Source organism: Bombina bombina, chromosome 6 (genome assembly GCF_027579735.1).
Source record: "Bombina bombina isolate aBomBom1 chromosome 6, aBomBom1.pri, whole genome shotgun sequence".
Taxonomy (NCBI): Eukaryota; Metazoa; Chordata; class Amphibia; order Anura; family Bombinatoridae; genus Bombina; species Bombina bombina.
The window spans coordinates 399,497,634-399,569,722 of record NC_069504.1 but is presented as its reverse complement, the minus strand read 5'-3'; positions in this window follow the sequence as shown (position 1 = coordinate 399,569,722).

Here is a 72,089-nt window from a genome sequence, read left to right as displayed (position 1 = left end):
GTGTCTTGCTATTGTAAAGCTGACAAAGTTGTCTAATTTTTTTTTTTTTTATGAAAACGTTACAGTGAACTCTTTAATAAAGGGTGTATTTTATCTTCGTTTCTTTATTTGTATTGTAAGGCATTGTTGTGATGAGTGGAATGAGTCCTGACAAGCAGTCAATAGATGTGACTGCATTGATTTCAGTGGAGCTAAGGTCATCATACACTGCTCTAATGCAATATTTAAGAGGCAAAGTTGGGGCATTTTTTCCCCCCAGCAAGATATGAGTTTCTGTAATGAGTTTTATTGAATCTAAGATAAGGACTACAGTAATACTATGAAAAAATTAACCCCTTAAGAACCAGCAGTGTACCCTGTACATAGCTGATCTTTCTATGGGGCTTGCATTTTTAATAGCGCGGTAACGCCATCACCGGTGAGACAGAGCTATTCCCAGTGGCCAGCTGGAGGGTACGTCATGGTTGTTAAGGGATTAATAAACTATGATTGAGTATAAAGTGGGGTTTATGCACAGAATGTCGCCAGTTAGGCTAAGTTGGCTAAAACTATTTTGCATATACTAGGTAGGCTGAAGTTGTTTTAAAAAAAATAGCTGACTCACTATTATAAATATAGAAAAGCTATACAATTCACTAACATGTAATCAGCTTCAAGTCAACATGCCAGGTATAGCAAACTGTAGAATTCTCAGTTGCATGGTCTATACTTGAGGACTTGCTATAGTTAGGACTGAAAGGCACAGAAAACTATCTCTATGTTTTTGGGGGGTTTTTTTGCATTTGAAAGAGCACATTAAATGTGTTTGCATGAAGAAAGGTTAAAGGGACAGCCAACACCAAAATTGTTATTGTTTAAAAAGATAGATAATGCCTTTACTACCCATTCCCCAGCTTTGCGCAACCAACATTGTTATATTAATATACTTGATAACATTTAAACCTCTAAATGTCTGCCTGTTTCTAAGCCACTATAGACAGCCTCTTAATCACATGCTTGTTTATTTGCTTTTCACAACAGGGGAGTGCTAGTTCATTTGGGCCATATCAAAAACATTGTGCTCCCGCCCGTGGGTTGTGCACAACAAAATACAAGTTAATAGAAATAAATAAATAGACATATGATTAGGGGGCTGTCAAAAGAGGCTTAGATATAAGGTAATCACAGAGGTAAAAAGAAACACCTAGATTACGAGTTTTGCTTTACAGCTTTTAACGCCGAAAAAATGGCCATTCCAGCGTAATGGCCAGTAACACATATTACAAATTGTGTTGGTATTGCTATACCGCAAGCATTTTAGCCTGTAACGCAACGTCCATTCCGCACTCAAAAAACATTACGTTTTTGCCTCAGGATTTTCATAGCGCCGGTATTACAGGTTGTGCGTTCCAGCTAAAATGCTTGCATTACACTATACCGACACGATCCATACTACCATCTGAGAGCAGTAGTTATGGATTTTGTGCAACATAAATGTTTCACAAAACTCATAACTAAAGTGTTACAAAGTATACTAACACCTATAAACTAACTATGAACCCCTAAACCGCCACCCACCCACATTGCGACTATTAAATAAACCTAATAACCCCTAATCTGCCACCCCCGACATCGCCAACACTATAATAAAGCTATTAACCCCTAATCCACTGCTCCCCGACATTGCCGCCACTATAATAAGTATATTAACCCCTAAACCGCTGGCCCTCCACATCGCAAAACACTAAATTAAACTTTTAACCCCTAAACCTAACACCCACTAACTTTAAATTACAATATAACTATTTTAAAATATATAAAAACTTACCTGTGAAATAAAAATAAACCTAACATTTAATTATACATTAACCTAACATTACTATTCTAATAAAATACTACCAATTAAAAACCTAGGGGTCGATCCGATAAAAATCGTCGCCCGCCAATATTTGTGCGGGTTTGGTATCCTATATACGGCGTAACCTAGAAGTTACGCGCGTATATTTCTGCCGTCGCCCAAAGTTTTTTGGGCCATAGGCAGGTATACCAAACCAGCGCAGTTTGGTATCCAATATACAGCGTAAGGACTTACGTGGCGAAAATGGAGAAATCTTACTCCATTTTCACCTCGCCACAAAAAGCAGCTGTAAGAAGCCTTACACTGACTATTGGAGCCCCGTAACTCCCTAAACTGGCTGCTAAAATAAACCTAACGCATGCGCAATGTCTATCTCCCTGTCAACCGCGATCTGCTAAAATAAACCTAGCACCTAACACATGCGCAATGTCTATCTCCCTTTCAACTGCGATCCCCCGCCGCAATCCATAATAAAGTATTTAACCCCTAAACCGTCGCCATCTACATAAACTAACCCCCTACTGTGAGCCCCTAAAACCGCCACCATCTAACTGATCTATCCCCTAATGTGAACCCCTTACACCGCCGCCATCTATATTAAAATTATTAACCCCTAATTTAATCTACCTACCCCGCCGCCAGCTATATTATCTATATTAACCCTAAGTATATTATAGTTAATATAGTTATTACATTTTATATATATATATATTTATTTGTTTTTATTATGTTGTCTTTTTATTTTCAAATAAAAATGATATAACAGAAAGAAAAGATCATAACAAATACATCTCTGTCAATTAAGAATATTACAAAATTAACAATGTCACGTTATAAAAGTATAACTCTAAAAGGCATAACCCAAATGTCCTTCGCCATTTTCTTCTTTTTCATCTTGTGCTGAGAGTCCAGGATTTTATGAAAGATAAAGATTTCAAAAATAGTACTGGGAGAGCAAACCCTGTTTGTGTCCAAAGTGGGCATATGGGTAAATTAACTAAGGAATCTAATGGTGACATCAATTTTGCAGCAATACAGAGATTATACATCAAAAACTGTGCTAGAGGATACTAAAAGGATAGTACAGAAAAGTAAGGAAAGAAAGTAAATACGTTAGCTCAAGATGAGATAAGTGCTGCACTCACTCCGAATCAGTTTGGTTTGTGCTAGTGTTCACTCGTATTGTTAATAAGGTCTCTTTTTGGTATCTAATTATCGTGTCTGTGATGTATCAGGCAGTAGGTCACTAAACGGGTCTTTGCATGGTTACTCATTTAATACCAGTCTAAATGTTACTAAAGGTGAAGGACTCCCATAAAAATTGCATATCTTGATAAAAGGGGATTTGCCCTATTCTAAGATAGTGTAGCCTTTCCAGTGTTAAGTTCCTGTGCACTAGTGTTTTCCAATCTTGTTGGCTAGGTATCTGTGTAGATTTCCACTTTTTTGGGATCAATTGATTGGCTGCATTAAGCATTATTTGGTATAGGCGACGTCTTATTTTGCATTTGATGTTAGGTGGGTGACAGAGTAAGACTAGTTCTGGACTGAGGGCCAGTTGTGTATTCAGTACTGTATTGATGCTACTAAAGATCTCAGACCAATATGATTTTATATGTTCACACTCCCACCAGATGTGGGATAAATGTCCCTCTTGAGGGCATCCCCTCCAGCAGGATCCGGATGATTGCTTAAAAATATATTTGATTTGCGCCGGGGTAAGGTACCACCTCATCATTATTTTAATATTGGTCTCTTTTGCATGTATGGAGTGAGTAGAGCGATAGAGGTTCTCAAACCTATGGAGCCAAATTTTTGAATTAGTGTTTATGCCAAGTTCTCTGTCCCATTTGTATGTATATGATGGCAGGAGAGGGAAGGTATTGGAGAGGATGAGTTTATGTAGTTTAGAGATCTTTCCGGTGATATTTTCCTTTGAAATGCAAATTTGTTCGAAGGGGGTCAATTGGCGCGTTAGGTTTTCCCTATATTTGTGTGTTAATATGTAATGTCGCAGTTGATGAACCTTTAGCCAGGATGCCAAGAAGGGGTGTCCTAGAGAGTCCAGCTGGGGCTTAGTCTTAACAATGTGTGTGTTATCTGTCAGAGTGTATAGTGGAAGGTTTTTAATAGGGTGCAAGAGGTGTGGAAAGGTTTGCTTCATGCCTGGGGGAAACTCAGAATTATCTAGGAGAGTTGTAAGTGGGGAGTGCCAGGATGAAATCTTGTTTGGGGATTTACATATCTTCCTCCAGTCAGACCAAGTTTCGTTGGTGATTGAGGAAGTCGAGATGGAGTATTTATTGGTATTATTACATTACATTATATATATTAACTATATTAACCCTAATTATATTAGGGTTAATATAGTTAATATAGTTACTATAGTATTTATATAAACTATATTAACTCTATCTAACCCTAACACCCCTAACTAAATTCTGATTAAATAAATCTAATTCATATTATAAACTAAAATATTCCTATTTAAATCTAAATACTTACCTATAAAATAAACCCTAAGATAGCTACAATGTAATTAATAATTACATTATAGCTATGTTAGGCCTAGATTTGGAGTTTGGCGGTAGCCGTGAAAACCAGCGTTAGAGGCTCCTAACGCTGGTTTTAGGCTACCGCCGGTATTTGGAGTCATTCAAAAAAGAGTATAACGCTCACTTTTCAGCCGCGACTTTTCCATACCGCAGATCCCCTTACGTCATTTGCGTATCCTATCTTTTCAATGGGATCTTTCTAACTCCGGTATTTAGAGTCGTGTCTGAAGTGAGCGTTAGAAATCTAACGACAAAACTCCAGCCGCAGAAAAAAGTCAGTAGTTAAGAGCTTTCTGGGCTAATGCCGGTTCATAAAGCTCTTAACTACTGTGCTCTAAAGTACACTAACACCCATAAACTACCTATGTACCCCTAAACCGAGGTCCCCCCACATCGCCGCCACTCGATTACATTTTTTTAACCCCTAATCTGCCGACCGCAACCTACGTTATACTTATGTACCCCTAATCTGCTGCCCCTAACACCGCCGACCCCTATATTATGTTTATTAACCCCTAACCTGCCCCCCACAACGTCGCAGCCAGCTACCTACAATAATTAACCCCTAATCTGCCGACCGCAAAGAACCTAACACTACACTATCAATAAATAAATTAAATACAATTCCTACAAATAAATACAATGAAATAAACTAACTAAAGTACAAAAAATAAAAAAGAACTAAGTTACAAAAAATAAAAAAATATTTACAAACATTAGAAATATATTACAACAATTTTAAACTAATTACACCTACTCTAGCGCCCTAATAAAATAACAAAGCCCCCCAAAATAAAAAAATGCCCTACCCTATTCTAAATTACTAAAGTTCAAAGCTCTTTTACCTTACCAGCCCAGAACAGGGCCCTTTGCGGGGCATGCCCCAAGAAGTTCAGCTCTTTTGCCTGTAAAAAAAAACATACAATACCCCCCCCCAACATTACAACCCACCACCCACATACCCCTAATCTAACCCAAACCCCCCTTAAATAAACCTAACACTAAGCCCCTGAAGATCTCCCTACCTTGAGTCGTCTTCACCCAGCCGAGCCAAATTCTTCATCCAAGCGGAGCAAGAAGAGGTCCTCCATCTGGTAGAAGTCTTCATCCAAGCGGGGCAGAAGAGGTCTTCCATCCGATTGAAGTCTTCATCCAAGAGGCATCTTCTATCGTCATCCATCTGGAGCGGAGCGGCAGCATCCTGAAGACCTCCGACGCGGAACATCCATCCTGGCCGACGACTGAACGACGAATGACGGTTCCTTTAAATGACGTCATCCAAGATGGCGTCCCTCGAATTCCGATTGGCTGATAGGATTCTATCAGCCAATCGGAATTAAGGTAGGAATATTCTGATTGGCTGATGGAATCAGCCAATCAGAATCAAGTTCAATCCGATTGGCTGATCCAATCAGCCAATCAGATTGAGCTTGCATTCTATTGGCTGATCGGAACAGCCAATAGAATGCGAGCTCAATCTGATTGACTGATTGGATCAGCCAATCGGATTGAACTTGATTCTGATTGGCTGATTCCATCAGCCAATCAGAATATTCCTAACTTAATTCCGATTGGCTGATAGAATCCTATCAGCCAATCGGAATTCGAGGGACGCCATCTTGGATGACGTCATTTAAGGGAACCGTCATTCGTCGTTCAGTCATCGGCCAGGATGGATGTTCTGCGTCGGAGGTCTTCAGGATGCTGCCGCTCCGCTCCAGATGGATGACGATAGAAGATGCCTCTTGGATGAAGACTTCAATCGGATGGAAGACCTCTTCTGCCCCGCTTGGATGAAGAATTTGGCTCGGCTGGGTGAAGACGACTCAAGGTAGGGAGATCTTCAGGGGCTTAGTGTTAGGTTTATTTAAGGGGGGTTTGGGTTAGATTAGGGGTATGTGGGTGGTGGGTTGTAATGTTGGGGGGGGTATTGTATGTTTTTTTTTTACAGGCAAAAGAGCTGAACTTTTTGGGGCATGCCCCGCAAAGGGCCCTGTTCAGGGCTGGTAAGGTGAAAGAGCTTTGAACTTTAGTAATTTAGAATAGGGTAGGGCATTTTTTTATTTTGGGGGGCTTTGTTATTTTATTAGGGGGCTTAGAGTAGGTGTAATTAGTTTAAAATTGTTGTAATATATTTCTAATGTTTGTAAATATTTTTTTATTTTTTGTAACTTAGTTCTTTTTTATTTTTTGTACTTTAGTTAGTTTATTTCATTGTATTTATTTGTAGGAATTGTATTTAATTTATTTATTGATAGTGTAGTGGTAGGTTTAATTGTAGATAATTATAGGTATTTTATTTAATTAATTTATTGATAGTGTAGTGTTAGGTTTACAGGGAGTGCAGAATTATTAGGCAAGTTGTATTTTTGAGGATTAATTTTATTATTGAACAACAACCATGTTCTCAATGAACCCAAAAAACTCATTAATATCAAAGCTGAATAGTTTTGGAAGTAGTTTTTAGTTTGTTTTTAGTTATAGCTATTTTAGGGGGATATCTGTGTATGCAGGTGACTATTACTGTGCATAATTATTAGGCAACTTAACAAAAAACAAATATATACCCATTTCAATTATTTATTTTTACCAGTGAAACCAATATAACATCTCAACATTCACAAATATACATTTCTGACATTCAAAACCAAAACAAAAACAAATCAGTGACCAATATAGCCACCTTTCTTTGCAAGGACACTCAAAGGCCTGCCATCCATGGATTCTGTCAGTGTTTTGATCTGTTCACCATGAACATTGCGTGCAGCAGCAACCACAGCCTCCCAGACACTGTTCAGAGAGGTGTACTGTTTTCCCTCCTTGTAAATCTCACATTTGATGATGGACCACAGGTTCTCAATGGGGTTCAGATCAGGTGAACAAGGAGGCCATGTCATTAGATTTTCTTCTTTTATACCCTTTCTTGCCAGCCACGCTGTGGAGTACTTGGACGCGTGTGATGGAGCATTGTCCTGCATGAAAATCATGTTTTTCTTGAAGGATGCAGACTTCTTCCTGTACCACTGCTTGAAGAAGGTGTCTTCCAGAAACTGGCAGTAGGACTGGGAGTTGAGCTTGACTCCATCCTCAACCCGAAAAGGCCCCACAAGCTCATCTTTGATGATACCAGCCCAAACCAGTACTCCACCTCCACCTTGCTGGCGTCTGAGTCGGACTGGAGCTCTCTGCCCTTTACCAATCCAGCCACGGTTCCATCCATCTGGCCCATCAAGACTCACTCTCATTTCATCAGTCCATAAAACCTTAGAAAAATCAGTCTTGAGATATTTCTTGGCCCAGTCTTGACGTTTCAGCTTGTGTGTCTTGTTCAGTGGTGGTCGTCTTTCAGCCTTTCTTACCTTGGCCATGTCTCTGAGTATTGCACACCTTGTGCTTTTGGGCACTCCAGTGATGTTGCAGCTCTGAAATATGGCCAAACTGGTGGCAAGTGGCATCTTGGCAGCTGCACGCTTGTAATGTTCCGTTCTGTACCTTTAAGGCATGGCTCGAAAGTCTATATAAGGCCCCTCCTCATCCTGTTGCATTGCTAAGTATTTTGATTCATTAGGTTAAATATACTGTGAACAGAAGCTGCTGCTTAGCCTTTATGAGAGAAACATTCTGCAAGTTATCTATTCCTTAAAGTTCCAGTCCCCTCCACTTCCAAGTACTGTGACAATATCTGTTAACTCGGAACCGGGCTACATGTTACACTGCAATCCTACCTCCTGAGCAATCCTCAGTTAACCGCAGCTACTCCAACTGCCGCTGGGAAGCAGCCTACTCAGAAAACAGAGTCACACTCTGCAGCACCTCTCCTCTTCCACACGCTGTCGGAACTCACACGCTGCATCGGCAGCACGCCTCTCAGCAGCGCACTCTGCAGCACCTTACCTCTCCCACACGCTGTGTGCAACACGCTTCTTTGGCAGCACGCCATTCCCCACGCTGAGATCGCAGCTTAGCAAACACCACTCGATTCCTCTTCACAGAACCATACGGAACCGCAAGTATTAAATTGCCAGATTGAACTTATACTGTATGAACTTAACTATTGTACTAATGCTGGGAACCGGAAGGCTACTGGGATGTCTATGAATGTCTTTGAGTCTGCTCTGATTCAGCTAATGAACATTGATCGTTCCCTATAACTTACTGTAACATAGTAATCAGGCAAAACCTTTTCCATTGGATACTGTAGCCAGATTCAAACATTGACACACTTCTTACACTCTAAAGGGTTGGTTACATTCAACTTTCTGTGTGCACTATCTGAAACTCCCACACCTAAGGAGTCTTTCAACTTTGCAACTCATTCCTCTTTTTTTTTACTATTCTTGTTCACTCACTCCTTCCTTGTTTTCTGACTAAATCTTAGTCCCCTCACGTCTTTGAGCAAGAACTGGACTTTATGCTTATAAAGTCTATAGGTTTGGTGTGAGACGGAGCGGTACTCATAGGCTGCATGCTACACAAGATTGTCTATTTTGCTAAACCTTACAACGCTTGACTTTTCTCAGTTCATGGGCAGTTATTTTGCGCCTTGGTTTTTCCACACGCTTCTTGCGACCCTGTTGACTATTTTGAATGAAACGCTTGATTGTTCGATGATCACACTTCAGAAGCTTTGCAATTTTAAGAGTGCTGCATCCCTCTGCAAGATATCTCACTATTTTTGACTTTTCTGAGCCTGTCAAGTCCTTCTTTTGACCCAATTTGCCAAAGGAAAGGAAGTTGCCTAATAATTATGCACACCTGATATAGGGTGTTGATGTCATTAGACCACACCCCTTCTCATTACAGAGATGCACATCCCCTAATATGCTTAATTGGTAGTAGGCTTTCGAGCCTATACAGCTTGGAGTAAGACAACATGCATAAAGAGGATGATGTGGTCAAAATACTCATTTGCCTAATAATTCTGCACTCCCTGTAATTGTAACTTAGGTTAGGATTTATTTTACAGGTAAATTTGTAATTATTTTAACTATTTTAGCTATTAAATAGTTCTTAACTATTTAATAGCTATTGTACCTGGTTAAAATAAATACAAAGTTACCTGTAAAATAAATATTAATCCTAAAATAGCTATAATATAATTATAATTTATATTGTAGCTATATTAGGATTTATTTTACAGGTAAGTATTTAGCTTTAAATAGGAATAATTTATTTAATAAGAGTTAATTAATTTCGTTAGATTAAAATTATATTTAATTTAGGGGGGTGTTAGTGTTAGGGTTAGACTTAGCTTTAGGGGTTAATACATTTATTAGAATAGCGGTGAGCTCCAGTCGGCAGATTAGGGGTTAATAATTGAAGTTAGGTGTCGGCGATGTTAGGGAGGGCAGATTAGGGGTTAATACTATTTATTATAGGGTTAGTGAGGCGGATTAGGGGTTAATAACTTTATAATAATAGCGGTGCGGTCCGCTCGGCAGATTAGGGGTTAATAAGTGTAGGCAGGTGGAGGCGACGTTGTGGGGGGCAGATTAGGGGTTAATAAATATAATATAGGGGTCGGCGGTGTTAGGGGCAGCAGATTAGGGGTACATAGGGATAATGTAAGTAGCGACGGTTTACGGAGCGGCAGATTAGGGGTTAATAATAATATGCAGGGGTCAGCGATAGCGGGGCCGGCAGATTAGGGGTTAATAAGTGTAAGGCTAGGGGTGTTTAGACTCGGGGTACATGTTAGAGTGTTAGGTGCAGACGTAGGAAGTGTTTCCCCATAGCAAACAATGGGGCTGCGTTAGGAGCTGAACGCGGCTTTTTTGCAGGTGTTAGGTTTTTTTTTCAGCTCAAACAGCCCCATTGTTTCCTATGGGGGAATCGTGCACGAGCACGTTTTTGAGGCTGGCCGCGTCTGTAAGCAACTCTGGTATCGGGAGTTGCAGTGGCGTTAAATATGCTCTACGCTCCTTTTTTGGAGCCTAACGCAGCCATTCTGTGGACTCTCAATACCAGAGTTATTTTAAAGGTGCGGCCAGAAAAAAGCCAGCGTTAGGTACGCGGGTCTTTACCGGCAAAACTCTAAATCTAGCCGTTAGGGTTTATATTTATTTTACAGGTAAATTGTTAATTATTTTAACTAGGTATAATAGCTATTAAATAGTTATTACCTATTTAATAACTACCTAGTTAAAATAATTACCCAATTACCTGTAAAATAAATCCTAATCTAAGTTACAAATACACCTACACTATCAATAAATTAAATAAACTACAAATATCTATTTAAAAATACAATTAAATAAACTAAACTAAATTACAAAAAACAAACAAACACTAAATTACAAAAAATAAAAAAAAGATTACAAGATTTTTAAGCTAATTACACCTATTCTAAGCCCCCTAATAAAATAATAAACCCCCAAAATAAAAAAAATTCCCTACCCTATTCAAAATTAAAAAAAGTTCAAAGCTCTTTTACCTTACCAGCCCTTAAAAGGGCCTTTTGTGGGGGCATGCCCCAAAGAAAAGTGCACTTTTGCCTGCAAAAAAACAAAACAAAATACCACCCCCCAACATTACAACCCACCACCCACATACCCCTAATCTAACCCAAACCCCCCTTAAATAAACCTAACACTACCCCCCCTGAAGATCTCCCTACCTTGTATTCACCCCGCCGGGCAGAACTCCTCATCCGATCCGGACAATGTCTTCCAGCAAGCGGCAGTGAAGTCTTCTTCCATCCGGGCGATGTCTTGAAGCAAGCGGCAGAGAGTCTTCTTCCATCGGCGATGTCTTCAAGCAAATCGGCATCTTCTTTCTTCGCTCCTCCGCCGCGGAGCATCCTTCCGGCACGACGACTTCCCGACGAATGAGGTTCCTTTAAATGACGTCATCCAAGATGGCGTCCGCCGAATTCCGATTGGCTGATAGGATTCTATCAGCCAATCGGAATTAAGGTAGAAAAATCTGATTGGCTGATTGAATCAGCCAATCAGATTCAAGTTCAATCCGATTGGCTGAACCAATCAGCCAATCGGAATTCGGCGGATGCCATCTTGGATGACGTCATTTAAAGGAACCTCATTCGTCGGGAAGTCGTCGTGCCGGAAGGATGCTCCACGGCGGAGGAGCGAAGAAAGAAGATTGAAGATGCCGATTTGCTTGAAGACATCGCCGATGGAAGAAGACTCTCTGCCGCTTGCTTCAAGACATCGCCCGGATGGAAGAAGACTTCACTGCCGCTTGCTGGAACACATCGCCTGGATCGGATGAGGAGTTCGGCCCGGCTGGGTGAATACAAGGTAGGGAGATCTTCAGGGGGGTAGTGTTAGGTTTATTTAAGGGGGGTTTGGGTTAGATTAGGGGTATGTGGGTGGTGGGTTGTAATATATACATAAAAAATGGGGTAGACTGCGAGATTGGTAGGGAATATTGCACACCTAAAAATTGTTATCCCAAAAGTTTAAAGTAATCTGTAGAGTGAGGTGGCGCAATGTGAGTTGCTATTCCCAATGAGATGATTGCTTAAAATATAAAAATTAATATTGTTTAGAATATTTTGTTTTTTAAAATGGGAAATATTACCCCTCAATTGAATATTCTTTCAAAATAAGCACAAATAAACTTTGTATATATAAATAAATAAACAATTTATTAAGTTCTATATGGAACAATATATATATAGAAATACATAAAAAAGATGCACCGGTGCTATCTGTACGGTAAAATTCTAAAATACATGCATATGTGTCTGATTCATAAAACCATTCTGATACGATCAAGTTGGTAAAAAACAATGACATAAATGCTCAAATGCTTGATATACAGTGTCAAAAGCTAATCTAATTGAGTAGTGCACTCATTAACCAATGGAAAAGTTGGCTGATTGTCTCTTAAGTCTATTGTCAAATAATCGTGCAGTGAAATATTTGCATGGTGGTTTATTGGATACAGTGTATCCCGTGTTACCTTACAGTGTATCTGACAGATGACACTTTGTGTTACGAGTAGACTTGTCCTAGAGTTCAAACTGAGATCCTCCTAACGGTCAGTGACCGGTTGCGGTTTGGTGAATGGCCGCTCTGTCTGCGGGGATCCCTTTGACAGTGATTCCTCAGCGGGTTGCCTTTAATGCGGTCTGTGTTTGGCCGTTTAGTTAAAAGTGCTGGTTTTAAAACCTTCGATGTTGGTACTTAAGATGCCACGTAGGTCGGTACTTATTGTCTTCTTCTTGGGTTTGTTCTTCTTTCGGTCAGTGACCGATCGCTTTTAAGGTATACCTTCTCTTCATGCAGGGTTCCTTTGCGGTTTATCGCGGGTGAAGGTATCTCCGCTATAAACAATTTCTTTCTCTGGAAAAGTATATCCTTATTGTTGGGCAAGAGTATGCTGCAAAGTGTGCATACGCTGGTGGGACTTGCCGGTTTAGCTGGAGGTGGAAGAATGGGTTTCCACACTGGAAACTGGAAGCATAAATAAGCACAAACAAACTCGCAAGTTGTTCTAAGACTTTTTAAACATAATAAAATTATTTGTTTACCTGCAATTCATCAACCTGCAATTTATGTGAGAGTAACCTAACTACAAACATAAGTTATAAAACATATTTTAAATTGAGCATTATATGTCACAGTATCAGCAAAATTGTATTGAACATTTGAATACTGACACGCACTATGTAATTCCCACCAGCATTCCAGGAGTTAACATAGTTAACGATTAGGCTTTAAATAGCCAGGAATCCTTCATACCGGTATCTTGAGAAAGGCTGCAAAGCCGAAACGCGTTGATACCAGAGCTACAACCACACTGATTGTGGTAAACCAAGACACAGACAACAAGAGGAGTGCTTCCAGTTTCCAGAGAAAGAAATTGTTTATAGCGGAGATACCTTCACCCGCGATAAACCGCAAAGGAACCCTGCATGAAGAGAAGGTATACCTTAAAAGCGATCGGTCACTGACCGAAAGAAGAACAAACCCAAGAAGAAGACAATAAGTATCGACCTACGTGACATCTTAAGTAGCAACATCGAAGGTTTTAAAACCAGCACTTTTAACTAAACGGCCAAACACAGACCGCATTAAAGGCAACCCGCTGAGGAATCACTGTCAAAGGGATCCCCGCAGACAGAGCGGCCATTCACCAAACCGCAACCGGTCACTGACCGTTAGGAGGATCTCAGTTTGAACTCTAGGACAAGTCTACTCGTAACACAAAGTGTCATCTGTCAGATACACTGTAAGGTAACACGGGATACACTGTATCCAATAAACCACCGTGCAAATATTTCACTGCACGATTATTTGACAATAGACTTAAGAGACAATCAGCCAACTTTTCCATTGGTTAATGAGTGCACTACTCAATTAGATTAGCTTTTGACACTGTATATCAAGCATTTGAGCATTTATGTCATTGTTTTTTACCAACTTGATCGTATCAGAATGGTTTTATGAATCAGACACATATGCATTTATTTTAGAAATTTACCGTACAGATAGCACCGGTGCATCTTTTTTATGTATTTCTATATATATTGTTCCATATAGAACTTAATAAATTGTTTATTTATTTATATATACAAAGTTTATTTGTGCTTATTTTGAAAGAATATTCAATTGAGGGGTAATATTTCCCATTTTAAAAAACAAAATATTCTAAACAATATTAATTTTTATATTTTAAGCAATCATCTCATTGGGAATAGCAACTCACATTGCGCCACCTCACTCTACAGATTACTTTAAACTGGTGGGTTGTAATGTTGGGGGGTGGTATTGTGTTTTTTTTTGCAGGCAAAAAAGCAGTTTTCTTTGGGACATGCCCCCACAAAAGGCCCTTTTAAGGGCTGGTAAGGTAAAAGAGCTTTGAACTTTTTTTAATTTAGAATAGGGTAGGGAATTTTTTTATTTTGGGCGGCTTTATTATTTTATTAGGGGGCTTAGAATAGGTGTAATTAGCTTAAAAATCTTGTAATTTTTTTTATTTTTTGTAATTGAGTGTTTTTTTTTTTTTTTGTAATTTAGTTTAGTTTATTTAATTGTATTTTTAGATAGATATTTGTAGTTTATTTAATTTATTGATAGTGTAGGTGTATTTGTAACTTAGGTTAGGATTTATTTTACAGGTAATTGGGTAATTATTTTAACTAGGTAGCTATTAAATAGTTCATAACTATTTAATAGCTATTATACCTAGTTAAAATAATTAACAATTTACCTGTAAAATAAATATAAACCCTAACATAGCTATAATGTAATTATTAATTATATTGTAGCTATCTTAGGATTTATTTTATAGGAAAGTATTTAGATTTAAATAGGAATATTTTAATTAATAATATTAATATTAGATTTATTTTAATAAGAGTTTAGTTAGGGATGTTAGAGTTAGATAGGGTTATTATACTTTATATATATATATATAATATAACAACGATATTAACTATATTAACCCTAATATAATTAGGGTTAATATAGTTAATATATATAATATAATAACTATATTAACTATATTAACCCTAATATAATTAGGGTTAATATAGTTAATATAGCTGGCGGCGGTGTAGGGGGATTAGATTAGGGGTTAATACATTTATTAAAGGTGGCCGCGGTGTAGGGGGATGTAGATTGTAGGCAAAAGAGCAGTTTACTGTGTGACAAAGCCCCGCCAAAAGCCCTTTTAAGGGCTGGCAAAAGAGCTGAATTCTTTGGGGCATGCCCCGCAAAAAGCCCTTTTAAGGGCTGGCAAAAGAGCTGTTACTTTGGGGCAATGCCACGCAAAAAGCCCTTTTCAGGGCTATTTGTAGGGTTAGACTTAGGTTTAGTGGTAGGGATAGTTTAGTATTTCAGGGGTTAAATAATTTAATATAGCTGGCGGCGGTATAGGGGATTAGATTAGGGGTTAATAATTTTACAATAGATAGCGACGGGGTAGGGGCTCACTTTAGGGGGTAGGTAAGGTAGATGGCGGCGGTAGTTAGGGGCTCACTTTAGGGGGGTTAGAGATTTAATATAGCTGGCGGCGGCTTAGGGGTTAATAATTTTATTAGGTTGCGGCAGGCTCCGGGAGTGGCGGTTTAGGGGTTAATAATTTTATTAGGTTGCGGCGGGGTTTGGGAGCGGCGCCAAAAATTTGTACTTGCGCAGATTTCTGGACATCGCTGGTTTATCAGACTTACGACACGTTAGCATCTGACGGCGCAGTATATGGGATAGCTCGAGTTGCTAGCTGAAACTGCAGGCGACGCGGGTTCCCTCGCTTGCGCCGCAAACTACGATCTATATCGGATCGACCCCCAGAATTAAAAATTTTAAAAAACCTAACACTACGAAAAAAATTAAAAAATCTAAAATTACAAAAAATAATACACTTACGAAAAATAAAAAACACTAAGCTTACAAAAAATAATAAATGAAATTATCAAAAATAATAACAATTACACCTAATCTAATACCCCTATTACAATAAAAATCCCCCCAAAATAAAAATACCCCCTAGCCTACAAAAAACTACCAATAGCCCTTAAAAGGGCCTTTTAATGGGCATTGCCCTAAGTTAAACAGCTATTTTACCTGTAAAAATATACACAAATTCCCCCCAACAGTAAAACCCACCACCCAACCAACCCCCCAAAATAAAAAAAATAACCTACCCATTGCCCCTAAAGAGGCATTTGTATGGGCATTGCCCCTTAAAAAGGGCATTCAGCTCTTTTTCATTGCCCTTAAAAGGGCATTCAGCTCTTTTTCATTGCCCTTAAAAGAGCATTCAGCTCTTTTACAAAAGCCCAAAGCCCTAATCTAAATAAAAAAAACCCACCCAAAAAAAACTAAAAAAAAAAACTAACACTAACCCCAGAATATCTACTCACGGTTCCTGAAGTCCGGACATCCATCTCCATCCAGGCGGCGAGAAGTCTTCATCCAGGCAGCGATATCTTCATCCATCCCAGGGGCGTCTTCTATTTTCATCCCGGCGGTGCGGAGCGGAGCCATCCTGGAACCCGAAGACATCCTGTGCGGAGTGTCCTTTTCATACGGACTCTTCATCCAGGCGGCGATATCTTCATCCATCCCAGGGGCGTCTTCTATTTTCATCCCGGCGGCGCGGAGCGGAGCCATCCTGGAAGCCGAAGACATCCTGTGCGGAGTGTCCTCTTCATACGGTCACCGCCGTACACTGAAGTTAAATGCAAGGTAGCCGATTGAAAATGGCGTACCTTGCATTCCTATTGGCTGATTTGATTCTTCAAATTCAAATCAGCCAATAGGATGAGAGCTTCTGAAATCCTATTGGCTGTTCAAAACAGCCAATAGGATGAGAGCTACTGAAATTTGAACAGCTCTCATCCTATTTTTGCAGTGGCTACACTGCTCTTTATTATTCCTGAGGATTTATATACATCAAAGTTAGTTAATTGTTTATAACAACAACGTTAGAAAGTCATAAGGAAAGGTCGACGTTTCGGCTTACATAGAAGCCTTCATCAAGACAGATGAACAACTCACAACGGCGACTAGCAGCCGCACACAACACCACCGGCAAAACACCCTTTCCTAGCTCTTATCTACAATCCATTGAACATTGCACCCAGGTGCTTCATTATTAGTTGAAGCTGGAGTGCTGGAACACGTGCTAATTGGATTATATATATATATATATATATATATATACAGGTATATAAACAGCAGGCAGGCCAGCACTCACGGTTAACATTTCATCCACCCAGGGTGCTTCCAAAGTATTGATAGTAGTGAAGAAAAGGGATGCACTCGCCAGGATTTTTAAAGTTACCATTTAATGTAACGTTTCGGTGTGTTACCCCCTTGGTCAGACAATACAAAATAATAATCCACAACCTGTTACAAACCATGTCTTTTAAACTAACCTAAGTGATACAGTTTCAGGTCAACACCTGTGATGCCACTCCCACAATTAGCATATAACAATTGAGGGCCCCCACTGTGCATGACTATCTAATCATATAGACACCAAACAATAAATATATAGTGAACACCAAATCACACATATGCATGAAAGCACCATAGAGCAGAGTCATGCAGGACATTGCACAGAACTGGTATGCAAACCAAAGAAAACAATGAAAAAACAATGAAAAAACCAAAGGGATAGAATAATAGTACTTGATAAGCTGTAAATACCTTAAGTTGATTGCTGCCGGCAGGTGGTTGTCATAGCAACCATATCAACAATACTACGGCCCCCAATCAGGGGAGAGGTATATGCAAGCCAATCAAATGTTCTAGGACATGGAGGAGTGCCAAACCCCCCAAAAAATAGATATAGTGGCCAGCACTGGAAGTGAACATAAACATAAAAATCATAAGCATAAAAATAAATATAAATGTAAAGCATAAAAATATGTATACAGCAACAATATGATCCCAAATCATAATATAGTAGCAGAAAGCTAGTCAACTGGGATACAGATTAGAAGAGCAGCATTGCTGTCTGTTTGGAAGGACTTCCGTTGGGGGAGGAGCGGTGCAGTGTTTCTGCACGGCGGTGTAGTGAGAGGACGCCGACTCATCATCTGCCCACTCGTAGACACTTACCCCGGAGACTCTGTAGAGGGGTTCAGAAGTGTCTGGCGCTTAGCGTGGCATAGCCCGCAGTAGTTTGGAGCCTTCCTAAGCCGCCCTGGCTTGCGAGCATATTGCAGTGTGTTTTAATGTGTTTTCCTTTCCTTGGGGACTCCCCGCTAGCCGCTCCTGGAGCGTAAAAAGCTGGCTTATTGCCGTTGAGGTCCAAGAAACAAGGCTCTCCTCATCAAGTATTCGGCCCGGCTGGGTGTTTATTTAGCCGCTACTTCGTTTGACTCCTTACCTATATACCTCAGCCCTGCCTGTGTCCGGTAACCTAAGGGAGGAGGAGAAGAGAAGGGGGAATATATTTATTTGTGTTCCCTTTTTTTTTTTTTTCCTATTTTCCTGTTTTTCAATTTTGTTCAAATAGTAACTTAAAGAGATAAAGAAATAGCTTTATATGATATAACAAGTTTACAATTTATGCTGTTGTCTATATGCTATTGTTGCTAACTTCTGTTATAGTTACCAGGCCGTATCAGAGAATTATTTGAAATAATATAAGGCATATCTGAATACCTCATATAAAAGCCTATCATGTATATGGGATTCTTTTCAGCTGGGGTTCTTTGTGTTTTTGCTGCTATTTAGTTTTGGTAGGCCTCTTTTAAAGAAATTACCTTTTATCAAGGAAGTCAATCCATAGTCTTTTAGACGACTTAATATTAATTACAATTAACTTCAATTCTGCTGATATTTTTTATTTCAGTCATCAGGTTGTGTCTAAATATTAGAGAGTGTGTTGATATATTATTGGGCAGATTTAAGTTTCTTTCATACAGGCCTAAGTCACTGGCGATCGACCTTCGGGTAGTTCACCAAAAATTCTTTCCCCCCCCCCCCACGTTATATATTTTCACATTGTTGATTGTAGACGTGAGGGAAAGTCACAGAGTAGCACTTGTGTGTGTTTTTTCACGCTAATGTTTATCTGCATATACTGTAGGTATATTTGTAAAAGTGTATAGGTGTAGGTATATGTAGATGCATGTATTTACACGTTTTCTAAAACATTTTTTTTTTTTTCATTTTGCTTCTTTTTTTGTTGTTTTTTTTTTTTGTTTACACTTATTTTGTTAAGTCGCACTTTTTAGCAACTTACTTAGTTTAAGTCTCCACGGAAGGTGGTCTGATTGTTCTGTTCACGGAAAGTTAAGGTTCACTTTATTTTATGGAAAAATTTGTTATTACAGGTAGAGGTGGACCCTGCCTCGAGGTTTATCATATTACATATTCTGATAAATAATACCAAATTTATTCTCTGTAATATCTATGGGCCTAACAAATTTAGTAACGAGTTCTGGGAGAACATCAGGGTTAAACTCTTTCCTTTGATTAAAGAGAACCTGATAATTGGTGGAGATTTTAATATGACGCTATGCCCAGAACTAGATAGATTTTCATATAAAAATATCCCAGAGAATAATGGAAGCTCAAAATATTTCTCTAGATTCTGTCATAAATTACAGGTTATTGATATTTGGTGTAGGTTAAATCCTGATACACAATGTTTTACATGTGAATCCAAAGCACATAGGACATTTTCCCGGATAGACTTATTCTTAATTTCTGAATCACTATTGATCTGTAAAACTGAGGTTGGAATTGGGGAGATTTTGATCTTGGACCACGCAATTATATCTCTGTCTTTTTACTTCCAGGATAGGTCTAAATCAAAGTCTCCCTTTTTTTAATATCCTCGATATTTACATAACAACCCCAGGTTTATATTATGGATAAAACAAAAATGGAAGGATTACTGTACGCATAATATCTCTTATCTTCACAAAATAGATTTTTTTGGGAAGCGTCTAAAACTGTTCTACGTGGAGACATTAAAGCCTTCCTTGATGTTCTGAATAAGAAGAGATGGGCACGTGATATACAATTAACTAATCAAGTTAAAAACGCTTTTAAAAAAATATCATAATAACCGTTCAATTCTCAATTGGAATAGTTATATTGATCTAAAAAAGGAAAGAGATGCTTTCTTACTACAAAAACACCAAGAAGAAGAGACCAAGTTGAACTTACACTTTAGGAGTTTTCATGGCTGCTCTGCCAAAAATTTGGCGAGATTGGTCAAAGCCAGGAAAAAGAAGAATTTCATACCTGTTATACAGTCTGATGTTAAGCGTTATTCGGATGCAGAAGAGATTTGTGGAGTCTTTTTCAATTATTATCAGCAGTTATATATGGAAGGTGAATCTAACTGTCTTAATCAAGATAAGTTTTGGTCCCAGATCATTCTACCTAGGATACAGGAAGAAGATCTAGAATTGCTTAATGCTCCTATTTCAGTAGAAGAAATTGGCAAAGCAATAGATCTGTCTAAACTTAATAAAGCAGCTGGCCCTGATGGATTCCCGTCCGAATTTTATAAAACGCTGGGGGAAGAAGTAATACCAGTATTAAAAAAACTATATTATAGCTATTATATATCAGATAATTCAATATCGACAATGTTCTCTGCTGCCAATAATTTTCTAATCTTAAAAAAAAATGGTAAGGACCCTGAAGGACCCTGCCTCTTACAGGCCTATTTCAGTACTCAATGCTGACTATAAAATTTTAGCCTCTACCATAGCGCGAAGATTAGTACTCAGTTTAGATAAACTTATTCATCCAGATCAGACTAGGTTTATGACGGCGCGGAGCCCTTACAAAAAAGTACGGAAATTAATTACCCTGGTTGATTATATTTGGAATTGTGATCAATTTAAAGATCGGACCTTAAAGATATTGCTGTTCTTACGCTGAATACTGTCAAAGCTTTTGACAGCATCTCTTAGACACATCTTTTTACATCTCTCGCAAAATTTGGCTTTGGGAATAACTTTGTCCGATTTATTCAAAACATCTATCGGAATCCGGTGTCATTTCTTCTAGTTAATCGAGTCCTGTCCCCTAAATCGATTCTTCAGAGGGGAACAAGACAGGGTTGCCCCCTTTCTCCTCTTTTGTTCAATATTGCCTTAGAGCCATTTGCTGTTATGCTGAGAGAGGTTTTGCCTGGGATCCCGGTCGGTGTACAAAGACTTAAAATGCTACTCTATGCAGATGACATTTTGATCTTTCTGAATAATACGGTTGACACAATCCCTAAGGTAATATATGTACTTAATGAATTTAGCTCTTTTGCAGGCTATAAAGTAGATATATTACCTTAGGCATTGTGTCAACCGTATTATTCAGAAAGATTAAAATGTCATCTGCATAGAGTAGCGTTTTAAGTCTTTGTACACTGAACTAATATTATGTTTCGTGTAGTTAACGCCATTAAATATCTTGGCCTAGAAATCCATAAAAACCCTAAACATTGGTATCAGGCGAACTTTGGCCTTCTTTTCCAAAAGATCAAAGAAGATCTCGAGATATGGGCGGCTTTCCCTTTATCTATTTCAGCCTCCATTAATCTGATTAAAACTATAATTTTTCCTCGAATCCTATACCCGTTGCAAAACCTGCCACTCATTATTCTAAATAAAGATTTGAACAGGCTGGCTTCATGGTTTTCTAAATTTATCTGGAAATCTAAAAAATCGTGTATATCTATTAATAGATTGTCACAAAAATTTTCCGATGCTGGTTTAGCTCTCCCTGATATTAGACTGTTTAATTGGGCCACGCTGCTTAAACTGGCTTTTGATTGGTTTGGTTTGATTGATTGGTGTGTGTTGTATGAGAGTGTGTGTGGTATGAGATTGTGTGTGTTGTAGGAAAGTGTGTGTGTCATGTGTGTATGTTGGATGAGTGTGCAGTCCAGAGCAGACTTATTTTACTAGTGTAGTGGACCGTGGTTGTTAATAGTATACTAGGAGGAGGCAGGAGCTCATTTTGTTAGCACAGCACTGTGTTGAAACTTGTTGTTAAAGGGACATGAAACCCAAAAAAATTCTTTCATGATTTAGATAGAGAATACAATTTTAAAACAACTTCTATTATTTAATTTGCATCCTTCTCTTGTTATCCTTTGCTGAAAGGTTTAGCTACGTAAGCTTAGGATCAGCAGAGAATCTAGTTTCTAGCTGTTAATTGGTGACTGAATATATACTGTATATCGATTTTGATTGGCTCACTCATGAGTTCAGTTAGAAACCATTAGTGCATTGCTGCTTCTTCAACAAATGATACCAAGAGAATTAAACAAATTAGATAATAGAAGTAAATTAGAAAGTTGTTTAAAATTGTATTTTCTATCTGAATCATGAGAGAAAAAATTTGGGTTTCATGTCCCTTTAAGTTAATAGAGTAGGAGGCAAGAGCTCATTTTGTTAGCACAGCAGAGAGACGAGTGCAGTCCAGAGCTCTGCACAGTCAGACTCATTTTCATTTTACTAGCTAGCTGTTGTTAATACTACTAGTTTTGTAAAAAGTTTGTTCGTTTTTTTTTTTTTTTTACAAAAAGCAGTTAACTGCTACAGATAGGCAGGAAACCTGCAAGCTGCATATTATTACATTTTAATTTTTATTTTATCCCTGACCCTGACTACTATACAGGGAGTGCAGAATTATTAGGCAAGTTGTATTTTTGAGGATTAATTTTATTATTGAACAACAACCATGTTCTCAATGAACCCAAAAAACTAATATCAAAGCTGAATATTTTTGGAAGTAGTTTTTAGTTTGTTTTAAGTTATAGCTATTTTAGGGGGATATATGTGTGTGCAGGTGACTATTACTGTGCATAATTATTAGGCAACTTAACAAAAAACAAATATATACCCATTTCAATTATTTATTTTTACCAGTGAAACAAATATAACATCTCAACATTCACAAATATACATTTCTGACATTCAAAAACAAAACAAAAACAAATCAGTGACCAATATAGCCACCTTTCTTTGCAAGGACACTCAAAAGCCTGCCATCCATGGATTCTGTCAGTGTTTTGATCTGTTCACCATCAACATTGCGTGCAGCAGCAACCACAGCCTCCCAGACACTGTTCAGAGAGGTGTACTGTTTTCCCTCCTTGTAAATCTCACATTTGATGATGGACCACAGGTTCTCAATGGGGTTCAGATCAGGTGAACAAGGAGGCCATGACATTAGATTTTCTTCTTTTATACCCTTTCTTGCCAGCCACGCTGTGGAGTACTTGGACGCGTGTGATGGAGCATTGTCCTGCATGAAAATCATGTTTTTCTTGAAGGATGCAGACTTCTTCCTGTACCACTGCTTGAAGAAGGTGTCTTCCAGAAACTGGCAGTAGGACTGGGAGTTGAGCTTGACTCCATCCTCAACCCGAAAAGGCCCCACAAGCTCATCTTTGATGATACCAGCCTAAACCAGTACTCCACCTCCACCTTGCTGGCGTCTGAGTCGGACTGGAGCTCTCTGCCCTTTACCAATCCAGCCACGGGCCCATCCATCTGGCCCATCAAGACTCACTCTCATTTCATCAGTCCATAAAACCTTAGAAAAATCAGTCTTGAGATATTTCTTGGTCCAGTCGTGACGTTTCAGCTTGTGTGTCTTGTTCAGTGGTGGTCGTCTTTCAGCCTTTCTTACCTTGGCCATGTCTCTGAGTATTGCACACCTTGTGCTTTTGGGCACTCCAGTGATGTTGCAGCTCTGAAATATGGCCAAACTGGTGGCAAGTGGCATCTTGGCAGCTGCACGCTTGACTTTTCTCAGTTCATGGGCAGTTATTTTGCGCCTTGGTTTTTCCACACGCTTCTTGCGACCCTGTTGACTATTTTGAATGAAACGCTTGATTGTTTGATGATCACGCTTCAGAAGCTTTGCAATTTTAAGAGTGCTGCATCCCTCTGTAAGATATCTCACTATTTTTGACTTTTCTGAGCCTTTCAAGTCCTTCTTTTGACCCATTTTGCCAAAGGAAAGGAAGTTGCCTAATAATTATGCACACCTGATATAGGGTGTTGATGTCATTAGACCACACCCCTTCTCATTACAGAGATGCACATCACCTAATATGCTTAATTGGTAGTAGGCTTTCGAGCCTATACAGCTTGGAGTAAGACAACATGCATAAAGAGGATGATGTGGTCAAAATACTCATTTGCCTAATAATTCTGCACACAGTGTATTTAACTGCTGCAGATAGGCAGGAAACCTGCATATTATTACATTTTACTTTTAAGTCGTAAATGTAAATTTAATTTTCACAATTCTCATTTAAGTAACCCCCAACCCGCCACTGTCATAGTACATAGGATCTACAAAAATGAGAGACCAGAAAACAGATATTTAAACAATATGAGCAATAAGAGTGCAAGTGAGTCTCAAGGACAGGGTCTAGATTAAATGGACAGTCTACTTGAAAATTCTTATTGTTTTAATAGATGGACAATACCTTTACCATTCCCCAGTTTCGCATAACCAACACTTTTATATTAGTTAACTTTTTACCTCTATGATTACCTGTATCTAAGCCCCTGCAGACTGCCCCTTATCTCAATGCTTTTTACAATTTTGCATTTTAGCCAATTAGTGCTGGATCTTGTATAACCATTATCATTCTCCATGGGAGTGAGCACAATGTTATCTATATGGCACACATAAATTAGCAGTGTCTCGTTGTTGTGCACAATTTAAAAAGATAATAAAATGCACTGAAATAAGAGGCAGCCTGCAGTGGCTTAGAACAGGCAAACTTAGAGGTTATAAAGTATATTAATATAACAATGTTGGTTATGCAAAGCCAGGGAATGGTTAGTAAAAGTGTTAAGATATCTTTTTTTGAACATAAAAAAATCAAGCAGACTTTAAATTATAGGAAAAAAATAATATGAGTGAGCAGCAAGATCAATACAGAAGACAAAGCCCTCGCACAGGCACAGAAGTGATCTTCACAACTATTTAAATAGCTTGTAGCCTGTTGATTTTGTATACCGAGATATATCCATGCCTATATAAAATGATCTATGTAACAGTTACAAATATGATGTATAACAGATTTCGATCACAATGTGGACTTCTCCTCTATCAGAATACCATAACACATATGAAAGCACAAGGATGTTCGTAACCACTTATGCAGATTCCCCTTGTTGTTATGTCATTTTTTTATACACTTGTTAAGACATATCGATGTTACTAACTCATTAAAATGTTGTTTTTTCTCAAAAAATTACAATAAAAATGATTTAAAATAAAAAGCCTATAGCCAATCATGCAAGTGCTGATGGTGAGATGAGTGTGCACAAGAGCATAGGCTAGGGTTGCCACCTCAGCCATGTTTTCCTGGACACTTATGAGTTACACATGCTGCAGGGTGTGCAGGGAGGAACATGTATTGTGTTTCTGGACAGCGCTATTCATATTCCTCCCTGCACACCCTACAGCATGTGTAACTTAGAAGTGTTCTGTATTTTAAAGGATGGGTGGCAACCCTAGCATAGGCTCACCCAGGACCGTCTTTAACATGTCTTTAATGGTTCATACCAGACTGCTGATGTGACATGGGGAACACACACATTCAGTCCTAATACTGTCACAGTCAAAAGTACTCTGCTTATATATATATATTTTTTTAAAACTGTGCCAGACCGTGCCGGTGTCATGTGACAAGCCAAGCTAGTGCCATGTGCTGTTTTAGATGTGCACTGTGCAGCACTGAATGCAAAGCCCTAACTCGGCATTCAGCCATTTCTACTGCATCAGAAAAGGTCCTACTGGGGTTACCATTGTTACCAGGTAACTGCGCTGGTTGTGGGGATTGTTTCTGGGTAGGGCTGACTGTAGCTGGAGCGACAGGCACGTGAGGATTTAGCATCTGTCCAGCTGCATACACTGCTCTCTTCAGTCTTGAGGCTGTGTGACTCATCTCACACTATATCCATGCAGCCTTGGACAGACAGCATCCAGTCTACTGGTCCCCTTAGCCCTGCTCTTTCTGCTGTGGCCCTAAGATCAACTAACTGAAGTTTTTTAGGGGAACAGTGCTTTGTAGAAAGATGTGAGTGGGAAGAATAAGTGAGTGCACACACACACCCCTCCCCATGCAGCATTGTCTAGTGCAGAGTGAGAGGGAACTTGTTCCTAGCAAAGAAGCGACATGTGCTGCTGTGGCTGATGTATAGTGTCATGCTGATACTTCACACATTAATGTAAGGTTTATTTTTATAGTTTTTATTTTCTCTCTTTCTCAGATTTTACAGCTTCCCATAGTAGTTCTGCTGTTCCAGTCAGTAAACTTAGGCCTAGATTTAGAGTTCGGCGGTAGCCGTCAAAACCAGCGTTAGAGGCTCCTAACGCTGGTTTTGGGCGCCCGCTGGTATTTGGAGTCAGTGATTAAAGGGTCTAACGCTCACTTTTCAGCCGCGACTTTTCCATACCGCAGACCCCCCTACGCCATTTGCGTAGCCTATCTTTTCAATGGGATCTTTCTAACGCCGGTATTTAGAGTCGTTTCTGCAGTGAGCGTTAGAGCTCTAACGACAAAACTCCAGCCGCCTGAAAATAGCAGGAGTTAAGAGCTTTCTGGCTAACGCCGGTTTATAAAGCTCTTAACTACTGTACCCTAAAGTACACTAACACCCATAAACTACCTATGTACCCCTAAACCGAGGTCCCCCCACACCGCCGCCACTCGATTAAAATTTTTAACCCCTAATCTGCCGACCGCCACCTACGTTATATTTATGTACCCCTAATCTGCTGCCCCTAACCCCGCCGACCCCTGTATTATATTTATTCACCCCTAACCTGCCCCCCACAACGTCGCCGCCAGCTACTTACAATAATTAACCCCTAATCTTCCGACCGCAAATCGCCGCCACCTACGTTATCCCTATGTACCCCTAATCTGCTGCCCCTAACACCGCCGACCCCTATATTATATTTATTAACCCCTAATCTGCCCCCCACAACGTCGCCGACACCTGCCTACACTTATTAACCCCTAATCTGCCGAGCGGACCTGAGCGCTACTATAATAAAGTTATTAACCCCTAATCCGCCTCACTAACCCTATCATAAATAGTATTAACCCCTAATCTGCCCTCCCTAACATCGCCGACACCTACCTTCAATTATTAACCCCTAAACTTCCGATCGGAGCTCACCGCTATTCTAATAAATGGATTAACCCCTAAAGCTAAGTCTAACCCTAACACTAACACCCCCCTAAGTTAAATATAATTTTTATCTAACGAAATAAATTAACTCTTATTAAATAACTTATTCCTATTTAAAGCTAAATACTTACCTGTAAAATAAATCCTAATATAGCTACAATATAAATTATAATTATATTATAGCTATTTTAGGATTAATATTTATTTTACAGGCAACTTTGTAATTATTTTAACCAGGTACAATAGCTATTAAATAGTTAAGAACTATTTAATAGTTACCTAGTTAAAATAATAACAAATTTACCTGTAAAATAAATCCTAACCTAAGTTATAATTAAACCTAACACTACCCTATCAATAAAATAATTAAATAAACTACCTACAATTACCTACAATTAACCTAACACTACACTATCAATAAATTAATTAAACACAATTGCTACAAATAAATACAATTAAATAAACTAGCTAAAGTACAAAAAATAAAAAAGAACTAAGTTACAGAAAATAAAAAAATATTTACAAACATAAGAAAAATATTACAACAATTTTAAACTAATTACACCTACTCTAAGCCCCCTAATAAAATAACAAAGCCCCCCAAAATAAAAAATTCCCTACCCTATTCTAAATTAAAAAGGTTACAAGCTCTTTTACCTTACCAGCCCTGAACAGGGCCCTTTGCGGGGCATGCCCCAAGAATTTCAGCTCTTTTGCCTGTAAAAGAATAAATACAATACCCCCCCCCCCAACATTACAACCCACCACCCACATACCCCTAATCTAACCCAAACCCCCCTTAAATAAACCTAACACTAAGCCCCTGAAGATCTTCCTACCTTGTCTTCACCATCCAGGTATCACCGATCCGTCCTGGCTCCAAGATCTTCATCCAACCCAAGCGGGGGTTGGCGATCCATAATCCGGTGCTCCAAAGTCTTCCTCCTATCCGGCAAGAAGAGGACATCCGGACCGGCAAACATCTTCTCCAAGCGGCATCTTCGATCTTCTTCCATCCGGTGCGGAGCGGGTCCATCTTGAAGCAGGCGACGCGGATCCATCCTCTTCTTCCGATGTCTCCCGACTAATGACGGTTCCTTTAAGGGACGTCATCCAAGATGGCGTCCCTCGAATTCCGATTGGCTGATAGGATTCTATCAGCCAATCGGAATTAAGGTAGGAATTTTCTGATTGGCTGATGGAATCAGCCAATCAGAATCAAGTTCAATCCGATTGGCTGATCCAATCAGCCAATCAGATTGAGCTCGCATTCTATTGGCTGTTCCGATCAGCCAATAGAATGCGAGCTCAATCTGATTGGCTGATGGGATCGGCCAATCGGATTGAACTTGATTCTGATTGGCTGATTCCATCAGCCAATCAGAAAATTCCTACCTTAATTCCGATTGGCTGATAGAATCCTATCAGCCAATCGGAATTCGAGGGACGCCATCTTGGATGACGTCCCTTAAAGGAACCGTCATTAGTCGGGAGACATCGGAAGAAGAGGATGGATCCGCGTCGCCTGCTTCAAGATGGACCCGCTCCGCACCGGATGGAAGAAGATCGAAGATGCCGCTTGGAGAAGATGTTTGCCGGTCCGGATGTCCTCTTCTTGCCGGATAGGAGGAAGACTTTGGAGCACCGGATTATGGATCGCCAACCCCCGCTTGGGTTGGATGAAGATCTTGGAGCCAGGACGGATCGGTGATACCTGGATGGTGAAGACAAGGTAGGAAGATCTTCAGGGGCTTAGTGTTAGGTTTATTTAAGGGGGGTTTGGGTTAGATTAGGGGTATGTGGGTGGTGGGTTGTAATGTTGGGGGGGGGGGGGTATTGTATTTATTCTTTTACAGGCAAAAGAGCTGAAATTCTTGGGGCATGCCCCGCAAAGGGCCCTGTTCAGGGCTGGTAAGGTAAAAGAGCTTGTAACCTTTTTAATTTAGAATAGGGTAGGTAATTTTTTATTTTGGGGGGCTTTGTTATTTTATTAGGGGGCTTAGAGTAGGTGTAATTAGTTTAAAATTGTTGTAATATTTTTCTTATGTTTGTAAATATTTTTTTATTTTCTGTAACTTAGTTCTTTTTTATTTTTTGTACTTTAGCTAGTTTAGTTAATTGTATTTATTTGTAGCAATTGTGTTTAATTAATTTATTGATAGTGTAGTGTTAGGTTAATTGTAGGTAATTGTAGGTAGTTTATTTAATTATTTTATTGATAGGGTAGTGTTAGGTTTAATTATAACTTAGGTTAGGATTTATTTTACAGGTAAATTTGTTATTATTTTAACTAGGTAACTATTAAATAGTTCTTAACTATTTAATAGCTATTGTACCTGGTTAAAATAATTACAAAGTTGCCTGTAAAATAAATATTAATCCTAAAATAGCTATAATATAATTATAATTTATATTGTAGCTATATTAGGATTTATTTTACAGGTAAGTATTTAGCTTTAAATAGGAATAAGTTATTTAATAAGAGTTAATTTATTTCGTTAGATAAAAATTATATTTAACTTAGGGGGGTGTTAGTGTTAGGGTTAGACTTAGCTTTAGGGGTTAATCCATTTATTAGAATAGCGGTGAGCTCCGATCGGAAGTTTAGGGGTTAATAATTGAAGGTAGGTGTCGGCGATGTTAGGGAGGGCAGATTAGGGGTTAATACTATTTATGATAGGGTTAGTGAGGCGGATTAGGGGTTAATAACTTTATTATAGTAGCGCTCAGGTCCGCTCGGCAGATTAGGGGTTAATAAGTGTAGGTAGGTGTCGGCGACGTTGTGGGGGGCAGATTAGGGGTTAATAAATATAACATAGGGGTCGGCGATGTTAGGGCAGCAGATTAGGGGTACATAGGGATAACGTAGGTGGCGGCGTTTTACGGAGCGGCAGATTAGGGGTTAAAAGTGTAATGCAGGGGTCAGCGATAGCGTGGGCGGCAGATTAGGGGTTAATAAGTGTAAGGCTAGGGGTGTTTAGACTCGGGGTACATGTTAGAGTGTTAGGTGCAGACGTAGGAAGTGTTTCCCCATAGGAAACAATGGGGCTGCGTTAGGAGCTGAACGCTGCTTTTTTGCAGGTGTTAGGTTTTTTTTCAGCTCAAACAGCCCCATTGTTTCCTATGGGAGAATCGTGCACGAGCACGTTTTTGATGCCGGCCGCGTCCGTAAGCAGCTCTGGTATCGAGAGTTGCATTTGCGGTAAAAATGCTCTACGCTCCTTTTTTGGAGCCTAACGCAGCATTTGTTTGAACTCTCGATACCAGAGTTAAATTTATGGTGCGGCCAGAAAAAAACCCGCGGAGCGTTAACAGCCCTTTTACCGCCGAACTCTAAATCTAGGCCTTATATTTGTCTGCACCTCCATGCTTCCTCCTCAGTCTTTACCTTGCTTTGCTCCTGTTGGCTGCCCTAAATCTCTTTAACCAGCAAACCTCACACCAGAATCACATTCAAAAGAATATTAAATGAATCCACAGTGGAGGAATTTATATATTTATTTACTTATTAGTACTGCTTAGGTCCAGTTTCACATATTGCAATTTATTTAATTTAAACTTAATAAAGCAGCTGGCCCGGATGGTTTCCCGTCTGAATTTTATAAAACGCTGGGGGAAGAAGTAATACCAGTATTAAAAAAACGATATTATAGCTATTATATATCAGATAATTCAATATCGACAATGTTCTCTGCTGCCAATATTTCTCTAATCTTAAAAAAAATGGTAAGGACCCTGAAGACCCTGCCTCTTACAGGCCCATTTCAGTACTCAATGCTGACTATAAAATTTTAGCCTCTACCATAGCGCGAAGATTAGTGCTCAGTTTAGATAAACTTATTCATCCAGATCAGACTGGGTTTATGACGGCGCGGAGCCCTTCCAAAAATGTACGGAAATTAATTACCCTGGTTGATTATATTTGGAATTGTGATCAATTTAAAGATCGGACCTTAAAGATATTGCTGTTCTTACGCTGGATACTGTCAAAGCTTTTGACAGCATCTCTTAGACACATCTTTTTACATCTCTCGCAAAATTTGGCTTTGGGAATAACTTTGTCCGATTTATTTTAAACATCTATTGGAATCTGGTGTCATTTCTTCTAGTTAATCGAGTCCTGTCCCCTAAATTAATTCTTCAGAGGGGAACAAGACAGGGTTGCCCCCTTTCTCCTCTTTTGTTCAATATCGCCTTAGAGCCATTGGCTGTTATGCTGAGAGAGGTTTTGCCTGGGATCCCGGTCGGTGTACAAACACTTAAAACGCTACTCTATGCAGATGACATTTTGATCTTTCTGAATAATACGGTTGACACAATCCCTAAGGTAATATATGTACTTAATGAATTTAGCTCTTTTGCAGGCTATAAAGTTAATATGGAGAAGAGTGAACTTATGTGGCTTGGGAAACCAAATATAGAACAACCTAATATTTTGTTTCGTGTAGTTAACGCCATTAAATATCTTGGCCTAGAAATCCATAAAAACCCTAAATATTGGTATCAGGCAAACATTGGCCTTCTTTTCCAAAAGATCAAAGAAGATCTCGAGATATGGGCGGCTTTCCCTTTATCTATTTCAGCCTCCATTAATCTAATTAAAACTATAATTTTTCCTCGAATCCTATACCCGTTGCAAAACCTGCCACTCATTATTCTAAATAAAGATTTGAACAGGCTGGCTTCATGGTTTTCTAAATTTATCTGGAAATCTAAAAAATCGCATATATCTATTAATAGATTGTCACAAAAATTTTCCGATGCTGGTTTAGCTCTCCCTGATATTAGACTGTTTAATTGGGCCACGCTGCTTAAACTGGCTTTTGATTGGTTTGGTTTGATTGATTAGTGTGTGTTGTATAAGAGTGTGTGTGTTGTATGAGAGTGTGTGTGATATATGTGTTGTATGAGAGTGTGTGTGGTATGAGATTGTGTGTGTTGTAGGAAAGTGTATGTGTGATGTGTGTATGTTGTATGAGTGTGCAGTCCAGAGCAGACTTATTTTACTAGTGTAGTGGACCGTGGTTGTTAATAGTATACTAGGAGGAGGCAGGAACTCATTTTGTTAGCACAGCACTGTGTTGAAACTTGTTGTTAAAGGGACATGAAACCCAAAAAATGTATTTCATGATTTAGATAGAGAATACAATTTTTTTTTTTTTTTTTTAAATAATTTTTATTGAGGCAAATAATGTTATGACATACAGACATAATAAAGAAACAAAATAGCATCACAAGATAAGCGAGACTGTAACATAAATAGTACTGATTTCCAGCATAAAAAACAGAAGATGCAAAAACAATCGGTTGTAAAGCCATAGTTAGAGTCCCAAATCAAATGAAAGCCTCGTAATTTTTTGTTTTATAATGCTTTTCCAACAACTAATGAGCTGTTACCTATAAATTTAAACATAGTCAGATAGGATTTCAAGTTTAAACTGTCTGTATATAAATAAGACTTGGTTAGCAACATACATAGAATCAAAAAAATGTTTCATGAATGCTCATTCTAGGGCTTATTCTCTTTTCACAAAACGTCATAAATCCCAAATATTCAATATATTGTTACACCTAAATAATTCTGTTTGCGGTATTTAACAAGGAAAACCGCGCAAACCACTGGGACTGATTACAAATCCCAGAGTTTAGAGGTGGGCGGGGGGGGGATACAACCATAGGACTTTGTAAGTGGACTATATGGGTCTATGAATGAATGGCTTGTATGGGCAATTAAAATGGGCATATGTGATAATAAAACTCAATAGATACATCACCCTTAGGCTCATAATAAACACATTATAGAGTATAAAATATTGCTATTAATCAGGTATTATAGTGGGAGTGAAAAGTGAAAGTGAAAATAGTGGGTATGGCTGTTCCACAAACTCGTACTCATAAATTATGCTGTCTAGACATGGGCCCTATGTCCAAACTGCAGGCAAAACCCTCATATGTATAGATGTGTAATTCTACTTAGCCTCCCCGAGGTACTGAGATAATACTATTAATGCCAGTTAAGTTAGGTTCAGGAGTTATTTTTGAAAGCATAATAAATCTTAGCAATCAAAGCATTAAGAATGACTTCCTTAGTTCACCCTGGTATAGGATAATAACAAAGTGCCTCACATCTCTATTCTATATAAATCTGCCTTAGCTCACTCAAATAAGTTAGAGGTCTCAAAGTGATACCATAAAACTAATATCTTAGTTACTCTCGGGTAAGTAATTAAGTGTTTATACGTATGAGTGGAGATCAAGCGCCTGTGTTTCTATGTCTTTATATATAAAAAGAACAAAGATACTACTCCCTATGTAACACTCAGTTGAGTAACATAACATTTCAGTAAAATATTTAAGCATGTGTAACTGACGTTAATCGCAGCAAGCTAATATGTAGGCAAAAAAGGTTTGATAGATGCCATATCTGGAACTCATAGTGCTCAAAATATAGTAACTCAGTACAATTCAATGCTACGTGACAGGCTCTAAGCCCACATTCTTATAACAATTGCACAGCAAATATCATATCGTAGAGCCTTTTTATAGGGTTATATAGTTATATGGCACATATAAATATATCTTAGGTTTAACCAACAAAACAAAATTATGTCTCACAGAGGGCAGTATGAATGAATATAGTTCAATCCATGCAGAACCAAGGGAGAAAACACATTCATAAAATCAGCATCCAGGAAAAAATAAACAGCAAACTGCACATATATAATATCTGGTAAATTACTAATACACTTATCCTGCTTCGTAATAATTCAAATTTATAGTGGGGCCAGGTTTAAGGCCGTCATGCTTGCAGTGTTTGCAGAGTTGAGATACCCTTAAAAACACATGGTATATCATAGTCAGAACACAATTCGCCAGGTAACCAATGTCCCTATGAAACTTTGATGCGTAGCTCAGCCGACATATCCATTATATGTCCGGTATCTGTATAAACACAGACAGCCCTCAACCAATGCCAGATTTGAGGCGAGGTAGTGTGGTAGGTGTCGTCGTAAGCCAGACTGCTTCAGTAGCGTATTGTTCGGTAATGTCCTTACTCCAGGTCCCAAGACTAGAAAGGTTGCCTCGAACAAGGCCAAGTCCTCCTCCCCGCTCCAGCAGCTGCAGATTAAGGTCTCGGCTTAGAAGCACAGATAAATCTTCTCTGTTTGATGAAACTACAGCATCGCAGGACTCCCACATCAGAAGGGAGGGGGAGGATGAGCAAAACTTTTCATTTCTAGGGTACGATTTAGTGGACTGCAACATGCAGTATGCCGCCTCAGTGTTTGAAGAAACAGCTGCGGTGTCCGGGATCTGTGTGTGCCATAAAGATAAGAGCTTATCCTCCTGTGTAGAGATCGCTCCGAGACAGCTCACCTCTGGCACATATGATGTAAGGCAGTTGCGGGGACTGTCATCTGGAGGGCTCTGCGACTTCTCCTGATGGCTCAGTTCAAACATGGCTGGCAAATCATGCCCAGTTGCAACTGTAAGCGCTTTCGACAGATTAGAAAAGTGAGAATTTATCATGGCTCTAAGTTCCTCACCCCACGAGGTCAGCGCCATCTTGAGTAACTCAGTCCGCTGAGTAGCCATGGGTTTGCTTTGGCACGCAGTGAATCAGGTTATTAAAAGCTGTTTTGCTCCCGAACACGTTCTTGAGAATCACATAAGCTTAATATCTGTCTCTGGGTAACATTTAGCTACAGAATAAGCAAATAAGCCCCATATAATAAGACTAGAAACAGGAGCTCTGCAAAAAGGCGACCATTCTCTTAGGCAGCTAGCTCCGCCCCAGAGAATACAATTTTAAAACAACTTCTATTATTTAATTTACATCCTTCTCTTGTTATCCTTTGCTGAAAGGTTTAGCTAGGTAAGCTTAGGATCAGCAGAGAATCTAGTTTCTAGCTGTTGATTGGTGACTGAATATATACTGCATATCGATTTTGATTGGCTCACCCATGAGTTCAGTTAGAAACCATTAGTGCATTGCTGCTTCTTCAACAAATGATACCAAAAGAATTAAACAAATTAGATAATAAAAGTAAATTAGAAAGTTGTTTAAAATTGTATTTTCTTTCTGAATCATGAGAGAAAAAATTTGGGTTTCATGTCCCTTTAAGTTAATAGAGTAGGAGGCAAGAGCTCATTTTGTTAGCACAGCAGAGAGACGAGTGCAGTCCAGAGCTCTGCACAGTCAGATTCATTTTCATTTTACTAGCTAGCTGTTGTTAATACTACTAGTTTTGTAAAAAGTTTGTTCGTTTTTTTTTTTTTTTTTTTTTACAAAAAGCAGTTAACTGCTACAGATAGGCAGGAAACCTGCAAGCTGCATATTATTACATTTTACTTTTTATTTTATCCCTGACCCTGGCTCCTATATTTAACTGCTGCAGATAGGCAGGAAACCTGCATATTATTACATTTTACTTTTAAGTCGTAAATGTAAATTTAATTTTCACAATTTATGTATTGTGAACTCTCATTTAAGTAACCCCCAACCCGCCACTGTCATAGTACATAGGATCTACAAAAATGAGAGACCAGAAAACAGATATTTAAACAATATGAGCAATAAGAGTGCAAGTGAGTCTCAAGGAGAGGGTCTAGATTAAATGGACAGTCTACTTGAAAATTCTTATTATTTTAATAGATAGACAATACCTTTATTTACCATTCCCCAGTTTCGCATAACCAACACTGTTATATTAGTTAACTTTTTACCTCTATGATTACCTGTATCTAAGCCCCTGCAGACTGCCCCTTATCTCAGTGCTTTTTACAATTTTGCATTTTAGCCAATTTGTGCTGGATCTTGTATAACCATTATCATTCTCCATGGGAGTGAGCACAATGTTATCTATATGGCACACATCAATTAGCAGTGTCTGGTTGTTGTGCACAATTTAAAAAGATAATAAAATGCACTGAAATAAGAGGCAGCCTGCAGTGGCTTAGAACAGGCAAACTTAGAGGTTATAAAGTATATTAATATAACAATGTTGGTTATGCAAAGCCAGGGAATGGTTAGTAAAGGTGTTAAGATATCTTTTTTTGAACATAAAAAAATCAAGCAGACTGTTCCTTTAAATTATAGTAAAAAAATAATATGAGTGAGCAGCAAGATCAATACAGAAGACAAAGCCCTCGCACAGGCACAGAAGTGATCTTCACAACTATTTAAATAGCTTGTAGCCTGTTGATTTTGTATACCGAGATATATCCATGCCTATATAAAATGATCTATGTAACAGTTACAAATATGATGTATAACATATTTCGATCGCAATGTGGACTTCTCCTCTATCAGAATACCATAACACATATGAAAGCACAAGGATGTTCGTAACCACTTATGCAGATTCCCCTTGTTGTTATGTCATTTTTTTATACACTTGTTAAGACATATCGATGTTACTAACTCATTAAAATGTTGTTGTTTTTTCTCAAAAAATTACAATAAAAATGATTTAAAATAAAAAGCTTGTAGCCAATCATGCAAGTGCTGAAGGTGAGATGAGTGTGCACAAGAGCATAGGCTAGGGTTGCCACCTCAGCCATGTTTTCCTGGACACTTATGAGTTACACATGCTGCAGGGTGTGCAGGGAGGAACATGTATTGTGTTTCTGGACAGCGCTATTCATATTCCTCCCTGCACACCCTACAGCATGTGTAACTTAGAAGTGTTCTGTATTTTAAAGGATGGGTGGCAACCCTAGCATAGGCTCACCCAGGACCGTCTTTAATGGTTCATACCAGACTGCTGATGTGACATGGGGAACACACACATTCAGTCCTAATACTGTCACAGTCAAAAGTACTCTGCTTATATATATTTTTTTTTTAAAAACTGTGCCAGACAGTGCCGGTGTCATGTGACAAGCCAAGCTAGTGCCATGTGCTGTTTTAGCTGTGCACTGTGCAGCACTGAATGCAAAGCCCTAACTCGGCATCCAGCCATTTCCACTGCATCAGAAAAGGTCCTACTGGGGTTACCACTGTTACCAGGTAACTGCGCTGGTTGTGGGGATTGTTTCTGGGTAGGACTGACTGTAGGTGCATGCAGCAGAAAGCTGGAGTGGCAAGCACGTGAGGATTTGAGCATCTGTGCAGCTGTATACACTGCTCTCTTCAGTCTTGAGGCTGTGTGACTCATCTCACACTGTATCCATGCAGCCTTGGACAGACAGCATCCAGTCAACTGGCCCCCTTAGCCCTGCTTTTTCTGCTGTGGCCCTAAGATCAACTATCTGAAGTTTGTTAGGGGAACAGTGCTTTGTAGAAAGGTATCAGTGGGAAGAATAAGTGAGCGCACACACACACCCCTCCCCATGCAGCATTGTCTAATGCAGTGATTTTTAACCTTTTTTTTGCCACGGCACACTTTTTTACATTCCAAAATCCTGTGGCACACCACCATCCCAAAATTTTTAAAAAAATCAGACATTGTAGCCTAATACAGCATATATATATATATATATATATATATATATATACACACCTACACACACACATACTGTATGTATTGTGCTATTATGCCATGCCTCCTACAAACTACCCCTGCACTGGGAGTAAAAAACAAGCAAAGTTTAAAAAATATGTCACACTGTTGTCAGTCTGCCGCGGCACACCTGAGGATCTCTCACGGCACACTGGTTGAAAAACACTGATCTAATGCAGAGTGAGAGGGAACTTGTTCCTAGCAAAGAAGCGACATGTGCTGGTGTGGCTGATGTATAGCGTCATGCTGATACTTCACACATTAATATAAGGTTTATTTTTATAGTTTTTATTTTCTCTCTTTCTCAGATTTTACAGCTTCCCATAGTAGTTCTGCTGTTTCAGTCAGTAAACTTATATTTGTCTGCACCTCCATGCTTCCTCCTCAGTCTTTACCTTGCTTTGCTCCTGTTGGCTGCCCGAAATCTCTTTAACCAGCTAACCTCACACCAGAATCACATTCAAAAGAATATTAAATGAATCCACAGTGGAGGAATTTATATATTTATTTACTTATTAGTACTGCTTAGGTCCAGTTTCACATATTGCAATTTATTTAATTTTTTTTAAAATGATTAGCCCAGCAGTGGATGATCCACCGCTGGGCTATAAATAAAAAAAATAAAAAAAATGGATTTAGTTGTTTTTTGGGATGTTGAAATGGAGAGCGAAATTGCATGGGGGGGGGGGCAAGAACATTTTTGCCCAGGGTCCAGTCAATATTAAAGACGGCCCTGGGCTCACCTGAAGAAAAAAATGGCTTACTTGCATTCTGGCTGTACTCTTGACTCTTTTAAAGTGTTAATTCAGGATAACCAAATAAATGGTGGAAGACCTCAGAAGTTGCTTTATGTAAGTATTAAACCAATATGAACTTATTTCTGCTGACTTTTTCCAGCTAACCTGTTTAAATTGTAAGCAACTTTCAAATTTACTCCTATTAGCAAATTTTCTTCATTCATTTGGTATCTTTATTTGAAAAGCAAGAATGTAAGTTTAGATGCCGGCCCATTTTTTGTGAACAACTTGGGTTGTTCTTGCTGATTGGTGTATTAATTTAACCGACCAATAAACAAGTGCTGTCCAGTTCTGAACTAAAAAATAGCTTAGCTGCCTTTTTCAAATAAAGATAGAAAGAGAACGAAGAAAAATTGATAATAGGAGTAAATTAGAAAGTTGCTTAAAATTGCCTGCTCTATCTGAATCAAATTTGGGTTCAGTGTCCCTTTAAACATTCAGCTGTTTTTAAGATCATATGGTGTAAGCAATACTTTAGAATGTGTGTGGTAAAACGTCTTCAGTACTTACCTTGTATGCAAATGATAATTATGTCAACAACCTAGAGAAAATAATAGTTTTTATTATACATAAATCTGTGTGCAGTAATTATAATATTCATGTTGATTGTTCAATGTAATAGTAAAAGGTGTATGTCCTCAAACTCTATGTGGCACCCTTAGCTGGAGCTGTGACACTCATTGTGCTAATCAGTGCTAGAAATACTTTTCACAAGTGTGTTGCTTTATTGTGAATACTATTATGCAGGAACCAATCAACTAACAGTGAAATTGCTGGATAAAGTTGAACAGTTTAAACTTGAACTTCTGAAACCTTTACCGGCTGAATAGTGTAAAAATGATATTTTAAACACTTTCACACCTTCAGAAAAGCCTCTTGTCTGCAGAATAATGGCTTTAGCTGCATCATCAAAGGACCTTTTTTTTTTTTTGCAGTATCATTTCTTCCATCATTAATTCATTAAAGGGACAGTGAAGTCAAAATTAAACTTTCATTATTCAAGTAGGGCATGCAAATTTAAACAACTTTCTAATTTACTTTTATCATCAAATTTGCTTTGTTTTCTTTGTATTCTTTGTTGAAAGCTAAACCTAGGTAGGTTCATATGCTAATTTCAAAGCCTTTGAAGGCCGTCTCTTATCTCACTGCATTTTGACAGTTTTTTTTTCAGTTAGACACTGCTAGTTCATGTGTGTTATTTAGGTAATATTGTGATAACACCCGTGGAGTTATTTCTGAATCAGCACTGATTGGCTAAACTGTCTTTAAATAAAACTGAGATAAGGGGCAGTCTGTAAAGGCTTGAATACAAGATAATCACAGAGGTTAATAGTATATTAATATAACAGTGTTAGTTATGTAAAACTGGGATATGGGTAATAAAAATGTTGCTGTAGACTGTCCCTTTAAAGAGGTTCTTATTTCTCATTTTGAAAGAAATGCAATGATTGCAGAAATTTTTTTTTTTGCTTCATCCGAATCTTTAATTCATATTTCTAATATTAATTCTCTGAAGCATGGGTATGGCTATTCAACAAATCTTTAAAGAAACTGTGCAATGTAATTTTTTTCTCACCTTTAGGGCCAACATATGAGGTCTCAGCTGTTAGAATAAAAAGGACTGCAAAGGTCCTTAAAGGGGCATAAAACACTTTGAGATGGTAATATAAAAGAATAAATCATATATATATATATATATATAAAAACTTCAATATTTATTTTGCCCCCCTTCTCTGTAATTTCATTCTGAAATTTTGAGCTTTTCAGTTCCTGTTAGAAATGGAAGTGCAGAACACTGTTATATTTCATACAGCCATTAGTTGTACACTTTAGTGACCTATTTATAACTGTCTCTAATTGGCCAAATCAGCAAAAGTAATCTAAGGCAGCGCCCATTGTTTTAAATTTATTTTGTCAACATTTAAACAGTTAATGCAACTTTAAAACATACATCTACATGTTATTATCAGACTAATCTTTTCTTTAAATGTATCATTCTATCTAGCATTTGTTTAATGTTTAATGTCCCTTTAAATATACAGTTCCATGTCTAAATAGTATATATATATATATATATATATATATATATATATATATATATATATATATATATATATATATATATATATATAAACATGCCAATGCACTCCCTTAATGTGCAAAATGCTGGTGCTTGTTCCTTCGTAACAATAATCACAATAATGTCCAGGCACTCATGCAACATACATTTGCTTTATTTCCGGTACAATCCGGTATACCAATCACATTAGAACTTTGTCAAGGGTATAATCTGATCTGGGTCCGGCAATCACTGGGTGATTGCAGGACCCGGATCAGATACCCTTGACAAAGGTCTAATGTGAAGACTGAAACGTTGAGAGATTGGTGTACCGGATTTTACTGGAAATAAAGCAAATTTATGTTGCATGAGTTCCTGGACATTATTGTGATTGTATATGTATATATATATATATATATATATATATATATATATATATATATATATTTATATATATATATACACACAGTACTGTGCAAAAGTTTTAGGCCACCAATAGATTTGCTGTTTTAGCAATGGAATAATGACCATATATAATTATTTCTCAGTCTTTTTATTAGAATACAACCAGAAAACACATGCTGTTTGTATGCAGTATTAAAAAACTGAATAAATTAAGCAAAAACTGCTTCTATAGGCTAAAGTTGCAAGTATTTAGTGTGACCTCCCCTTACACTTGAGGAATAGCAGGAACCTGGCTCTCTTAAACCTAAATGGAATGGAACCATAATTAATGTAATTGCTAACACCTGTATTTGTCCTACTATTTCATGTCAAAATGACTGCTGTGAAAAATGTATATTACACCAGGTTTGTGCAAAACATGCTTGAGCATTACATGTGGTAATTCATTGGAAGCTATTTAATAAGACCAACTTTCAATCACATAATTTCATTCAAAATGCCAAAGATAACAGAAATTGAAAGAAATAAAATCATACTTTTGTATCAGCAAGGCCACTTTCAAAGGGAAATCAGCAATCAGCTGGATACTCAAGTTGTGGTATTCAAGCTGTTATAAAGACATTTTAAGAATCAGGAGAGGTAAAGGAAAATAGAAGGACTGAAAGACCAAGAAAACTTTCAAAATCTGAAAAGTTTCTCAGAGTTTTTTCTTTGACAGACCAGAAGAAGTCCAGCAAAGACCTAGCTTAGCATCGGGATGTCAAGATGACCCTTCTACAGTCTGAAGTAGATTGATTAAGAATGGTCTTTGTGGAATGGTAGCAGCCAAGAAACCGTTTCTTCGGAAGGGGAACTGGGTGAAAGGCTAAGATATGCTAAATCTCACAAAGTTTGGAATGAAGATCAGTGGAATAGAGTATTATGGAGTGAAGAATTCAAGTTTGAAAGTGTTTGGGTCTAATCGTCTACAATATGTGAGAATAAGAGTTGGAAGAATGACCTTAAGTAAAACAAAGGTGGAGTCTGTCCTGGTTTGGGGCTGCATTTCTGCCAGGGGTGTTGGTGTTAATGTCTGAATTGATGGGATTGTGAATGCTGAAAGTACAAACAGGTTTTAATTCATCATGCCTTCTGGAAAAAGCCTGATTGGGAATTGTTTTATTTTTCAGCATGATAATGATCCCAAGCACACTGCTAATGTAGTGAAATCATATTTGTAGAGAAAAACAGCTGATAAAACCATGACAGTCTGGAGAATTCTATGAATTCAATACTAATAACGTACCCTATAATATAATATGATATGTTATGTTATCAATGTTACCTATTCTGGGTTATGTCAGAGTGGATCTGTGTATATGAGCATATTTGGCTCTGGTATCACTGTAAGAATTTTATGCATTTTGACGTAGACATATAAATCAACTTGATATTTAGTTAAACCTCTAGTTTTGATAACTCTATTTGTCTAGTTTTACATATGCATTTATGGCTGGAATCTTTTGGTATTGTTGGTAATATGTACAATTTTACACAACCTAAGACAAGCCATTCTCCCTTGTTTTTATATATATATATATATATATATATATATATATATATATATATATATTCTTATATGTTTACATGTTAATATGTACATAGCTAGTTCTGTTCCGATTGCTTCAATTTATATTGTATATTTTAGTAATAACTAACAGGAAGACACCTGTGTTGCAGTTATTGACATACATATATATTCTCTTAACATCCCTGGTTTGTCTGTTCATACACACAATTGTTCCTAGGTATATTATTTAATTCTTCTCCTGTATATGTAGGGTTAAACAAATCTCTGGGCGTATTGTTGTTTTTAACGATGTGCTCTTTTAACCAATGATGTTGCTGCAATGATGTATATATTGTACACCTGTGGCTGGCTTTAGTATGCTATGATTACGGCCTTGCCGAAATGTGTAAGCTCTGCCAGACAGAGGTACCCTACCTCTAGTCTGTAAAGATTTTCTGCATGCCCTACTTTTATCTGGCCGAATAAAGGTTAAGTTTTATTTTTATATCTAACGCTCTCATTTCATTCTTTGTGGACCCAGTCTGGAGAAGAACTCTGGGAAGTGCTGAAAGAATATACCAGAAGATTACTTCAGAAAACTTCAGGACAGTCTCCCCGAAAGAGTTCAAGATGTGCTTAGTGCCAAAGGAGGTCAAACTAAATGCTGATGTTTGCCTGAAGAAGCAAGTTTGTTCTGAAAATTGTATTTATCTATATTTTGTGTACATATTTCCGAAAAAGAGACCCAAAAATAAATATGGATGGTCATTAAAACTTTGCTAAAACAACACATTTAATGGTGGCCTAAGACTTTTGCACAGTACTGTGTGTGTATATATATATATATATATATATATATATATATATAATAAATTCAAAAGAAAAAAAGAGAAAGAAGACAGCCCCTATTGACAGCGAGAAGGGGGCGAAGCCTTAAGGATAGTTTGGTACATAGTGAATATACTAGGAAAGAGACCCCAAATACTTGGTTAAATCAAGGGAGGAGATTGCTTGGCTGCAGTCCTTGTGGCCATTGCGTGTATTGCAGATTTATTCAAAAAACCCATAAGTTTGGCACTAATCCAGAGGAACAATATGATATAAGGCAATAGATAACCTGCAATACAAAAGGCATAGTTTATCTCCTGCACTGCTCGTGCCCTGTTAGGGGTAATATGAACCTGACGGCAGCCATCTTGTTCCTCGCAGCCATCTTGTGATGCTTAGCAGCCATTTTGTAATGATTAAACTTTATTATACTGGGTTATTATGTAGGGCGAACTATGTGCATGTTATGATAGTTTCCTTAGCTGTTTGGCCTTGTCAATGTACCCTGGCCCTACGCCCAGAATAAGATAATGTCAATAAGATGGTTCAGAAACCTTGCTGTCTCCGCAGATGTTAGCCTATTATGACTATGTAATTATTGTTATGAGAAACTCATGTTCCAGCTTTACCTTGTATTTTGCTCTGTATAACTGTGTAAGATGACGCGGTCCTAACGTGTCATCCCCTTAACCCTGTATGCTGTTATAAGAAATGCTTGCACGGTGCAATAAACAGAATTGGCTTTAGATCATATTGCTGTGTGGTTTGAGTCATTCTAAGGGGCCCTTAACAGATAATCTACATATGCCTCAGGTGGTACACTGGCCCCGTGGCTTCGGCCTGACCTGACACTTACCCCCCTGGGGAGACACCTAACAATTTTGGTGTCAGAAGTGGGATTCGCCGTGGGTAAGTATGAGTGCTTGTACCATGCTTTCCTTCTGTGAATCTGAACCTAAATTTAGTCTGGTAATAGGTGTTGATAATATATGATAAAGGGTTAAAGGGGTTCCTGTGGTTGAAGCACATGTTTGCGGAGGTTATAGTCCTGCCGGCAGTTGTGATACCCCTCCAGACAGGTAATCAGTCCTGTGCTGGGATACGACAGGTATTGTGAGTCCTGTCTGTGATAAGCACGCAAGAAATATATGAATGCCATTTGACGAATAATTTTTTAAGATAAACTCCCCCGGGCAAAGGTGGCAGTGAGTGAGTCTCACGTGTGTTAAAGTTTCCCATATTCATTCCCATGATAGAGTTTTGTTACCCACCTGAAGCTCATGTTGATATCTGATGCTTGCTTTTGCTGCTATATAAAATGATGCTGTGCGTAGAAAATATTAAGTGGCTGTGCATGTTATTATTGTGGCTATTATTGTGTTGAGAAATGGGAACTGCTTATAGATAAGAATGCACAGAGAAAATTACATGTATAAGGTAAAAGAAAAAAAAGAGTTAATAGTTTCTGCAAAAGACAGAAATATTTTTAAAACACTGTCAGTGAGTACGGCTGTGTGATAAATAGAGAAATCTCTGTGTTAAAAAAATGTAGCAGGCAAAGAAGGGGGGCCACCACTGAGCGCGCACATAGATCAGAAGAAAAAAAAAAAAGAGAGAAAAGAAACTGTTACAGCAGCTCCGTTTGTAAGACTTTTTGTTTGCTTGCAGTAATGAAAAGGAAATTTAGGAAATTTTGTATATTGAGATGCATAATGTGTGATGGTCTGTCGGTTCTCACTGTGGTATGAGTGTAACAGATTTACTTTAAACCAAAAACAGAATGTATTATTTGAAAATGATTGTCCCAAGCCGTGCAAAAGTCGCCATTTTGCGGGGTTTCGGAAAAAAATACATTTTGGACTTGGTGACAAGTTAATCTAGTGTTTTTTATATATATATATATATATATATATATATATATATATATATATATATGTATGTCGTACGCTATGAAATAGATGTTTTTCTAAGAAAGGAAAAAAGGGAGTGAATCTCTGGTATGCGAGATGAAATGAGCTTGTCTGTATCGCTGTAAAAATGTAAAACTGTTTCTTTCTGTTTCTCTGCTGGGAAATCAGACGTTTTTAGAAGATATTCGGTAATGTTATTTTATATACCTGTATTTTAAAGTCACCAGCATGTTTTAAGTATGTGGTATTCATATGCAGTTTTAGTTTTAAGTGATAATTGTTTTTCGGCATGTAAATATATGATATTGTTTTTGCAAGTGAAGTAACGGCTTTGAAAGTGGCTTTGAAAGTGCAATGGTGTGTGTGATTTTTTTGTCACGCTCTGGTAAATATGAAACTGTTACTGGTATGATTAATGGGTTAACGTATGTTGTATTTGTAAGGTCTGTGCACAGAGTTGGTGCACCCAATGACATATAGTTATAAGCTGTAATTGAAAGTTTATTTTAAAGTGCGTCCGGTTTTGTTGCAAGTAAATTAATCTGCAGGTCATGCTACAGTACAGAGGTGAAATTTGTGTGGTAAATCATACAAGCAGCCTAAATTATGGTTGGGATATACATAAGTAATATACGTGATGAATGATTAGTCCTTAAAGGGACAGTACACTGTACAATTGTTTTATATTTGTGTATTTTCAATGACTTGTTATACAAGCTGCATAGTATAAAATATAGGAGAAATTGCATTTGCAAGTTTATTTGTATATATATGAAGTAGCTGGCTTTATGCTTTCAAAACACAGTTGATTGCAATGGGTTGAATTTTAGATAATAAGAATATCTCATTATCTTATATTTGTCTGTAAAATCAGAGCTCAGTGTGTAGACGGAGCAATAGAAAATTGTAATTTTATTATTTGAAGGACCAGTGCAATAACACTGTATTAGTAGCTTGCTAAATATATTTTAAGAGACCTTTCTTTGTATATATTTATTTTAAATCTGCTGTTTAGATAGCAGATATTTCTTTTTGTAGCATAACTTAATTCTCTCTGTAATGCAAACTGAAGTGATAAGTTGTCTACAATTTTAGTGTAGGGATCCGTGAGACTAGCGGACAGAAAAAAAACAACAAAAAAAACAGGAGTGAAAATATTTAAAGGGATACAGTCAAACTGATATAACATCTGAGAATTTAAGGGAATATTTACAGAAAAGACAATGAGGTTTACTGTGGGCCTAACACTAGTATATTTCACTGTGTTAGCAGTTTCAAATAAAGATTATTTTTGCGTTTGGGTAAAATGTCCCTTTAACTAGCCTGCATCCCGCTGTGAGTGCGTTCTTATGCTGCTTATGCTTGCTTAGGCTATTTAATGAACGTCAGTATACATTTTTTATTATAAGGATCATTGGGAATAATTTAAAGGGGAAATTGTATTAGTATTCTTTTGTAGAAAGCTTATTTTTGTGTTATATACGGTTGTTATATTTGGCTGGACAACTGCAGAATGGTGAATATCAATTTATAGCAAACAATCCAAAGTCCAGCACCCTTAAATGCTCAATGCACGCTGCAGGGTTCCTGCAAACCCCAAAATAGATACAAACAGAGAATGCAGCAGCATAGGTATTTTACCAATTTTATTTTGGCACAGACAAAGTCCACAACGTTTCGGGTGTTACCCCTTAATCATGTGATTCACATGATTAAGGGGTAACACCCGAAACGTTGTGGACTTTGTCTGTGCCAAAATAAAATTGGTAAAATACCTATGCTGCTGCATTCTCTGTGAATATCAATTTATACACAATATTAAATCCAATAATTTTGTTGTGGTTAAACTAATTAGCATTTATCAAGTTTTAGTGTGAATTTTATATTTTTAAGCAGTAAACAGTGTTTCTCCCTTAAGTAAAAATGAAACTTTGAGCTTGCCTTACTATCTTTGAGAGGAATGATAACACTGTGCATGTTTTGCTTTTCTTTTTAAAAAAAAAAAAAAAAAAAGTTTCTCTGTTTGGCTTTGTTGCAGAGAGAACGATTTGCACTTTAAATTTAAGCGGCAGTACTGGTGTTCTATGTTATAAAAAATGATAACTATAAATTAATCACTACAAAGAAACAAGTATTTATATTATATTCTGTCACAGAATATAGCTTAAAATGATATTTTTATTTCTGTGGCTGTCAAACTGTATCTCACAGATATTTCAGAACTCTTTGTTATTTAAAATAACCCCCACTGCGTTCAATAAATAATTGGGATATTATTTAATGAAGTGATTTCAGTGACACTTTAAAATATATATAGTTATTTGGTTATTAACTAGTCTACCACTATTATTGCAATGACTTTGATTGCTGCTTAACAGCTAAGCCGTGGGCTATAATGTGTCTACAATAAACACCCCTACTTAAGGCGATACGGGACGGCAAACAAATGATGCACATTTTATCTGATTCTACTGCATTTATATAACTTGCTAATTTATCTGATCACAGTTTTCGTTTTATTTATATGGCTTACGTGTATTTTGTCTCTTGGTGTTGTAATGAGATTTATACAGCCTGTGATAAGAGGCAGCCCTCAAAGGCTTAAAAATTAGCATATGAGCCTACCTATGTTTGGTTTAATCTAGGAAGGTTGGTTAAAATTAAAAGTCCTATCTGAATAATGAAATTTTCATTTATCCTACAATGTCCCTTTAACAGTGGCTACCGTGGTTATCTGATCGTTCCCAGATAAGCGCAATTTTATTTGTATAATCTGCAACTGAAGTTTCTTGGGCATCTGCTGTGATTGTACAGAGTGGATGTTTTTAATTGTTTGTAGTGTTTTGCGAATGTTGCATTTCAATAAATGTCAGAATATGTGTTGAATTTTAGGTTACTTGTTGTTGTTTGAAATTTGTGTCAGCAGCTAATGTTTTCTTTTGTGACAGACAAGAACGATTGGTTTTCACTGTTTGTTTGTTATGTTTTTCTCTTTTGTGACTACGTGTGGAAGCGTGCTGTATGGACAGCATATTGAATTGTGAAGTGTATTGGATTTTGCTTGCTATTGTGAATTGTCTCTGCATGAGTGGAGTGCATGATTTGTCATTTAGTTTCTTGTTATCTTGTGTTTGCGTGTCACATGAGATGTTTCACGCAAACATGGGGGAAGTATTGATGAGTATTGATGAATATCTTTATGTAATGGGGGTGATTGTTTTTTGGAGGTGAACCTAAAACGTTTTGAATCTCCTCTTACAATGTTATTGCATAAACCACCAGCTGTGCCCTAAATTTCCCTGTCCTTGTCTTACCCCTATGCAGGATGCACTACATCCCTAGGATTGTCTAGAACATTCCTTCATTGGGAATCTGGCCACGGAAAGCATCTACCTTGATGGCCACCCCGGTCGTAGCCTGTACACCCACACCCCACTCCTTTTTTCCCTCCCTGGTGGATTAGATCTTTTTATTGTCTTTCTGTGTTTTATTTTGCTCTCATATTTCAGATGCCTAAAATGTTTTATTTTTCTATTTGGTTCTTAACACTATATTTGTATTTGCAGGATGAGAGTATGCAGCTGTCTTCAGAGATTGAAAGACACTAACTGAATTATTTTTGAGTTTCCATATTTAGGTAAAATCTGTACAGGCAAAATTCCATAAGTGCACTCTTCAAAAGATTAAAGATTGAAAGCAAGTAAACCTTTAAAGAAAGAAAAGATGAAGATGAAAGACCTTTTGTCAAGCTTGTTTTAACCACCATACTGCAGTAACAGTTGCTGAACTATCTTTGGATCCATTCTTTGCTTTGCATGCTGGTACCAGCCCCAGAACTGGACTCTGGGTAATCCATGACTGTTTCCTCTGATGTGTGTCGTCAGGACATAAAGACTATCCTTTTCTGAACTGTGCCTTGCCGCTCGATATGGAGGTCCTGTTATGCTGTTACAGGGTCAACCAATTAAATTAGGGGAGTATTGTTTTAACTCCATTCCTTATATTGCTTGTTTTGTATTCTCTTGTATTTGTTTTATTTTTTATTGATCATTATTTGGTCTAAGAAATCATATGCTTCATTGGTATTAGTGCACATTGTAGTTTATGTGCTTAACATAGTAACTCTTTAGATAAATGTAACTGTGAACTTCGCAAGCATTGTACCCTATTGAATGGCCCACTGAGTATAAAAAATATGTTTAAGGAAAATGCTGCAATATATCATAATATCTTAGACCCTTCACCCTTTAGAACATAAGGAGGACACGTCTGAGCTAGGAGTTTATATTAAATATACGGAGAAATATTTGTTTAGGGAATAGCATAATTATAGTTTATGAAAGCAAATGTATTTTTCCCTTTTGTTAATTAGTATGGTATCTGCAAAGTGAATTTGGTCATTCCTGATGTTTGTCAAAGAGAGTAATTCTTACCATAAAGATGTGCTTACCTTTAAAAGAGCTTGTAGTTTTAAATGATGTTCTGTTTGTATGCTTTCCTCATACAGGAGTGTGAGAGAATTTAGGTTGCATAAAATAATTAGTAAACTAGTAGTGTTTATATCAGATGAGATTGTTGAATATTAGGATCATGGTTGGAGAATTATAAACATTATAGATAGCAGCCATCCAGAATAAAGCAACACGAGGTTCTTTTATTTTTAGAAGTTCAAAGTGACATTGTAAAGAAATTCATTTATTTTTATTGACTGTTTTCTTTTTTTCCATTTTTGCTACAGGGCAGGCCTTAGCATAAGTTTTGGCATAACCCTTCAGGCCTTTGATGAAGTCTGGCAGGTTTTCACTTGCTTAGTGTTCATGAAGTATAATTTAAAAGTATATAGAGAAGTTGCAAATTATTCTCTGAGAAATGTCAATGTATTTAGTTTGTATTATATATCAACAATGTTTTGTTTGATTTTAAATGACATAGGATGACAGTGACGTTTTATTTGGACATAATTGTGATTGTATTGCGGTGTGTACTCATCCTGTACTGTTTCTGTTTGCTTCCTAGACTCCCTGTGACTCGAGTGTTTGCTTGCCATGGGTATCCACTGGTTGCCTTGTCTACCCCATGAACAAACCATCAGATTTCCAGTATCTCCCTGCGTAAGAACCGTGGATAAGCACCCCTACTGCAAATGAACTGTTGGAGAACTGTATTATAGCAAAGTGTCAAGGTGCAGCGCTCTCAAATGGACAAAGACTGTTCTTAAAGTGATCAGAGGCCACCTAGAGACAGTTGCTGTTGCTATGTCATGCTTTACTGTGGAAAAGGAACTGTTGGACAAATTGGGGGGGTGCTAGCAATTCAGGTGGAGAGATAGAAGATGCAGCGTTGTTTGGGGGGTAGATGGGGGGCTGGTTGGGTCTCTGTGCTGGTAGACCGGTAGTTTTGGGAAGGCTGGAGGATAGATGGAAGGTATTGGAGGGACTGTACCTATATGCAGTGACAATTAGCCTATAAAAGTATATCACAACATAGGAATATTTTTCTCTTTAGTATTCTTATAGAGTTCTGTTACCATAATATAAGTGTAATAACGTAGGTTAATCAATGATATGATTATAATTTAATAATATCGTGAAAAGTTGGTTTTGTGTCACTCAAGTAACTATATAAGAGGTATTTCCTAAGTTACAAGTGTGACTTAATATAGCCATTTAAGTATCAGCTGCAGACAGGGTTGTTATAGGCAACAGTAAGATATTTCACGGCATAAAGTTATCAAGCAGTACATTCCTTAAGTAAATGAACTTATACTCAAAGTATTTACCCACTCGGTTGTTGAAGAGAGAGTTCAGGCTCAGTTCAGGTTTCCGTGATACGGAGTTTACCCGGCTTCTCAGAGAGGGGGGAGACGCTGCAGCGATGAGGCGGCCGTAGCTGATGACGTAGGCGCCTAGCTGCTGTGTCGGCTGTCAGCGGAGAAGCGGTAGCTGCCGATGGAAGGCAGAATGAGTAGGCGAAAATCCTTGAGGTGGTGTAAGTCTCTGGATGGTAAAGAGACCTAAGAGAAGAGGTTAGGTAATTCCTTAATGAGATAACAGGAAGTGACTGTAGCAACGAAATAACACTTCATTAATCCAGCAATGAAATGGAGACAGGATGTGTCTTTTATAGGGAGGTGATAGTTACTTAAAGGTATAGCGCAACAACCAGGAAAAGTGATTTCTCACATAGACCCCCCACCAAGGAAACCACAGCGAGGTTTCAAGGACGAGGCCTGTCAGGATTCCTCCGATGGAATAGCGAAACAAGCCTTGGAGCTGAAAGGTTGGAAGCAGGCTCCCAAGAGTCCTCCTCATGACCATAGCCCATCCAATGGACCAGATAGTACAATTGACCACGAAGAAGACGGGAGTCAAGGATGCTGTGAACTTGAAACTCCTCCTGGGATACCATATCCGAGGCGCCGGAAGAACCCTTGAGAGTAGGTACATCAGATAAGCAAGGTTTCACTAAAGATATATGAAACGTGGGATGCACCCTTAGTGTAGGTGGGAGTTCCAAAGTCACTGTAACTGGATTAGTAATGGAAGAAATGACAAAAGGTCCGAGAAAAGTACGACCCAATTTCTTGCAAGGGTAATGTAGCTTTAGGTTCTTGGTGGATAACCAAACCCGTTGTCCTACCTTATACCGGGGACCATCTCTATGGCGTAGGTTGTAGTACTTGCTCTGTGAAGCTTGGGCTTCGAGAATATGATCCTTAACAGATGAAAAAATTCGAGAGATGTCGTTAACGGTGTCATTAACCTGAGGGCAAGGTGACTCAATCTTAGGCAGGAGATCCAGCCGAGGATGCAAACCATAATTAACGAAAAAAGGACTGAACCCAGTGGAAGAATTCACATGATTATTGTGTGCGAATTCTGCCAAGGGCAGGAAAATCGCCCAGATATGTTGTTCCTGAGAACAATAACAACGTAAGTATTGTTCTATGGATTGATTCACTCTCTCCGTTTGTCCATTTGACTGAGGGTGGAACGAGGTCGTGAGGCACTGTTCTATATGAAGGGCTTTACAAAGACTCCTCCAAAATCTGGATGTAAATTGCATTCCACGGTCACTAACAACAGATTTAGGTATACCATGTAGTCTAACTATCTCCTTAACGAAGAGGTCAGCTGTCTGTTTGGAGGTTGGTAGAGAGGTTGCAGGAATGAAATGGGCCATTTTCGAGAAAAGATCTGTGACAACAAATATAGTATTGAACCCATTAGACCTGGGGAGGTCGACTATAAAATCCATTGAGACCTTTTCCCAAGGTTTTTGAGGTACTTGTAGTGGTTGTAGGAACCCACAGGGTCGTTGTTTAGCGTGTTTTGATGTAGCACAGATGGTACAGGTAGATAAAAAGGTCCGTACGGATTTCCTAATACCAGGCCACCAATAAGATCGGAGAAGTAATTCTGTAGTCTTAGTAGTGCCCATGTGTCCCGCAAGGGGTGAGTTATGAACCTGTTGTAGCACCAATTGACGGTGGATGGGTGGCACATATAATTTTCCGTCCTTGTAATACAACCCATCTGTGTGTAGGGTGAGATCCTCCATCGGTATTCCAGTATCAGATTGTTGTGCTTCCTGGAACTGAGATGTTAGGAACCCAATAAAACAATCTGGAGAAATAATGGTAGATGGAGGATTATCAGGGGTAATTCTTGTATGTTGTCGAGACAAAGCGTCAGCTTTTCCGTTCTTTTCCCCTGGCCTATAAATGATGTTGTAATGGAATCTGGAGAAATAAAGGCTCCATCGAAGTTGTCTTGACGAAAGTGTTTTGTTCGTTTGCAAATACTGCAAGTTTTTATGGTCGGTGAATATCACTACAGGATGAATAGCTCCTTCCAAAAGGTGACGCCAATGGTCGAATGAGCTTTTAATAGCTAACAACTCTTTCTCTCCTACAGGATAATTTAATTCTGCAGGTTGTAGAACCCTTGAAAAATAAGCAACAGGATGTAGAGGATCCTTACATGATGGTCTTTGTGATAAGATAGCCCCAATAGCATAATCTGAAGCATCAACTTCTAACACAAATTGATGGTTCATATCAGGGAATCTTAGGATGGGTTCTGATGAAAATTTATCCTTCAAGAATTCGAATGCCTTTTGGGCATGAGGTGTCCAGAGAAAAGTGGAGTTCGTCTTGGTCAGGTCTGTGAGAGGTTTGCAAATAGCTGCAAACCCTGGAATAAACTTCCTATAAAAGTTGGAAAAGCCCAGGAAGCGTTGTACGTCTTTTTTTTAAATAGGAACTGGCCAGTCAACAATGGCCTGCACTTTTCTCTTATCAATGGAGATACCTTGTTCGGTAATTATATATCCCAAAAAGGTAATGTTTTTTGTCTCAAAAATACATTTTTCAAGTTTGGCATATAATTTATGCTGCCTCAAACGGGAGAGGACTTCTTTGACGTGAATTCTGTGTTGTGCCAAATTAGTGGAGTATATCAAAATGTCATCAAGATAGACGATAACATATACATCCAATATGTCTCTAAAAATGTAATTAATGAAACATTGGAATGTTGCTGGGGCATTGCACAGCCCGAATGGCATTACAGTATACTCATAGAGGCCATATCTGGTCCTAAACGCTGTAAGCCATTCGTCCCCAGCTCTCATTCTGATCAGATTATAGGCGCCCCTAAGATCCAACTTGGTGAAAAATGAGGCTCCCCGCAATCTTTCTATCAGTTCTGGGATTAATGGAAGGGGATACCTGTTTTTCTTAGTGCATTTATTTAGTTCCCTGTAATCTATTATAGGCCTGAGTGTACCATCCTTGTTGGTTACAAAAAACATGCCTGCACCAGCTGGAGAAGTGCTAGGTCTTATAAACCCCTTTTTAAGGTTGTCATCTATATAAGTTTTCAAATGTTCCAACTCAGGTTTAGATAGAGGGTACAGGTGCCCAAAGGGAATTGACACACCAGGGAGCAGATCTATAGGGCAGTCGTAGGCCCTATGGGGCGGTAGAGAGTCTGCTTCGGTTTTATCAAAAACATCTTTGTATTCGTGGTATTGTGGTGGGATGATATCATCAGTGTTAGCTATAGATAGAAGAATTGGGTGATTATGTGAATAGTTATGTATTGGTTCTGTAGGGAATGTAATAGTGGAGTGTATCCAATCTATTTTGGGTTTATGGACATTTAACCATTTCATACCCAGTATCACATCAAACATAGGAGATGTGATTACATCAAGGGATATCTGTTCAGGATTGGTATTGTCAGTGTGTAATTGAAGAGGAATGGTTTGATGAGTTAACGGACCACTAGATAACATACTACCATCAATAACTTTTACAGAGACCGGTGTTTGCTTAGTGATTAAAGGTATTTTATTAGATTTTACATAATTCACGTCAATGAAGTTTCCACAGGAACCTGTATCAATTAGGGCTGTCGTCTGGGTCTTGCAACATTCCCACTGTAGGAAGATAGGTATTGTTAAGTATGATGTAGAAATCAACTTTGAAATTTTTTTTATTTGTGGGACAACTTCCTTACCTAACTTTTGTTTAGCCAACTGGGGGCAATCTTTTACTTCATGCTTTGAAGAAGCACAGTATAGGCAAAGGTTTAAGTTTTTTCTTCTAGTCTTTTCTTGTAAAGACAGGGGTCCCTTAATAAACCCTATCTCCATTGGTTGCGGAAGATCTTTACCAGGAGGTGTAGATAACATAGGTACCCTTTTTACAACACCCAGTTTCTCAGATCGTCTTTCTCTTAGACGTCTATCAATTGATATGGCAACCGTGAAAAACTCTTCTAGTGTGTCTGGTATACCTATGCGAGATATTTCATCTTTCAATTCTTCACTTAAACCCAGCCTAAACTGATTTTTAAGTAAGACCTCGTTCCACATTGAGTCTCTAGCATGTATCTTAAACTGGGTTATATAGTTTTCCACTGCATTTTTGTGCTGTTTCAGAGCACGCAAATTATTCTCAGCCGAGATTTGCTTATAGGGATCATCATAAAGAGTTGCCATTTCGGCAAAGAAAGTCTCTAATGACCCCAGAATTGGGTCTTGTCTTTTAAAAAAGGTGTCTGCCCATGCCCTGGGCTCTCCCCTCAAATAGGAAATTACTGTTAGGACTCTTATCCTTTCAGAAGCATAAGTCTTTGGTTTTAATTCAAACAAAAGCATGCATGAATTCCTAAATTCTCTAAATTGTGAGCGATTTCCAGAAAATCTCTCAGGATTTGACACAGCAGGTTCTGGAGAGTGCTCAGTAGTACTGGGTTTGGCTGCAAGGGTTTCTCTAAGACAGGCTTTTAAAGCTTGGTTTTCTACCTGTAGTTCTCGAAATGAATTAGCCAAAATGTCCACCCTGTCTGACAGATTTTTTAAATGATCTGCCATAGTATCTGTATCCATTGTAGTATAAAGACTGAATATTTGTTTAACAAGACAAGAAAAATGAAAAAACCACTGTCTTATTAATTCAAATCTTGTTATTATTTTTTGGGCTGGATTAATATGTAATAACATAGATTAAACAATGATATGATTATAATTTAATAATATCGTGAAAAGTTGGTTTTGTGTCACTCAAGTAACTATATAAGAGGTATTTCCTAAGTTACAAGTGTGACTTAATATAGCCGTTTAAGTATCAGCTGCAGACAGGGTTGTTATAGGCAACAGTAAGATATTTCACGGCATAAAGTTATCAAGCAGTACATTCCTTAAGTAAATGAACTTATACTCAAAGTATTTACCCACTCGGTTGTTGAAGAGAGAGTTCAGGCTCAGTTCAGGTTTCCGTGATACGGAGTTTACCTGGCTTCTCAGAGAGGGGGGAGACGCTGCAGCGATGATGCGGCCGTAGCTGATGACGTAGGCGCCTAGCTGCTGTGTCGGCTGTCAGCGGAGAAGCGGTAGCTGCCGATGGAAGGCAGAATGAGTAGGCGAAAATCCTTGAGGTGGTGTAAGTCTCTGGATGGTAAAGAGACCTAAGAGAAGAGGTTAGGTAATTCCTTAATGAGATAACAGGAAGTGACTGTAGCAACGAAATAAATAATTCATTAATCCAGCAATGAAATGGAGACAGGATGTGTCTTTTATAGGGAGGTGATAGTTACTTAAAGGTATAGCGCAACAACCAGGAAAAGTGATTTCTCACAATAAGGCTTTACTAATTTTCTATGCCTGTCTATTTTTATGTTATTCTGTTAGAATAAAAGGATGGTATGTTAGGGGTAATATGAACCTGACGGCAGCCATCTTGTTCCTCACAGCCATCTTGTGATGCTTAGCAGCCATTTTGTAATGATTAATCTTTATTATACTGGGTTATTATGTAGGGCGAACTATGTGCATGTTATGATAGTTTCCTTAGCTGTTCGGCCTTGTCAATGTACCCTGGCCCTACGCCCAGAATAAGATAATGTCAATAAGATGGTTCAGAAACCTTGCTGTCTCCGCAGATGACTATGTAATTATTGTTATGAGAAACTCATGTTCCAGCTTTACCTTGTATTTTGCTCTGTATAACTGTGTAAGATGACGCGGTCCTAACGTGTCATCCCCTTAACCCTGTATGATGTTATAAGAAATGCTTGCACGGTGCAATAAACAGAATTGGCTTTAGATCATATTGCTGCGTGGTCTGAGTCATTCTAAGGGGCCCTTAACAGATAATCTACATATGCCTCAGGTGGTACACTGGCACCGTGGCTTCGGCCTGACCTGACACTTACCCCCCTGGGGAGACACCTAACATGCCCCAAATACTATGTGGGAAAAACGAAAAGAGATCTCAAAGACCGAGTTAGGGAGCATAGGGATGACATTAAAAATAAAGTTCAAGAAAGTCCTGTAGCACGACACTTTGAAAGTGAACATAGCTCTGATTTCACGATTCTTAAAGTCACAGGAATCGAACATATCAAGCAACACCACCGTGGTGGTGATGTAGATAAACTCCTATTGCAACATGAGAGTAGGTGGATATACAGTGAGTGCAGAATTATTATGCAAATGAGTATTTTGACCACATCATCCTCTTTATGCATGTTGTCTTACTCCAAGCTGTATAGGCTCGAAAGCCTACTACCAATTAAGCATATTAGGTGATGTGCATCTCTGTAATGAGAAGGGGTGTGGTCTAATGACATCAACACCCTATATCAGGTGTGCATAATTATTAGGCAACTTCCTTTCCTTTGGCAAAATGGGTCAAAAGAAGGACTTGACAGGCTCAGAAAAGTCAAAAATAGTGAGATATCTTGCAGAGGGATGCAGCACTCTTAAAATTGCAAAGCTTCTGAAGCGTGATCATCGAACAATCAAGCGTTTCATTCAAAATAGTCAACAGGGTCGCAAGAAGCGTGTGGAAAAACCAAGGCGCAAAATAACTGCCCATGAACTGAGAAAAGTCAAGCGTGCAGCTGCCAAGATGCCACTTGCCACCAGTTTGGCCATATTTCAGAGCTGCAAACATCACTGGAGTGCCCAAAAGCACAAGGTGTGCAATACTCAGAGACATGGCCAAGGTAAGAAAGGCTGAAAGACGACCACCACTTAACAAGACACACAAGCTGAAACGTCAAGACTGGGCCAAGAAATATCTCAAGACTGATTTTTCTAAGGTTTTATGGACTGATGAAATGAGAGTGAGTCTTGATGGGCCAGATGGATGGGCCCGTGGCTGGATTGGTAAAGGGCAGAGAGCTCCAGTCCAACTCAGACGCCAGCAAGGTAGAGGTGGAGTACTGGTTTGGGCTGGTATCATCAAAGATGAGCTTGTGGGGCCTTTTCGGGTTGAGGATGGAGTCAAGCTCAACTTCCAGTCCTACTGCCAGTTTCTGGAAGACACCTTCTTCAAGCAGTGGTACAGGAAGAAGTCTGCATCCTTCAAGAAAAACATGATTTTCATGCAGGACAATGCTCCATCACACGCGTCCAAGTACTCCACAGCGTTGCTGGCAAGAAAGGGTATAAAAGAAGAAAATCTAATGACATGGCCTCCTTGTTCACCTGATCTGAACCCCATTGAGAACCTGTGGTCCATCATCAAATGTGAGATTTACAAGGAGGGAAAACAGTACACCTCTCTGAACAGTGTCTGGGAGGCTGTGGTTGCTGCTGCACGCAATGTTGATGGTGAACAGATCAAAACACTGACAGAATCCATGGATGGCAGGCTTTTGAGTGTCCTTGCAAAGAAAGATGGCTATATTGGTCACTGATTTGTTTTTGTTTTGTTTTTGAATGTCAGAAATGTATATTTGTGAATGTTGAGATGTTATATTGGTTTCACTGGTAAAAATAAATAATTGAAATGGGTATATATTTGTTTTTTGTTAAGTTGCCTAATAATTATGCACAGTAATAGTCACCTGCACACACAGATATCCCCCTAAAATAGCTAAAACTAAAAACAAACTAAAAACTACTTCCAAAAATATTCAGCTTTGATATTAATGAGTTTTTTGGGTTCATTGAGAACATGGTTGTTGTTCAATAATAAAATTAATCCTCAAAAATACAACTTGCCTAATAATTCTGCACTCCCTGTATAAACTAAAAACCCTAGCACCAATCTGTCTAAATGAAACAATTGATTTTTCCTGCTTTTTATAAATAGGCCTTTTATAAATAGATTTTGTATTGTGTGTTTTTTAGTATATACAAATCTGCATATAAATTGTAGGACTATGATTTGGGGTTCTTTTGTATTTTCAAATATGTGTATCACAACTTATCTGGTTAAAAAAAAAGAGTTTAGAGAGAGTAAAAGCTGTCTTAAAGTAGTTGTAAAGCATTTTTTAGTCATGTCAAATTTGTTAAGATAATGCAGTGTCAGTATTGTGACATTTAGGAGACTCAATGGGGCCCATTTATCAAAGGGCTTGCGGACCTGATCCGACACTGCGGATCAGGTCCGCAAGACCTCGCTAAATGCGGAGAGCAATACGCTCTCCACATTTAACATTGCACCAGCAGCTCACAAGAGCTGCTGGTGCAACGCCGCCCCCTGCTGACTCGCGGCCAATCGGCCGCCAGCAGGGAGCTGTCAATCAACCCGATCGTATTCGATCGGGTTGATTTCCGGCGGTTCCTGTCCGCCTGCTCAGAGCAGGCGGACAGGGTTATGAAGCAGCGGTCTTTAGACCGCTGCTTCATAACTTGTGTTTCTGGCGAGTCTGAAGACTCGCCAGAAACACGGCCCTTCAAGCTCCGTACGGAGCTTGATAAATGGGCCTGAATGAATTGTTATTTAAGTCATGGTGGTTTACGGCACACATCTTATCACTAGCAAAGTGTTTTGACAGTAAGGTTCTTTTTTAAATGAGATGAAAGTATATAGATTTATCTTACTGCCAGGCAAAGTTGATTGCCCTTTAAACAAAAAGAAGATATGAGCGCATGGAGGAGGTGCTTAAAATGAGATAAAAAGGCAGCACCCCGTAACTACAGCATCTGATGAAGCCCTGAAAGCCAGCCCTTTTTGTGGGAGGGGCAAAACGCGTCATGCTGGCGCTCATCTAACCGGCAACTTCAAACAAGGAGTCGATAGTCACCCAGCTTGCTTCCCCCGCCCGCTATATTTGGAGTTGGTAACCGACTGAAAGGATATGCTCTAGGAATACGTTACAGGATATTAGAGCACTGGTCCGTTGCCTCAATGTTGGTCCTCCACGGAGTACGAGCGGTGAGAAAATATTGGGGTAATATGTAAAGCGAGCTCCGTTTGTTCCACACTGGCCTTGAGCGTGTTTTATACACTAAGTGCTCGAAGCGATATAAATGGTGTTGGTCTGGTCTGTGATCTAATGGAAGTTTCCCATATGCAATAATGTTTCTTTCTCTTTTCCCTGTTGTGAACTGCAATTGTCAATTGGACATTTAAAAGAGAACTTTACTTTTGGTTCACGGACTTAAAGGGACATTTGGCTCTTTCAACTTGGATGTTGCTGCAATTGTTATTTTGTTATTCACTGTACTATATATTAATTTTTGCACTTGTGAGGGGCTAAGGGATTCTGTCAGACGATCGATATTAAGATTGAATAAATGCTTTGTGTTAAATTTGGATGAAGTGTGCAACCTTGTCATTCTTTGACACTCACTTATATTGTGGCTGTCTTCTTTCGCTTTTTTTCTTTTGAATTTATTAATTAAATATGTATGTTAGCACCTACATAAATCCTGGGATATTGTGCACACAATCATTGTTTTATATATATATATATATATATATATATATATATATATATATATATATATATATATATTATTTAAAGAAGTAAAGAGCGCTAGGCACTGAATTGGCAGTGCTAAGGTAAGGTAATGAAGGTTAATTTCTGCTAGCAGCTGTACCTATGAGTATATAGTGTGTCACCCCTCAGTGTCTCACTAGGTACTGAAAATTATATAGAAAGAAAGTGTTGGTACAGCGCTGGGTAGAAAAAAACTATAAGCATAATATATGCAGAAATATATATATATAACACCGTCCTCTATGTCCTACTAGTTAGATGGAACAGTTAAATAATAACAGGACTCTTTCAAAGTCTTGAGAAAATAAAATGAAATAAAAATTATAAGTCAAATATTACTCTAATGGTACAAAAACACCCTGTTAGAGTATCAAAAATGTACTTTCCCACCCCCAAGATAGACCCCACACAAAATGTATATAACGAAAACTAATATAAGATGAATAAATTAATAATTTAAAAGTCAATAGGACAAATCAAAGTGCATAGTAATAATGATGAATATGGGTGTTCTTTCACCCTATTTAAAAGATCCACGATGTTTCATCGTATAAAAGTATCCAAAATACAATAGTGAGTTCAAGTAAGTGATCCAGTGAAGATTATTGTGGAGAGAAGAATAAATCCCCGTCAGGGTTCCTACTTACATCATTTGACCTCAATCTAATGAGGTAAGTGCCGCACCATAAGGAGGAACCATGTACTGGGGTGTCGGATCAGCTCCACTTTGTTTATCCAGAGGATGATTGAGTCTTCCATTCTTTACTTGCTTCGGTTCTTTTGGGGAATGGTAGACTCCTCCTCCGCTCGTGTCACCGGATCATGTAAATTTGCATTGAAGGAAAAGCAGAAATAGTGTAAGACCGTAAAGTTTATTTGCCCCTTATACAAATCAAACACTCAAAACACTAGTTGCTTACAATGTGTGTCCTCAATCCAATATGAGGTAATGTGTGCTCATAAAAACCAGTCCAGCTGGTAACTACGATGATCCCTTAACACAGTGATATCAGTACACTTAGGGACGAATACAATAAGCCATTCTGTAAAAGGATTCTTACGCTTTTCGAAGGCTCTCGACCCTCAGGTCCCTTCTTCGTCAGAGGAAAAGGCTTTGAAAGAGTGCTGTTATTATTTAACTGTTCTATCTAACTAGTAGGACATAGAGGACCGTGTTTTCTATATATATATATATATATATAGTATATATATATATATATATATATATATAATATATTATTTCTGCATATATTATGCTGATAGTTTTTTCTACCCAGCGCTGTACCAACACTTTCTTTATATATATATATATTATATATATATATATATATATATATATAATATATATATATATATATATATATATAATAAAGAACTTCCAGCAGCCAACCATAGGTATATCAAAAAAACTAATTGCTTTATTCCAGGATAAAACAACAGGACAAGCAGTAAAATTTCAGAACGTAGTCTGACCGGTTTCGGTCTCCCTGACCGTAATCATAGACTAATGCATAACATGTGTAACATACATTTAAATAGCATGTATCTTATCCTGATTGGCTAAAAACAAACAATCAGAAATTTTAACTCATTATGTACTGACACCAATGAATCACACTTAGTAAGATGGATATACATATAAAAATTAGTTAAATCATTTAAGCATAAAGTGGTGAAAAGGACACAGATAGACCCTTTAAACAAATATAATGTCATTACATTTAAAATGTAAGAAAATAGGTATTGAAAAAGAATCAACCCCCTTAAAAAATAATGAAATTATTTTTGCTTTGCAGCCTGAAATAAAGATAGACACAGTTTTTGTTTATCCAGTTGTAATTACTCAGAGCAACTTATAACATCCAAGTGAAAAATATAACACCAACTTGTCAGGCAAAAATAGAGACAATTCAAAAACAGAATTACTGAGTTTCAAAAAGGATCACCCCTCTTAAAATTACTTGTAAACTCAATCAGGTGTAGCTAATCACCTTCATAATGGCACACAAAAAGCCATTTGACCTTCAACTGTGATCAGCTGTGAGCATATTGATTAGCTCAGCACGAAAAAAGCTTTCCTGGAGCATCTCAGTCCCTGGTAGTGCAACTGAAGCAAACAATCAACTATGAGTGGCAAAGTGGATGAAAAGAGCCAGGAGGAAACTGGTCAGAGAGGCTACCAAGGGGGCCCACAGCAACCTCTGAAGCAGTTGCAGGAATTTATGACAAAGAGTGGTCATTGTGGGCATGTGACAACAATTTCACAAATTCTCCACAAATGGGCGTGTATGGGAGGGTTGCAAGAAAAAAGCCACTCCTCAAGAAAGGCCACATGCAGTCACGACTGAGTCACGACTGAGCTTTGTCATAACACACCTAGGAGATTTTGGGGCCACATGGAAAAAGGTGTTATGATCAGATGAGACTAAAATTGAATTATTTGGCCTTAAAGGACCAGTCAATACAGTAGATTTGCATAATCAACAAATGCATGATAAGAAGACAATGCAATAGCACTTAGGCATAACTTTGCAATTTATTTTTAAAAAATCTACTACTCATTTGAAGTTCTGACTATTTCCACTCCCCCTGTATCATGTGACAGCTATCAGCCAATCACAAATGCATATACGTATATGCTGTGAACTCTTGTACATGCTCAGTAGGCGCTGGTGGCTCAATAAGTGTAAATATAAAAAGTCTGTACACATTTTGTTAATGGAAGTAAATTGGAAAGTTGTTAAAAATTGCATGCTGTATTTGAATCATGAAGTTTTATTTTGACTTGAGTGTCCCTTTAACACCAAACGATATGTCTGGAGGAAATCCAATACAGCTCACCATCCAAATAACACCATACCTACAGTAAAGCATGGAGGTGTTAATATCCTGTTATGGGGATGTTTCTCTGCAGCAGGGACTGGAGAACTTGTCAGGATAGAAGGAATAATAGATGGGGAAAATACTTTCAAATTCTTGAGGAAAATCTTCTGCCCTCTGCCAGGAAGTTGTCAATGGGAAGACGGTTTAAACTTCCAACATAGACAATAACCCAAAGCACACAGCAAAATATGTCCACACAGTGGTTGAAGGAGAAAAAAGTGAATGTCCTTGCATGGCCTAGTCAGAGACCAGACTTCAACCCCATTGAATATCTGTGGCATGACTTGAAGACTGCAGTCCACAAATGGTCACCAATCAAATGGAACTGGAGCAGTTCTGCAAAGAAGAGTTGACAAATATTGCACAGTCCTAGATGTGCAAAGTTAGTAGAGATATATCCCAACAGGACTAAAGGCTGTAATTAAAGCAAAAAGTGGTTCAACTAAATAGTGACACAAACGGGTGACCCCTTTTGCAACTCAGTGATTCTGTTTTTGAATTGTCTTTATTTTTGGCTGACATGTTGATGTTATACCTTTTACCTTGGATGTTTATAAGTTGCTCTGAGTAATTACAACTGGATAAACTGTGTCTGTCTTTATTTCAGGCTGCAAAGTAACAAAATGTGATTATTTTCAAGGGGGGTGATTCTTTTCAATACCCACTGTATATAAGATTAGGTCCATAAATAAAATGGACACTGACACAAGTATTGTTATACCAAAATAAATTCAAGTTACAGTTATATAATGAATGGCTTAATGTGCAGCCTCTCAGCTTTAATCTGAGGATATTCAGTTCCAAATTGGAGGAAGGGTTTACAAATTACAGCTCTTTAGTATAAAGCCCCCTCTTTTTTCAAGGGGACCCAAAAGTAATTGGACAATTGACTCAAACGCTGTTTCTTGGAGAGGTGGGGGCTATTCTTCGTATTTCATCATCAATTAGGCAGGTAAAAGTCTGGAGTTGATTCAGGTGTTGCCAATGCCATTTGGAAGCTGTTGATGTGAACCCATTACATGCGTTCAAAGGAGCTCTCAGTGCAAGTGAAACAGGCATCCTTAGGCTGCAAAAAAAAAAAAAAAAAGAAATCCATCACAGAGATTGCGAGGAACATTAGGAGTGGCCAACTCAATAATTTTATACATTCTGGTAAAAAGAACGCACTGGTGAGCTCTGCAACAGAAAAAGGCCTGGACGTCCACGGAAGAAAACAGTTGTGGATGATCGTAGGATCCTTTCCATGGTAAAGAAAAACCCCTTCACAACATCCAGCCAAGTGAAGAACACTCTCCAGGAGGTAGGCATATCATTAACCAAGTCTATCATTGTCAGGATACCATGATCAGACTGAGTTGTGAAATGCAAAAATAATCACACCCTACCTTTTAATAATACAAAAAAAATTATAGAGTCCACAAATGACAAGTCAGGAGTCAAAACCAGAGCTGGTAGCAGACGACCGAAAGGGGATCCAGGAGCCAAAGCGAGTAGTCCAAACAGGGATCAGGAACCAGAAGGGACGTCAGCCAAGCCAGGTAATACACAGGAACTCAACTCACAAGCAAGTCTGAGCAAATGCAAGAGCAAAAGCATACTGAACAGAGGCCCTTTAAATAATAATGATGATGTTCACCAGTTTGGCCATAAGAGGGAGCCTAGGTGAGTGAGCAGCATTACACACTCTGCAGCAGATTCAGTGAGAGAGGTGAGTAAAATTGCAGCCAGCAGCAAATAGCAACCAAAGCAGGGTGAAACCCTGACAGTACCCTCCCCTTAACGACCCCTCCCCCGCTGGAGGAGAAAAGGCTTATTGGGGAAACAGGCATGGAAGGCATGGAGGAGCGCGTGAGCATGAACATCAGAGAAGGGAACCCATAAACGCTCCTCCGGACTGTAACCCTTCCAGTGAACCAAATACTGTACACGGCCCCTGGACACATGAGAGTCAATAATGCTGCTGACCTCATATTCTTCATGGTTATCAACAGAGAAAGGATGGGGATGAGGCAACACGAGTGGTAAACAGATTACTAACCAATGTTTCTAAGAGGGAGACATGATAAACAAATTGGAGATGCGCATCTGCAGGAGGGTCTATAGCGTAGGGCAACAGGATTAACCCATCGGGAGTATTCGAAAAAGGACCAGCAATAATGGTGTATGCCAGTTTATTGGATTGGCACAACAATATGTTCAAGTTGCGGGGGAGGACAGCCAAACCCTCTCACCAACTTGGTAGGAAGGCGCGGCAGACAACTATGATCAGCCCCTGAATTTTTGGTTGCTTGCATAGACCGAAGTGAGGCAATCCAGAATCTGCACCCCCATGTGGAATGGAGTTGCCGGAGATGGATACTCCAAAACTGGAATCCCTGAGACATGAATGAATCAGGCAACAAGGATGGTTGCAACCCCATAAATCGCCATGAAAGGGGATAACTGGGAGGAAATATTAATAGCACTAATACGAGTGAACCTCTGCCAAGGTAACAGTTCAGACCAATTATTGTGGTGATCTTAGACATAGCAATGGATTAACTGTTCCAGAGCTTGAGTAGACCGTTCTGCAGCCCCATTGGATTGAGGGTGATATGCCGAGGAGAAGGAAAGCTGGATCCCCATTTGAGCACAAAAGGAGCACCAAAATCTGGAGACAAACTGACTACCCGGTCCGAGACTATCTCCTTGGGTAACCCATGTAAACGGAAGACTTCCCGGGCAAAAATTAAAGCTAGCTCCTGAGCGGTAGGCAGCTTCTTCAAGGGAATACAATGTAAAATTTTTAAAAAACGGTCAACCACCATTAGGATAACAGTATTGCCATTGGAAACAGGGAGCTCGACAATGAAGTCCATGGAAAGATGGGTACAAAGACGCTCACCATTAGCAATAGGTTGGAGAAGACCACAGGAAGACATTGAGGAGTCTTATTCTGTGCACAGACTGAGCAGGAGGCAACATACGCAGCAACATTAGAACGAAAGACCTGGCCACCAGAATTGTTGAGTGACAGACCAAATCATTTGGTTCTTGCCCAGGTGACCTGCGGCTTTAGGATAGTGGTAAGTGTGCAATAGTTTAGTTGAAGATTCTCAGTTACAAAGCACTTGCCACTAGGTTTCTCAGGAGGTACATTGGTTTGTGCAGCAAGGATCTCCTCCCCCAAGGGAAAAGTCAAATTAGTATGTATGGTGGCCAAAATATAGTCAGGAGATATAACTGAAGTAGGTACAGACCTCCTTGGACAGAGGCAATAATTGCTGAAAGAGAGGGCATCAGCCCTAACATTCTTACTACCAGGCAGGTAGGAGACCACATAATTAAACCGAGACCAAAATAGCGCCCATCTGGCCTGTCGGGGCAACAAAGGTTTTGTTTCGGATAAATAAGTCAAATTTTTGTGGTCAGTAAGAATGAGCACTGGTACGGTAGTACCCTCGAGAAGGTGCCTCTATTCTTGAGTGCCAAAATTATGGTCAGTAATCCCCTGTTGCCAATTTTATAATTGCACTATGCTGGGGACAATTTCTTAGAGAAGAAACCACACGGATGCAAGGAACCATCAGACATAGGACGTTGAGATAAAAGGGCACCTACTCCAGTCTCAGATGCATTGACCTCAAGAAAAAAAGGCAGGACAGGTTTAGGATGAGCCAAAACTGCAGCAAAGGCAGTCTTAAGACTCTAAAGGACTTTATGGCAGTAGGTGACCAATGGAGTGGGCTCATGTCTCTTACGGGTCATGTCTGTGATAGGTTTGACGAAGGAAGATAGTTTTTAATAAACTTTCTAAAGTAATTGGCGAAGCCCAAAAAACGTTGAATAGACCGAAGACCAACTGGGCGAGGCCACTGCAGAACTGCAGACAACTTGTCAGGATCCATGGAGAACCCTGCAACGGAGATGACATAACCTAGGAAGGTACTTGAGTCTGATGGAACTCAAATTTCCTCGAGTTTACAAAACAGGCGTTCTCCCAACGTAGTCTCTGCAGTACCAGTGTGACATCAGAACAATGAGCCTCAAGTGTGGTGAGTGTATGAGGATGTTGTCTAAGTATACCACAACACACTGTTGCAACATATCTCATAGGGACATCCATTAATAAATTCCTGAAAGAACAGCAGGAGCATTTACATAGGCCAAAGGGCATTACAAGATATTCATAATGGTGTTAAATGCTGTTTTCCATTTGTGGCCCTCCTTGATTCTAATGAGATTGTACGCTTCTCTCAAATCAAGTTTAGAAAAGACCGTAGCTCCCTTGAGGTAGTGAAAGAGTTCCGTAATGAGCGGAATAGGGTAAGCATTCTTAATGTTAAGACGATTGTGACCCTATAATCGATGCATGGTCTTAACTCGCCACCCTTTTTCTTCATGAAGAAGCCATCCCCTGCAGGAGAGCAGGATTTATGGATAATCAACCACAACAGAGCATCGGCAACATACTCCTACTAGCCACAACAGACAAAGGGTAAACCCGGCCCAGAAGGAGGAATGGTTCCGGGTTGCAGGTCTATGGCACAATTGTAAGAACAGTGACGAGGCACGTACCGGCATGCATCTTGTCAAAAACATCTAGGATCTCTCGGTGCTCCTCTGGCAATTGAGATACCAAAGAAGTGCACAGGATCTTGACTGGTTTCTGAAGACAAGTGGAAATACATTGTGGAGACCATGTCAAAATTTCGGACCTATGCCAGTCGAGACTGGCTTTGTGCTTTTGGAGCCAGGATAACCCAGAACAACCGGAAAATGTGAGAATTATCAACTGGAACTGGAGGGTTTCAAAATGTGGAGAGCCCCAACAGCCATGGATAACGGAGCTGGTTTCATGAGTAACAAGTGGGGGCTGAAGGGGCCTGTCATCAATGGCCTCTATAGCAAGCAGAATGGACTGAGGCAATACAGGAATAGAGTGCTGTGAATACAAAAGCATTGTCAATGAAAGAGCCCACAGCACCGGAGTCAATAGAGATCTGGGTGACTATGGAGGAGTCCACCCCAGGAAAGGACATCCGTCGCCAAAGGTTTCTCCTTTAGCTGTTCTGGGGACGAGGATAAACCACCCAAGGTCTGCCCCGACAGGTCCATTGGTGAAGGCGTTTCCCCGGCCGTGTAGGACAAGACTTTAAAAGGTGGCCCTGACAAGACCTTAAAAGGTGGCCCTGTAACCCGCAATAGAGGCAGAGCCCCTCCCTTCCCCTAAAGGCCCTCTGCGCAAGAGACGCATGATCCAACTACATCAGCTCAGCAGTACCTGGTGACTCAGGAGCAGGAGGCATGTTAGGAGAGGGAGGCATGGGTGGAATCAAAATACACATGAGGACAACTGGACAGGAGGCTTCCACAAGCGCTCTTTAAAAGAGGGCCTATCACTGAGTCCTGATGTCAATTAGGATTAAAAAAGTCACCAAAGGGGGGGCGTGTCCGAGCAGCGTACCTAACCAGTCGCAACTACTGTTAGCTCTGCAAGATATCTCCCTAATCCGCCGATTTCAGAGCCTTTAACAGCAAATTCTGCCATACAAATCGACAAAATATTGCTGCCCAGCTTGGGGTGACAATACTCAAAATATCACTTGCTGTTTTCATGAAAACGGAGCTGCAGTTCGGAAGGCTTAATACTAAGGGGGGGCGGCCCAATCCAAAGGTAGCAACCCCCCCCCCGGCTCCTCCGGGTACCAGTGCTTGGGCAGCGGGAGTCTGCCTTACTGAACTTATAAGCAACATAGTGCTGCAGAAATCTCAGCGTGTCCGCTCTGTGTCCATAACCTACCGATAGCAGACTACTCTAAAATGGCGACCGCTTGGGAGAAGGAGCTGGAAAAGACCTTAATCTGCGTTTCTCTAGACTGGATAATATACTTAACAGGATACTACAAAGGCCTCCTTACTGGGCCCCCACAGAGAACACTGGCCTTAGTCATTCACACTTCCGATATACCAGAACAGAGCCTTACTACACTAGGATATGGGGGATGGCGAACAGAAAGGAGCACCAGCGAAGGGAGGCTTCCCTTTGTACCTAGCTCAAACCGCAGCAATGGGGTGATCAGGCAATACTCACTAACCCTAAAGAGGCCGACTACCATCTTGTATGACAAAAAGAAAGATTTGACTGATCCCACGTTACAGATTACACTGAGGGGCTACGGCGCAACTGAAAGACGAGCATACACCATCGTGGCTGTCAGATATATCTGCATGGTCCTCCTCCATTCCGGGAGAGACGGTAGAGGACTACGCTTGAAGAGGGAGAAGCCACTGATCGAGAGACAGGTACGGCAGATCTTGAACTGTATCCCCGCAATGCTAGAGCCTCAATAGTACCTTCTGAGGCCGGAACAACCACTGTGACAGAGGGAGATACCGGCATGTCAGTTTTCTGGCACCTTATGTATAGCGGGTATGCCGAGGGGAGAGCACTTCAACCTGAGATAACTGCCAGTGCCTCAGAAATGCGCTTTCACAATGCCTGGGCGCCATTAACACCATGTGAATTTGAGTTAGTAATGCTAAATAACGCTATTGCCGGCTTGTCAACTGTGACTCGACTGAACTCTCCCCACCTCTCAATAACAAGCCTCAAACCAACAATAAGTCTTGATACTGGATGATAAGAACTCTGCACTTAACGTTATTATTTAGTTTCCTTCTAAAATATAGCAGTTGTGCACGTAAGTTTTGTTTAACGCAAGTCCTACTCAGTTATTATTAATTGTTCTACGAGATTAAGACTGCAATGTATATTGTATTTGAAATGCACCCCCTTTACTGATATCCCCAATCAGATCCTGGAAAATGTCTGGAGAATGTTATTGTTTAACAGCTGTTCCCCCCTTACCAGTTATACATATATATCTACACATTTTTAACCTTGCACTGTAAGTGCACTTGGGCTATAGGATGCGATCAAGAGTTCCCGCCCACATATATATACACTTAAGTGATAACATGAGAGTGATCTTATTGTTTATAGCTGTAAGCAGACACATACCTAACTCAATACCTTGTTTTCCATGTCTTCATGGCAGAAGTGTATTAATTAACCCATATACAACAGGGCAGAAGTCACCTAATAGTTTTATGTCCATATGGTACAAACCCAGCAGCTAGCGGCCGGAGCTGCAGGGTGCCTTACTGATTATAAGATGCCACCTATTTACCCAGCAATATAAGACTTATTTTAAATGTTCTTTTTTAGCAAACATAAATGCATCACAGGGACTGCCATAACGTAGTTATCTCTTTATAGCAACTGTGGGACTAATATAACACTATGCTCCAAACGCATATTTAGGCAATTACTAAACCAATTGGTGATTCTCTCATTTAGTCCGGGAAAAGTAAAATTACCCTATCAATGATACACCAACGATTGAAGTCATCTAAATGGACATGATAGTCCTAGGGGGTCCCTCTCTCACCATTAAAGTTCACGTTAAACTTAATACAGCCTATCACTGCCGCTATTGGATAATTTCATGGTCTCAAAGCAAAGAGGAATCTTGTCTTTTGTGGGCATAGTTGGACACGCCGTGAATGTTTGATAACCTGTTATAATTTTGCAGCGTGTATGTATATTACTCCCAGCAAAGACTACTATGTTAAACCTTTGCAAATCGCTTTATACATTTAATCAATGTTTTGTATTTACAAAAGTTTTAAATAAAGCTCTTTTGAAAAAAAAAAAAAAAAAAAAAAGTCACCAAAGCCTCGAGATCCTCTGGTAAATCTCTGGCAGCAACTTTGTCTTTAATGGCATCAAAGAGCCCATGAAAGAAGGCAGCAACAGAGGCTTTATTGTTCCAACCTACCTCTGCGGCAAGCGTACGGAACTCAATTTCTTACTGAGGAACAGATTGCGTACCTTGCTGAATGGACATGAGTCATTTCGCAGCAGAGGATTAGCGAGCCGGAAAATACCCTTTCAAAAGGAGGCCACAAATTCAGGGTAATTAGAAATCACTGGTTTTTTAGTCTCCCAGAAGGGATTAGCCCAAGCAAAGCAAGAGCAGTGTCAGAGAGTAAAGAGATGAGAAATCCCACCATAGCTCTGTCAGAGAGAAACGTTTGAGGTAACATCTCAAAGTAAATGCCTACCTGGTTCAAAACCCCTCTGCACTGATTAGGATCGCCTCCGTATCCCTGAGGTAGAGGTGCAGAACCGGACATGCTTCTGGTAAGAATAGGTGCAGCAGCGGAAACAGGAGCAGCAATAACTCTGATCCAAATGTGCAGTCAGAAGGGTTTGCAGGGCTAGTGCAAAAGCAAAACGACAAGCCAGGAGTCAAAAGCAGAGCTGGTAGTCAGACGAGCCGGGTCAGGAGCCAAAGCAAATAGTCAGACGAGCTGGAGTCAGGAACAAGAGAACAGCAGAATCAGGAACAAGCCAGGGATCAGGAACCAGCAGCAGAAACAGGAGCAGCCATAACTCTGATCCAAATGTGCAGTGTGAGTCAGAAGGGTTTGCAGGGCTAGTGCAAATTGATCCAAGCAGTAATCCTGTTCATCCATCATGGAAATGATAGTGGGTAAAGGTGGATTATTAGCACCGTCAGGATTCACTGCCCTAGCGTAATGTCAGGGTACCAGGAATTAGACTGAGACGTGAAATGCAAAAATAATCACACCTTTTATTAAAAAACGACAAGCCAGGAGTCAAAACCAGAGCTGGTAGTCAGACGAGCCGGGTCAGGAGCCAAAGCGAGTAGTCAGATGAGCCGGAGTCAGAAACAAGAGAACAGCAGAATCAGGAACATGCCAGGGATCAGGTACCAGAAGGGACATCAGCCAAGCCAGGTAATACACAGGAAATGGAACACAGGCTCTGTCATGGGTCCTCTACTCTTCTCTATTTACACTTCTTCACTGGGTAAACTTATCAAC